Source organism: Mastomys coucha, unplaced genomic scaffold, assembly GCF_008632895.1.
Source record: "Mastomys coucha isolate ucsf_1 unplaced genomic scaffold, UCSF_Mcou_1 pScaffold5, whole genome shotgun sequence".
NCBI lineage: Eukaryota > Metazoa > Chordata > Mammalia > Rodentia > Muridae > Mastomys > Mastomys coucha.
In genome coordinates this window covers 64551694-64618866 of record NW_022196911.1, presented here as the reverse complement: position 1 = coordinate 64618866, position 67173 = coordinate 64551694, and the positions used below count along the sequence as shown (strand labels likewise).

Sequence of the window (67173 nt, the reverse complement as noted above, 5' to 3'; positions counted from 1 at the left end):
GCTGGGCTTTGTAAGGGATGGAGGGACACCGCCAGAGCTGGGCTTTGTAAGGGATGGAGGGACACCGCCAGAGCTGGGCTTTGTAAGGGATGGAGGGACACTGTCAGAGCTGGGCTTTGTAAGGGATGGAGGGAGGGACACAGCCAGAGCTGGGCTTTGTAAGGAATGGAGGGACACCGCCAGAGCTGGGCTTTGTAAGGGATGGAGGGAGGGACACAGCCAGAGCTGGGCTTTGTAAAGGATGGGGACTGGACCTCGAAGAGGAGCAGACTGGTGAACTCTAACAGAGGCATTGAAGGATGCTGGAAGAGGAGCCAGGGTGCCCCATCTTACCACCTTGTCCCCCTTAGCAGGTGGAACAGAAGTCATCCGCAACCTTGCTTCTGACTTGGGGCTTGGAGGATGTGGAACACGTGTTCTCCGAGGAGGACTATCACACACTTACCAATTACAAAGCTTTCAGTCAGTTCATGAGGTATAACAGAACCAGGAATCCTTTCAAACAAATACTTAATTATTAGGGTATGGGCTGGGCCTCTCTGGAATCTGTTTAAAAATCTAAGAAAATGTTTCCTAGAGAAATTCATGGCATTTGCAGAAATAACCTTACACATATTTTCAGTCTACTCTTGGTCTGAGGCCTACCAGTCCCAGCTAAGAGTCCATCTTTCTCTAAGTTTGTGGGGACAGAGATCATGAGTCCAGTACTAGGTTAGAGAAGTTTCTAGAACTAGAAGGTAGTGAGGACAGGACAGATTGAATCTTCTGCTCTGACAGTTCCGTTTTTTCCTCTCTGTAACTTCTCTAGACTAGGCCTGGGTGCCATCATCGTCCAAGAGTTTTCATTTCAAGTCTTCACAACCCTCTTTTTTGTTTGTTTGTTTGTTTTGTTTTTTTGTTTTTGTGTTTTTGTTTTTTCGAGACAGGGTTTCTCTGTGTAGCCCTGGCTGTCCTGGAACTCACTCTGTAGACTAGGCTGGCCTTGAACTCAGAAATCCGCCTACCTCTGCCTCCCAAGTGCTGGGATTATAGGCAAGCACCACCACCACCCGGCTTTCTTTTTCTTTTTAATGATTTATTTATTTATTTTATGTATATGAGTGCTCAATCTGCATGTACACCTGTGTGACAGAGGAGGGCGTCAGATCACATGATAGATGGTTGTGAGCCACCATGTGGGTGCTGGGAATTGAACTCAGGGCCTCTGGAAGAACAGCCAGTGCTCTTAACTGCTGAGCCATCTCTCCAGTCCCAGAACTCTTTCTTATGCCCTAGTAAAACCAGATCATGCATTGAGAGCAGCAGGCTTGAGCTGTAGGACTCTCAAAAGCAGAGACTAATGAGATTGCCCAGGATCAGGGTGTGGTTTTACCACAGCAGTTCCAGGACCATGGATGTACATGCTGAGGTTTAACACAGTAGTTTAGTGCCCTGGTTTCATCTTGGGCAAGTCACTTAATTTTGTAGGTGCTTGGTTTTCTTATCTGTAAATGAGAGAGACATGCTTGTAAGAGCCTGTGTGGATTTGGTGGGAAGCTGAATGCATAGCCCAGTAATGTTGGTACCTAGCCTCAAGGGATAATTGGTAGTCCTTGGGGATGTTTCACTTACTCCTCTGCTACAAGAGGGTATGTTTGCCAGCACTGAGGGTCCTAGGTGTCCTAATAGGAGCTTACCACACCCCCTAGAGGAAAACATGGTGTCTGTCTCTTTCAAACTATCCCAAGGGTAGCTCTCTTCAGGTTCCATATAATTCAATAAAACGCAGAAAATCAAAGCAAGCATGCCATTGTGAGGGTGGGACTTGATAGGATATATTTTCCTTGTAACTTATTTTTACTTAGCTCATTACTTAAATTAATATTCTTCTTAATAGGGCATATTTTCCCGACCCAGGAATGTTAGCATAGACTGAGTTAATACAGGAGATGGCAGAGTTCCCAGACCATCTGTGAAGGGTCTGAGTTTTCTGCTTCTATATTTCCAGGCCCCTAATTGCTAAGAAGAATCCTAAGATCCCGATGTCAAAGATGATGACCATCCTGGGGGCCAAGTGGAGAGAATTCAGTGCCAATAACCCCTTCAAAGGGTCGGCAGCTGCTGTGGCAGCGGCAGCGGCAGCAGCAGCAGCAGCTGTAGCTGAGCAGGTGTCAGCTGCTGTCTCCTCAGCCACCCCCATAGCACCATCTGGACCCCCCCCTGCCCTTCCACCACCCCCTGCTCCTGAAATCCAGCCCCCACCCATCAGAAGAGCCAAAACCAAAGAGGGCAAAGGTAGGAACCCTCTTCTTCCAACCTGTTCCCCTGCTCTCCAGACTGCATGGCTTCATGAGTCCACCACCCATGCTTTTCCAGCCTTGATTGCTGGGGGAGAAGTGCTGCTCAGGAGAGGGAAAAGTAAACATGGCTCAAGGTGCAGCTCAGAGTGCCCTGTGGCTCTCTCTCGACCAGGATGTGTCATGGCCTGTGGATTTTCTCTCCTCCTCCATATTCTCATTCAGGTCCAGGCCACAAGAGGCGGAATAAGAGCCCCCGAGTGCCTGATGGACGCAAGAAGCTTCGAGGAAAGAAGATGGCGCCACTCAAAATCAAGCTAGGGCTGCTGGGTGGCAAGAGGAAGAAGGCCGGCTCGGTGAGCAACCCTGCCCGTCTGCCCAACACCTGGGTGTCAAGGGCTGAATTCCATGGATAGTCCATGAGGGAAGCTGGGGTGGGGATCCACCATCTGGGGATGGAGGGTGGTGGTGGTAGAATCCAGGATGCCTCCATGACTCATGGCAGCAGGGCTCTGGGCAGTGTGTTTTTCAGAGTGATGAAGGCCCTGAACCAGAGGCCGAGGAATCAGACCTGGACAGTGGTAGTGTCCATAGTGCCTCAGGCCGGCCTGATGGCCCTGTCCGTGCCAAGAAGTTGAAGCGAGGTCGGCCAGGAAGGAAGAAGAAGAAGGGTAAGGACGTCACCGAGTATGAGCCTCTCTCTGTGCCTTATTCCTTTGTGGTCTGTCTGCTTGTCTGTCTGTCTTCCTTCCTTCCTTTCTTTCTTTCTTTCTATCTTTCTTTTTTAAAGTTTTTTTTTACTTATTTTATGTATATGAATACACTGTAGCTGTACAGATGGTTGTGAACCTTCATGTGGTTATTGGGAATTGAATTTTTTATCTGCTCTCTCTGATTACCCTGCTCACTCAGTCCCTGCTTACTGTGGCCCAAAGATTTATTTTTTATTATGTATAAGTACACTGTCGCTGACTTCAGACGCACCAGAAGAGGGCATCATATCTCATTACAGATGGTTGTGAGCCACCATGTGGCTGCTGGGATTTGAACTCAGGACCTTCTGAAGAGCAGTCAGTGCTCTTACCCACTGAGCCATCTCTCCAGCCCCTTTGTTGTCTTTCTTCAGATATTCAGACCTTCTGTCTTTCCCTGAATCTCTTTCTTCTTTTCTTTGTTCCCTCTGTCTTGATTGGGGTGTGTGACAGTCCTGGGCTGTCCTGCAGTGACTGGGGAGGAGGACGTTGACGGCTACGAGACAGATCACCAGGATTACTGTGAGGTGTGCCAGCAGGGCGGGGAAATCATTCTGTGCGACACCTGCCCCCGTGCCTACCACCTCGTCTGCCTTGACCCTGAGCTTGACCGGGCTCCTGAGGGCAAATGGAGCTGCCCCCACTGTGTGAGTATCTAGTGCCCTCACCACCCTGCCTGCCTCTTTTCCTCTTGCTTTCTGCTGTGGTTTCCAAGGCCTCTCAGCACTAGGTACTCAAGAGCCCAGAATCTTAACTGGCTCCTTTCTTTCAACCCCTTAGTCCTAGAGTCATTAAGTTTGGAAAGTCAGTCAGTGGTATCCTGTGTGGTAGGTCCCATGAGACTTTTATGCACATCTAAGACTCAGTCATCTTGGTTTTCCTATCTCTCCTTCTCTTCTTCTGTCTGTTGTCTGACTACACCTGACCTCCTAGGAGAAGGAGGGGGTTCAATGGGAGGCCAAGGAAGAGGAGGAAGAGTATGAGGAGGAAGGGGAAGAAGGAGAGAAGGAGGAAGAGGATGACCACATGGAGTACTGCCGCGTGTGCAAGGACGGCGGGGAGCTCCTGTGCTGTGACGCTTGCATCTCTTCCTACCACATCCATTGTCTGAACCCCCCTCTGCCCGACATCCCCAATGGCGAATGGCTGTGCCCACGATGCACAGTAAGTGGAACCGCATTCTCACAGTGCTCACCCACCAGAGCCACCGTTCACCCATTTCGGAGGCCTAGACACCCAGCTCTTCCTTCCTCAGCCCCGACCCTGTGCTGTATGTACCTTTGTCCTACCTAACAAGAGGCTCTCTTGGCCTCCTTCTGTCTTCCTTCTCTTATGTGCGGTCCTGAAGTGTCCTGTGCTGAAGGGCCGTGTTCAGAAGATCTTGCATTGGCGATGGGGGGAGCCACCTGTGGCAGTGCCAGCACCACAGCAGGCAGACGGGAACCCAGACGTCCCCCCACCTCGTCCTCTTCAAGGCAGATCAGAGCGAGAATTCTTTGTCAAGTGGGTGGGGCTGTCCTACTGGCACTGCTCCTGGGCCAAGGAGCTTCAGGTATGAAGGCTTCTCCTTTCCCGTGCCTGAGATCCTGCCCCCAGGCTCCTGCTCTGTCCTCTGGGCACCCCAGCTCCTCCGTCATCTTTGGTTTAGAGGCTGTTTCTTCTCTCTCCCTCTGTGCCCCAACAGCTGGAAATCTTCCACTTGGTAATGTACCGAAACTATCAACGGAAAAATGACATGGACGAGCCCCCGCCGTTGGACTATGGCTCTGGTGAGGATGATGGGAAGAGTGATAAGCGCAAGGTGAAGGACCCGCACTATGCGGAGATGGAGGAGAAGTACTACCGTTTCGGCATCAAGCCGGAGTGGATGACTGTCCACCGCATCATTAACCATAGGTGAGTCCTTGCTCTGTGCAAAGGCCCACCTGGACTGTGACAATGCTCTAACTGTGGCGATGGTCCTCCAGAAGCCAAATGACGGATTGAGGCTTGGTGACTGTCTCTGCAGCTGCAGCCCTCTGGCCCTGCTCCTTCTAGGGGACTTTAGACACCAGGAGGAGAGCTCAGCATTCTTTGTGTCTAGTAGCTTAAGGATGGGGATGGGGCATGAAGACAAGCTCTGAGAAACTGCGCTCCAGAGTAGTGCTTACCACCGCCTAGCATGAGCTCCTTCACACCCAAGTGTGAGTGGCCAGATTTGTTGGTTCGCTCACTGCTCAGCCTCATGCCTCGATCTATGGCTGGCTCGTTTTAGGCACTCACAAACCCTGCCTGGGGAGGAAGTGATCCTATGGGCTCTCCAGGATGTCCTGTGATGAGTGTCTTATAGACCATCCCGAGAAGGCTAGGATAACAGATGCTGTGCTTGTTGACACTTTACTTATCAGAACTTTGTGCAATGCGTGATTCATATTATTTTTCTTTCCTCTTGCTCTTCTTCTTGGTTTCCTGCTCAACAGTATGGATAAAAAGGGGAATTACCACTATCTTGTGAAATGGAAGGATCTGCCTTACGACCAGTCTACATGGGAGGAGGATGAGATGAACATCCCTGAGTATGATGACCATAAGCAGAGCTACTGGAGACATCGGTAAGGGTGCCCGCTCAGCGGCCATGAAAACTAAGGGGAGGATGCTGTTCCAGACAGACCCAGGCTAGGGCGGATGCAGCCTTAGCTAGGGCTTTGGGTGGGTTTGGTGGGGTAGCATAAGGACGAACAGTAAGATCTGGCCAGCCCAGAACGATGGCCCAGGAGCTAAGAGCTCTTGTAGAGATCAAAGTTCAGCTCCTAGCACTGTATCTGGAGGCTTACAGCCTCCTGTAGCTCCAGATCCAGGGGACCAGATACTTTCTTCTGGTCTCTGAAGCATCCCCTCCCCCCACTGATAAATAAATAAATAAATAAACAAAAATAATAAATAGGTAGATAGATTAAAAACTACATCTGAAAAGTAAGAAGAGGAAATAAGATCTGTTCTGTACTGAGAAATGGGTAGGAGGCTTCCTTGAAGAGAATGATGGATACTCAAGGAATCCCAGGGCGAAGAAGGAAAGCATGGGCTAGAGCTGTCAAGATGGCTGAGTGGGTAATAGAACTTGCCACTGAGGCTGGCACCCTGAGTTCATTCCCTAGGATCTGCATGATGGAGTAAGAAAACCAGTTTCTACAGTTGTACCTGTCCTCTGTAAATGTAATTAGAGTTTTTTTGTTTAAAATGCTTTGGAGAAGCCGGGCAGTGGTGGCGCACGCCTATAATCCCAGCACTTGGGAGGCAGAGGCAGGCAGATTTCTGAGTTCCAGGCCAGCCTGGTCTACAGAGTGAGTTCCAGGACAGCCAGGGTTACACAGAGAAACCCTGTCTCGAAAAAAAAATGCTTTGGAGAGGGCTGGAGAGAGATGGCTCAGTGGTTAAGAGCAGTGACTACTCTTCTGGAGGATCTGAGTTCAATACCGGCAACCTCATGGTGGCTCATAACCATCTATAATGAAATCAGACGCCCTCTTCTGGTGCATCTGAAGACAACTACAGTGTACTTATTTATAATAATAAATAAATCTTTAACAAAAAATGCTTTGGAGAAAGAAAGTGAGAAGATCTGAGAGAAGGGTTTAGGCAGAGGGAGGCAGGTCTAAGATGGGTTTAGAAAAGTGGGAGAGCTCCCCAGGACCAGCCCTCACTAGATACCCACTCTTTTCTCAGCGAGTTAATTATGGGCGAGGACCCTGCACAGCCTCGAAAGTATAAGAAGAAGAAGAAGGAGTTACAGGGTGACGGGCCTCCCAACTCACCTACTAATGATGTAAGTTGTCTCTTCCCTGCTGATACAGCCATCGGGACTGGAGCTGACGGCAGCCTCTCAACACTGGCTTTTCTCTGCCATTGTACCATAAACAATACCTGTCTTCTCTAGAGGGGCTAGGTATTGGGCCATAGGAGTTGGGGTGCTACCAGCAGTCAAAGCCCAGTTCCTTTCCAAGCCAGCCCTTCCTAGTGGTACTGCTTAGTGATGATTTGGGGACTGGGAACGGGAAGAGACTGAAGCCTAGACCTCAACTCAGTCCATAGCTGAGGAAATTGTAATCCACCTTTTGCCAATGCCAGGGCAGGGCAGAAGCATCCTCAGTTGTTCCCTTGAACCTTGCGATGTCTTGACTTCACAGCCAACAGTGAAATACGAGACTCAGCCACGGTTCATCACAGCCACAGGCGGCACACTGCACATGTATCAGCTGGAAGGGCTGAACTGGCTGCGCTTCTCGTGGGCCCAAGGCACTGACACGATCCTGGCGGATGAGATGGGGCTGGGCAAGACCATCCAAACCATCGTCTTTCTCTACTCACTGTATAAGGAGGTGTGTGTTGGATTCTAGGCCCCCCGAGAGGAGTGAGGCCTAGCTTAGACTAGGAGGGTGGAAGGCTAGGGCAGGTAGCAGCCAGAGGTGCGCACATCCCTGAGCCACGATTAATACCATTCCACCCTTGACTCCAGGGCCACACAAAAGGTCCCTTCCTGGTGAGCGCTCCACTCTCTACTATCATCAACTGGGAACGGGAGTTCCAGATGTGGGCACCCAAGTTCTATGTGGTCACATACACGGGTGACAAGGACAGCCGGGCCATTATAAGAGAAAACGAGTTTTCGTTTGAGGATAATGCCATAAAAGGCGGGAAGAAAGCTTTCAAGATGAAGGTAAGTCCCTCTGTCTCATGCTTTGAGACCCTCAGATCTGCCATTTCTTTGTCCCAACCAGGAATTCCTCTCCTTATCTTTGTGCCTCTGTACTCCACAGTAGATTCTCCTGGGAGTATGTGCAGCTTTGACAGTACTGGGCATAGTGGTGGAAATTAAGAGCTGTGATCCGTAGTCTCTGTTCAGTGTTGAAATTAAAATAACTGACTTCCTGAGGGAATCACAGTTCTTGATAAAGAGTAAGGGCTGGGGATGCAGGAAGGGCGTGTTAAGTGGTGGATGAGTGGGCAATGCTTGTGTTTGCAGAGAGAGGCACAGGTGAAGTTCCATGTCCTTCTGACATCATATGAGCTGATTACCATTGATCAGGCAGCGCTTGGCTCCATCCGCTGGGCCTGTCTTGTGGTGGATGAAGCTCATCGCCTCAAGAACAACCAGTCCAAGGTGAGTGAGATCCCCACTCCGAGAACTTGGAGGCTGTGGAGGACTTGTGTTGATCCTTAAAGAAACTATAACAAAACTAGTCTGGGTTGTTGTAGGTAAGGTTCCTGTCATAGTGGAGAGAGGTATGCTGAAGGAGGGAACAGGCTAGGACTGGGGTCTCTGATCCTGAAGGAAATGGGAATTAAGGAGCTGGCAACTGGGACAAGTCTATGAGGTGAGACAGCTGCTTGCCACTGAAAGCCATTTCTTTCCCTTGCTTATTCTTGTCCCACTCCCTAGTTTTTCAGGGTCCTCAATGGCTACAAGATAGATCATAAGTTGTTGTTGACCGGGACCCCACTGCAGAATAACCTGGAGGAGCTCTTCCACCTTCTCAACTTCCTCACTCCAGAAAGGTTTAAGTAAGTGGCTCACTAGGTGGTCTGCAGGGAGGGAAAGTGGCACGAAGACTTCTAGAAGATTCATCTGACCTAGGAAATAGAACTCAAGGTCAGAGTCAGAGATCTTCTCCCTTTGTCTGATTTCTTATCTCTTTGTGTCTGTTAGCAACTTGGAGGGCTTCCTGGAGGAGTTTGCTGACATATCCAAAGAGGACCAGATTAAGAAACTGCATGATTTACTGGGGCCACATATGCTTCGGAGACTCAAGGCAGATGTCTTTAAGAACATGCCAGCCAAGACTGAGCTCATTGTTCGAGTGGAGCTAAGCCCCATGCAGAAGTGAGACTTGGGACAGGCTGTCACACTTGTGGGTGGGGCTTGAGTGGTAGCTGTCCTAGAGTTGGGTCACATTAGAAGTTGTTTCTGCCCACGCTTTTAATCCCAGCACTTGGGAGGCAGAGACAGACTCTGAGGCCAGCCTGGTCTACAGAGTGAGTTCCAGGACAGCCAGGGCTACACAGAGAAACCCTGTTTAAAAAAAGAAGAAGAAGAAGAAAAAGAAGTGGGCTCCTTTATTACTCACATCTCATATATCCCTACCCTGGATTTAGGAAATACTACAAGTACATCCTAACTCGAAATTTTGAGGCCTTGAACTCTCGAGGCGGTGGGAACCAAGTGTCCCTGCTTAACATCATGATGGACCTTAAGAAGTGCTGCAACCACCCGTACCTCTTCCCCGTGGCTGCTATGGTAGGGGCAGAGATCGGGGACAGATCATGTGGCTGCTTCTTGGGGAGGGTCTGCCTCAAACACAGGGACGATGCTGGGTTGCCTTGGCTTCTCCAGGCACTGTAGGAGTAAGGAGTATGCTTGCTGACACTCATTTCTCCTTTGCCTCTCTTTTCAGGAGTCTCCTAAACTCCCCAGTGGGGCTTATGAGGGTGGGGCACTTATTAAGTCATCAGGGAAGCTTCTGCTGCTGCAGAAGATGTTGCGCAAGTTGAAGGAGCAAGGACACAGAGTGCTCATCTTCTCCCAGGTGACTGTCCCCTCCGCTCCCTCTTCATAGCTGCAGACTTCACTTCCTGTCCTCATCCCTGTGGCTCCTCTACTAAGAAAGGCTGAGATCCTACACAGCTTTTCTTGACTCAGGCAGGCAAGGTGGTGAGCGTCTGCTTATAATCCCTGAAGTTGGAATGCTGAGGCTGAAGTCAGTCTAAACATAAAGAGACTGTGTGTTCAAGTGAATAGAGAGAGCCAGTGGCTGGGTTCCGTAGCTTCCATGAGGCTGTGTGTTAGATCCCTAGCACTGGACAAGCAAAAGTATAAAAGGTCTGGGCTGGATGTAGTAATGCATCCCTTAATAGTGCATGTCCAGCCTGCACACGACAAGTTCCAGGCTAGCTAGGCCTACACAGTGAGACTTTGTCTTTAAAAATAAAAGGCCTGGCATGGCTGGTTCATCCTTGTTCCTAAGAAGAGACTAGTACCAGTTACCAACCTTATGTGTGAATATAGTAGGGACTACAGTCCTTTTAGAATTCTGATGACCTCTCTACTTTGGAGAAAATGACACACCAGTTTTATGTGATTTTCAAAGTCTTTATATAGGTTTCTCTGAAATCTTTTCATGGGTCTCTGAGAGCCTGTGCCTTATAAGAAATGATCTTATATCAAAAGACTTTGAGATAGAACTTGAGAGCTGGGGATAGGTGGAGTGAGTAGACATGGGAGCAGGCAGCAGGGTGGCTATGTTCAGGTATGAGGCTTGGGGATTTGTTGTTGTAAAGGGTTGCTTTGGGGAACTAGGCCCGAGCTTCTTTTGGGGTCTTCTGGACTCCTGCTATCCCTTTTTCAGATGACCAAAATGTTAGACCTTCTGGAGGACTTCCTAGACTACGAAGGCTACAAGTATGAGCGCATCGATGGTGGCATCACGGGTGCCCTCAGGCAGGAGGCCATTGATCGCTTTAATGGTGAGGGGGAAATACTGTGCTATCTATGGACATGGAAGGCCTGAGAACGTCTGCCATGTCCTCTGGATAGGGAATGGTGAGGGGAAGCTGGAAACTTAGACCAGGAGTTAGGATGTAGTGTTTATAGTCGGAGCATCTAGCAGCCAGGGGTAAACTTGGCCTCTTACTTCTCATGTCCTAGCTCCTGGTGCCCAACAGTTCTGCTTCCTCCTGTCAACCCGAGCTGGTGGCCTGGGCATCAACTTGGCCACTGCTGACACTGTCATCATCTTTGATTCTGATTGGAACCCCCATAATGACATCCAGGTGGGAACCTGCATCCTACATCCCCTGTAACACTCAGCAAGTTGGCATGGGTTCTTGAAGGTCATTGTCCTGCTCAGGGATGGGTCTTAGAGAGAAGGCCTTTCCCGACCCTGTGTCAGCTTCTCTCTGTCACTCTCCTGGCTGACCTCTGTTTTCTCCTGCCCTGTAGGCCTTCAGCAGAGCCCATCGGATTGGCCAGGCCAACAAAGTGATGATTTACCGGTTTGTGACCCGAGCCTCTGTGGAAGAACGAATCACACAGGTGGCTAAGAGAAAGATGATGCTGACACACCTGGTGGTGCGGCCAGGCCTAGGCTCCAAGGCTGGCTCCATGTCCAAGCAGGAGCTTGATGATATCCTCAAATTTGGCACTGAGGAGCTATTCAAAGATGAAAATGAGGGTGAGGTAGTCCCTGGGAACTCCCACCCTCCAGAAACCCCCCACAAACCCCAAAACAACCCCCCCCAAAAAACCCTCAAAAAACCAAACTTCTCTCAGCCTGTAAAGGACACATCTCTTCTTTCTAGTAGTGCTAAGAGAAGGGTTGGCCACCTAAGGAAAGAAAGCAAAAGACACTAGATGTGAGCCCCCAAGAAGCAGTCATTTCCTCCCGGGCCCAGTGAGAAGGAGGAAGACAGGCATCTTACCCAGCCACCTGTGCCAACACGTCAGGTCCTCTTCTGTCTCTGCCAGGGGAGAATAAGGAGGAGGATAGCAGTGTGATCCACTATGACAATGAAGCCATCGCTCGACTGCTGGACCGTAACCAGGATGCGACCGAGGACACAGATGTGCAGAACATGAACGAATACCTCAGCTCCTTCAAGGTGGCACAGTATGTCGTTCGTGAAGAAGACAAGGTGAGAGGCTTGGGGGCCACACCCTACCTCCAAGACCATCTCTGAAGGGCAATGAAGGCCTTTCACTAAGTTTTGAAGTAGGAATATTCTCCTGCACTGGTCCTTTTGATTTATTCTCTCATCCTGGTCCCCAGCGAAAAGCAACAGTGTATCTCAAACAATTTTTCATTTTGATAGATGAGATTGGACTTTGGAAAGACACCTAGGCACAGAAAGTTCTTGTAGTCACAGAATGGTGCTTCTGAGTCTGGAGTGAGTGAGGGGAGCGAGGAGAGGGTTAGAGAAGGAGCCAGAGCACTGCAAGGAAGAGGTGGCAGGAAGAATGTGCAGCGTCCAGAAACTAGATACTGGGTCCGAAAGCATCAGGCAGGATTTGGCCAGTACAGGAGATGGGGATTGGGATGCAGCCCTGGGACAAGTGAGGAAGGAGGCTGCCAGCCTTCATTCTGCTGCCCTTCAGATTGAAGAGATCGAGCGAGAGATCATTAAGCAGGAGGAGAACGTGGATCCTGACTACTGGGAGAAGCTACTGAGGCATCACTATGAGCAGCAGCAAGAAGACCTTGCCCGAAACCTAGGCAAGGGCAAGCGGGTTCGAAAGCAGGTTAACTACAATGATGCTGCCCAGGAGGACCAAGGTGAGGACTGCTTCTGACAAGAGAAGGGAAGATGCGATGGAATAGAGCTCCCAAGGCTGGGGCTGTAGAAAGGGAAAGGCTGGGTGATTGGGATGGATCAGGAGGAACTTTTCTAAGGCCAGATGGATTCGTGAGGATTTAACTATCTAGGGACTACAGAGGGATCCATGAGCACACAGGGTCTCACCATTTAGAGTAGCTTTGACAGGAGTCAAAGTGGTAAAAGTATGTGGTACCCAGAGGCTAAAGATGGCTCAGGATATAAGACCCAGAGTCTTCAGTAGGACCAAGGACAGGGTGGAGGTGTAGAAATGTCCAAGAGGAAGAATCCAAGTGGAGAGGGCCCCAGTATGGCCACTGCTTACCATCAAACGCTCTCTATCCCTCACAGATAACCAGTCAGAATACTCAGTGGGGTCCGAGGAAGAGGATGAAGACTTTGATGAGCGTCCTGAAGGTGCCGTCTTTTCTTGACTTTCTGACTCCACTCTCTCACTTCACTTTCTAGCTTTCTTTAAGCCCGCTATTTTTTTTTAAAAAAGATTTATTTATCTTTATTTTTAATGTGTATTGTTTTACTTGTATGTATATCTGTGTACTGCCTGCATGCCTGGTGCCTGCAGAGGCTAGAAAAGGATATCAGATCCACCAAAACTGGAGTTACAGATGGTTGTGAGCCACTCTGGGTGCTGGAAATTGAACCCTGGGCTCTTAACTGCTGAGCCATCTCTCCAGCCCCCTTGCTCCCTATTTTTATGCAATAAAAATGCTTTGGTTTTGGGTGGTAACATAGTAGCACATGTCAACACTTAAAGCAGGAGGATTGTGAGTTTGAGGCATTCTCAGTACATAGCCAGCCCACTCCTAGAATGGAAATAAAGCTCTTTTGGTAGGAAAACTGAAGATTGCACACAGGAAGGGAGTGATGTCCATGATCCCTCCATTGTTGAATTTGGAGTGTCTAGCCATGTGGTAGCAGATGCTCTCAGGTCAAGAAAGATGTTGAGGTGTGATGCTGCAGGCCCAGCCACCAGGAAGGTCAGACAGGATCGCTCAAGGCCAGAGGTTGGCAGCCTGACCAGCACAACCTCATCCGAGGGTTCAAACACATACACAGAAACCAAACAGGAGGATTAGGTTATTTCACTTTCTCATGAGTAACATTGCCCGTCAGGTATTTGTCATTAGTTTTTAATATGGTTGCTTTTAGCCTTAGTAGATAGTAGTACTGACAACATGCCTGAAAGAAAATTAGAGGTGAACGTGACACAGGCTAGCCCTGTGTTCTGTGTGTTATAAGGATGGAGACTGAGGGCTTAGAGGAGGTGTTGTCTCCACTAATTGGCGTCACTCTTACCCTTAGGACGTCGACAGTCAAAGAGGCAGCTTCGAAATGAGAAGGACAAGCCGCTGCCTCCATTGCTGGCTCGGGTTGGGGGCAACATTGAAGTGAGACTTTGGCCTGGGCACTTTGCATGATCTCTAGGGAGAAGATGGTAGTGGTGAGGTGGGGGTGCATTGGGGATTGAGGACTGGGCCACCAGCAATGGAAAGCACTTCAAACTCCTAGTCTTTCATGGCCCTGCCTCTTTGCCCCTCTTCAGGTACTGGGATTCAATACCCGACAACGGAAGGCGTTTCTTAACGCTGTGATGCGCTGGGGGATGCCACCCCAGGATGCGTTCACCACACAGTGGCTAGTGAGAGACCTGAGGGGCAAAACGGAGAAGGAGTTTAAGTGAGTGTGGGGGACTTGGGGGTGAGTTGAATAAGGGCTCAGAGCTTTGGACCTCACTTTCTTCCTCTTGGCTACCATATGATGTGACCTTACTCAGCTGATCACCACCTCCCTACCTTATGTCATGTCCAGGCTCTATTTCCTGGGAGGTGGGCCTAGCCTACCCTACTTCCCCTCAACAGAGCCTAGAATAAAGGGGCCAGGCCTCCTCCGCTATGGGAGAGGCATTTGAAGAAGGAGCCTCGCCCAGGCTGGCCTGGCTTCACATTTACTTAGCCATGATAACCTGGCAAGAGGAGCTGGTGAATGGGATGAAAGGCTGACTGATGGGGCCTAGGAACAAAGTGCTAAGTCCCAAGAGGTGCAATGGGAGAGCTGATGGGGGCCAGTGAATGAGTCAGGATGTGAAGGGCTGATGCGAGGGAGAGGCCCAGGGCTGGAGTCTTGGAAGCACCTGGGAGTTGAAGCTCAGGGTTCAGTGAGCTCTGCATCTTGTATATCTGAACAACTCCTAAGTCCTTGCAACCCTCCTCTTATCCCCAGGGCCTATGTGTCTTTGTTCATGCGCCATCTATGTGAGCCTGGGGCAGATGGCTCTGAAACCTTTGCTGATGGGGTCCCTCGAGAGGGGCTGAGTCGCCAGCAGGTGTTGACCCGCATTGGAGTCATGTCTCTCGTCAAGAAGAAGGTACCAGTCTCTCCTCATTCGAGCATCAGGCCAGCTGCTTAGTCCCTGTCCATCCTCTGTCCGTCCTCTCTTAGTTTCAGCCAGGCTGGTATGATACAGAGGAACCTAGAGCTTCCTACATGTCCAGTGCCATGAACTGACCCTAGCCCCTGAAAACCTCCTTCTCCAGGTCCAAGAGTTTGAGCATATCAATGGGCGCTGGTCAATGCCCGAGCTGGTGCCTGACCCTAGTGTTGGCTCCAAACGCTCTTCCAGAGCCTCCTCTCCAGCCAGAACATCTCCCACCACTCCTGAGGCTTCTACAACCAACAGTCCTTGCACCTCTAAACCTGGTAATTGGGAATCTGGATTGGGGTAGCCAGATGTCAGGGTGGGAAAACCTCTGCTTTCCCTCTTATTAGGCTATTTGTGTGATTGGAAGGAGATTCATGAAGTTGGACAACTTTATAGAGGAAAATGGATTTATTTGGGCTCATGGTTTTGGAGGTTCGAGGTCAGCAGCTGCATCAGAGTCCTGGGTCATGCAGGATTGTCACATGGTGAAATGCAGAGAGCATGCATGTAGATTCTCCCCTCTCTCTTCTTAAGAGCCACCAGGATTCAAGTATGGGGATCTCACCCCATGACCTTATCTAGTCCCGATTATCTCCTTTAAACCCCACCTGTGAACACTGTAGTTGGATTCCGTTTCTACACTTTATTACTTCATACTGGACATTAAATTTCAACACATGAACCTTTAGAGAACACTTAAGCCATGTCCAAACCCTAGCACTGTGCCTTCACCCACAGCTACTCCGGCTCCGAGTGAGAAAGGAGATGGTGTAAGGACACCGCTGGAGAAGGATGACACTGAGAACCAGGAAGAGAAGCCAGAGAAAAACAGCAAAGTGGGGGAAAAGATGGAGACAGAGGTGTGTGCATGCGCTCTTCTCTCTAAGGAGATGGAGTAGAAGGTCTGGAGGGATCTTGGCAACAAGGTGCCTAGGAACTCTCTAGCTTGTCTTGACTCTTCTGTCCACCAGGTCGATTCTCCCAGCCCAGCCCCATCACTGGGAGAACGGCTAGAACACAGGAAGATTCTGTTAGAGGATGAAGCACCAGGGGCACCTGGAGAGATGGAGCCTGAACCTGGGTACCGAGGAGACAGGGAGAAGTCTGGTGGGTGTATTAATCTCTTAGTGATGGGGATTTGAGTTTTGGAGTTCCCTCTTCTGGACTTGGGGCGAGAGTAACAGCCTCTCTTCATATCTTCTGACTCTTCCCACAGCCTCAGAGCCAACGCCAGGAGAAAGGGGGGAGGAGAAGCCATTGGATGTACAGGAACACAGGGAGAGGACGGAGGGGGAAACAGGGGATTTGGGCAAGAGAGGTAATGGGCAGAGGGACTGAATGCCTGAGTTCCTGAGGGTGTCTGGGGAGGTGGCATCTGGGGACAGATGCCTGGGTCTTGGGTGGGTAGCTGTTGGAAGCGTCAGTATAGTTGATGCATTAAGTAGTCTTGGGGCTTAGAAGGAGGCAGTCCTGAGGCGTGAACTTTGCACTGTTTGACCTAGCAGAAGATGTAAAAGCTGATCGGGAGCTTCGACTTGGGCCTCCTCGAGATGAGCCACGGCCCAATGGGCGCCGTGAGGAGAAAGTGGAGAAGCCAAGATTCATGTTCAACATTGCCGACGGTGGTTTCACAGGTGTGAGAACTGCTCCTCATTGTGTCACTGTGTCCAAGGCTGCCTGCTGCATTTAATTCCAAGTACTGTCAATGAAATGGTGCATGCGGACAGTGAGCCTTGCAAATCCTCAGTTACTACCAAACTCCCATTGATCTCTAACATTTTTTTGTCTTAATCCTAACATGAGCCTGTTCATGATTAACTTTACTCCTCACTTCCCAACATAGTGCTTTCTCACCTTTTTGTAATTTAATTTCTTCAGATTTATTTTACATGTTATTATACATGTTATGCATGTATGTGTATGCACCACTTATGTATAGTACCTTCAGAGGTCAGAAGATTAGTACAGTATCCCTGTAAGTGGAGTTACAGACAGTTGTGAGCTACCATGTTGGAGCTGTGAACTAAAGTCTGGACCTTTGCATGAGTAACAAGTACTTTTACACACCGAGCCACCCCTCCAGCCCCTCCAGCCCCTCCTCAGTTCCTAAGGAGCCTTTAGTCTTCATCCTTCCTCAGCTGTCCACGTGCACACCCTGGGGTGGATGCAGATCACAGACCTGACACATCTCTTCTGTTCTCTGCAGAGCTGCACACACTGTGGCAGAATGAGGAACGAGCAGCTATTTCCTCGGGGAAACTCAATGAGATCTGGCACCGGAGGCATGACTACTGGCTTCTGGCTGGCATTGTCCTGTATCCTTTGTATATATGCAAGATTGTGAAGGTTCTCTCAACTAGGAGGGAAGGTGTCTTAATGGTTTCTACTGCTTGATAAACACCATGACCTAAAGCACCTCAGGAGGAAAGGGTTTATTTCAGGGTACAATTTATAGCACATCTTGGAGGGATGGAGGCAGGAGGTGATGCAGAGGCCATGGAGGGGTGCTGCTTACTGGCTTGCTCCCCATAGCTTGCTTGGTCAGCCTGTTTTCTTATAGAACCCAGAACCACCACTCCAGGGTGGCACCACCTATAATGGGGCTGGGCCCTACCACATCAATTATCAGTTAAGAAAATGCCCTATAGGTTTGCTTACAGCCCGACCTTATTGGGGTATTTTCTCAACTGAGGTTCTACTTCCCAGATAATTCTAACTTCTGTCAGGTTGAGAGGAGCTAGCTTGGGTAGAGGAGAACTGCAGAGAAGAAGGGCCCACACTCAGGCCAGGGAGACTTGTGCCACGTTCTGGGGATATCTGGCCAAAAAGAAATGCTCCCAGTCAAGTCTATCCAGTTAAATTCCTTGATAGTTCCCTTTCCTCCATTGGCAGCCATGGCTATGCCCGGTGGCAAGACATCCAGAACGATGCTCAGTTTGCCATTATCAATGAACCATTTAAAACAGAAGCCAATAAGGGGAACTTCCTGGAGATGAAAAATAAATTCCTGGCCCGGAGGTTCAAGGTGGGGATAAGAAAGAAGAGGAGTGGGGTGAAGAGGGGCCTGGCTCAGATGTGGGTTGGAAGGAATGTTAGCATTGTGAGAGCTGAGGTAGCACTGTGGCCCAGACCCAAGTGGACTTTGCGGTGGGAACTGTGGTCTGGATCACATACTGTGGAGCTGAGTTTCCTGGGCCAACAGTGGACAGAGTAGCTCTCTAGTGCTGCTGTCTGGTCCTTCCATTCACTTGTTTTTACCCCTACCTGCGCCCTTAGCTCCTGGAGCAGGCGCTGGTGATCGAGGAGCAGCTGCGGCGGGCGGCCTACCTGAACCTGTCACAGGAGCCGGCGCACCCCGCCATGGCCCTCCACGCCCGCTTTGCCGAGGCTGAGTGCCTAGCTGAGAGCCACCAGCACCTCTCCAAGGAGTCGCTGGCAGGGAACAAGCCAGCCAACGCTGTCCTGCACAAGGGTAAGGGCCGCGGTGGCCCCGCGCGGGGGAGGGCCCACAACGCTGCGTAAGTCTTCACCCCGCACCCTTCAAAACCTTCCCATACCCTTCACCCCCTTACCCTTCTACCCTCTGAACCACTGCCCTCTGACCTCTAACCCAACTGGCATCCTTTTGGGCTTTAGCCTTTATCCCTTGCCTAAGCCCATACCTGATATGGTTCACATCACGGACCAGTAGGGTACCAGTCACCTCAAGGTGGGACATGATCCCTGTGAGTGGGACCACATGATGGTGCCTGCTGTGATCCTGATAGCCTTGGTTTGTGTGTGGACAATGCAGATGTCCATAGCTCTGACCCATAGGTCACTTTCTTTGTATCTCCTTCACCCTATGAAGTGAAAACCACTGTCCATCTACCCCTAGGTGGACCCCATGAAGCTTGCCTTTGACCCTCAACCTTTTCTCCCAAACCCTCCTACCTTGAGAACTCTAGGTTAGGTCCCAGAGCCATCTTAACCACCTAACAGAGCCTGGTGTAATGCCTGACTCCTGCCCACCTTAGGTCCTTCTATATAATGCTGACTCTTTAACCTCCTCCCTATCATGTATTAAAACTGAGTCCTTAAATCATACTGTCCCCATGCCTCCCATTTCCTCCCTATCACCCCCAGCCCCTAAACCTCCCTTTTCTAGTATGGGATGTTCTGACAACCCCGACCCCAATGTCTTCCCCCTACCTCTTTTGCATACTCTTTCTTTTTCTCTGTTTCCATCTGTTCTGTGTGGTATCTGGCCTGCTGCTCTCCTCTGAATCACTCTTTTCCTGTCTACCCTCTGCCATTTTGTCCTTGGCCTGTGGTCCTTTGATGCCTGTGTCCTCTCTTTCTGACTGTACTTGTCCATCTGACTGTCCCTTTTTCTGGCTCCATCTTTCTCTCCACCTTTCTCTTGCTCTTCTCTCTCTGTGGCCTGGGCCCCAGTTTTGAACCAGCTGGAGGAGTTGCTGAGCGACATGAAGGCAGATGTGACCCGCCTGCCAGCCACGCTGTCCAGAATACCCCCCATCGCAGCCCGCCTTCAGATGTCCGAGCGCAGCATCCTCAGCCGCCTGGCCAGCAAGGGCACGGAGCCTCACCCCACACCGGTAACCCGCTTTCCCCTAACTCATTTTTCTGTCAGTGCCCTCTGTACACATACACAAACGCTCCATCAGAATCCTAGTGTAGAGAAACCGGTGGAGTTGGAGTTTCCCACTCCCAACAGTCTGCATCTTGAGTCTCCTCCCTGCCTAGTAATTCTGGAGCTTGATTTTTTTTTTCCCCTCTAAACTCTGGACTACCTAACCCCAGTTTGCTCTCCTGTTCCAGGCCTTTCCCCCGGGTCCGTACGCCACACCTCCGGGGTACGGGGCAGCCTTCAGCGCCGCACCCGTAGGGGCCCTGGCCGCCGCAGGCGCCAATTACAGCCAGATGCCTGCAGGGTCCTTCATCACAGGTTAGATGGTGCTTCTGACTCCTTGCTTCTCCCTGACTTTGACCAAACTTCATCCCTGCTTGACTCCCTTGTCTTGCTTCAAACCTGTCTCTCTTCCTTGTAAGTGTCAGTGTTTTGGGGAGAGTTGTTTTGTCCATTGTTCCCTTGTACCTCCTCTCCTATCCCCATGTCAACAACCTCAACCAGGAGGCTGAGAGTCCTCTGGCCAGCCTGGGCTTGTGTGAGATGCTATCTCCAAAAAGAAACCAGCTGGGTGTGGTGGTGCACACATAAATCCCAGCAACTGGGAGGCACAAACAGGTGGCTCTCTGGGAGTCCTAGTTCAAGAACAGCCAGGGCCATAGAGGAAAGCCCTGTCTCAAAAAACCAAAAGCCTTCCCAATCATATGGTTTCCTATCTCCCACTTGAGCTTCCTCTACCTGGTTTCCTCAAGGGGAAACAAATGTGAATTCAGAAAGGCTAGAGTCAGACCTGTCACAGCGTGGTACAAGAGGAATCTAATGTTTTTACATTTTAAAAAAAAAAAAAAAAGATTTATTTATTTATTTATTATAAGTACACTGTAGCTGTCTTCAGACACTCCAGAAGAGGGTGTCAGATCTCGTTATGGATGGTTGTGAGCCACCATGTGGTTGCTGGGATTTGAACTCAGGACCTTCAGAAAAGCAGTCAGTGCTCTTAACTGCTGAGTCATCTCCAGCCCCTCTTAGAAAAACCAGAAATGGCAAGAAATGACTTAGCAGTAAAGATAGGTTGTTAGCAGGGAGTAATATTTAGAACGTGGGGACTGACTTTTTCTTACTTGTCTCCCCAAACAGCCACCACCAACGGCCCTCCAGTGCTGGTGAAGAAAGAGAAGGAAATGGTGGGGGCGTTGGTGTCAGACGGGCTGGGGCTGGATCGGAAGGAGCCCCGAGCAGGGGAGGTGATCTGTATAGACGACTGACTGGATCCCAGGCCTGCCCTTCACCTAGGCCCCGCCCCCGGAGCCGACCCACATCTCAGGCCTTGGGGCCTGCTGCCAACCCTCCACCTTCCCCACCCCTTGGGCCACCACTGGGCTAGGAGCCCTTTTGCCCCTCTATAACGCCTCCCTTCAAGAAGGACCCCTATTTCTCTCCACCTCCACACACCTTTCCCACCAAACCTTGAAGACTGTGCTGGTGTGAAGAGGTCTGGGTGGGAGATGGTTAGCAGGGTCTTCCAAGTACCCGGATGCCCCACTACCAAATATACACAGCTTCCCCATACATGATTGTCCGGGAGGGAGGAGGTGGAGCCTCCCAGGCCTTTCGTGCAGTATCACCTCCACCTCCTGCCAAAGTGGGGGATTAGCCTTGCCTGGCCTTTAGGGACTTTTGTGAGATCATCAAAGAGGAGGGGAACCTTGTTACAAAGATGAAAATAGCAGCGGGAGGAGGAAGGGGGGCACTGCATGGCACTTTCCCTCCCTCTCCCAAATCAAATGGAGGGTACAACAGCTACAAGTGAGAGAGCTGATTGCTGCTCACTGGCTCAGTTATCTCCTGTGTGCCAGCACCTTGCAGTAGGAACTGTTCTCCCCAGGGACCAAGGACTACCCCCACAGAGTAATGGTTGGGTGATACTCCCTCAAGCCAAAGAGGAGCTCCCCAACCTGTTCTAGGTAACCTAGAAAGGGTGGTGGAGAATACAGAGGGCCAGGCATGGGGCAGACCCCACGCTGGGGCTCAGGTTTCTGGAGGATGAAATCCTCCCTCCTCAAGGCCTGGATACAGACTAAATTTGAGTAGGTCAGGCCAGGGGCCTAGACAGGAGCCTGCCTTGCCTATGGGACCAGAGCCACACAGTGGATAACAGGCTAGGGAGATCTGGGCACATTCCCCCTCCAAGGAGGGGCCAGGGAGTGGCAGTTTGCATGGGGAACCCCCATATCCTCCTTGCCGCCCCTTTCCCAGTCTCTTTGCTCCCACTCCTGGTCTGTCCCAATCCCTTCTTCTGTATCAGGTTATCGGTTGTACATATAAATTATACTTTCCTTTCTGTGTGCTGTCATCTTTGCCTGGGGAGGGGAATTTTGTGTGGAGGTAAAGTAAGGATTATTGCTTTGTACTATTTCATCCTAATAGGTTCCCCTGTGTAGCCCTGGCTACCCTGGAACTTGCTCTCTAGCCCAGGCTGCTCTCAAACTCAGAGATCATCCTACTTTTGCCTCCCAAATGCTGGGATTAAAGTGTGCCACCACCACCAAGCTAATAATCCCCTTTCTATTTTGTGAGTTTTATGCATCTTTATCTCGACTCATTCACCAAAATGAGACCTTTTCCCAATGCCAAGCACAGGATGAGCTCAATGTAGAGAGCTGGTGAGCAGTGGGTCACAGTGGCAGGTGCAGAGCAGAGGGAGCAGGCTTCCTGACAGGAGGGATGCCCGACACTGCAGACTGCCTTCCCCCAGAGTCAGTGGAGGTCACTACAGCACCACAGTTTCAATTCCACCATGGAGCAGACAGCTTACTTTATTTTGTTTTAAAGAACTGGGATAATACCGGGCAGTGGTGGCACATGCATTTAATCCTAGCACTTGGGAGGCAGAGGCAGGCGGATTTCTGAGTTTGAGGCCAGCCTAGTCTACAGAGTGAGTTCCAGGATAGCCAGGACTACACGGAGAAACCCTGTCTCTGGGATAATTATGGTGTCACTGAACTGCTGGACAGAACTCTGGCTTCTTCAGCAGCAGTCTCTCACAGGTTGAATGAGCCCCAATACTTTATTCTTGAGATCATTACATTCGAAATAAATTCAGCAAACATTTTTGAATACATATAATACATTAACACTGCTATTGGCTCTGGAGTTAGTCATTTGAAGTTTATACTCTAGAAACACTCAAAACATAAAATAACAGAAAATAAACGTAGCATTCACTTTGGCAACACATATATAGAAAATAGGCACATTACAACAGGTGCATGCTCCAAAAGGGGACATTTAAGCTGAAACTTAAGGACAGGAAAAGGACAAAACATTTTAAAAATGGAGGTTTATACCCTATACCTACATACATTGTCAGTAAAAACAAAATCTTGAAGACCTGAAAACTGAGGTCTATTGTAAATTCACATTTGTAGCTCAGAAAAAAAAAATTTCTTCTCAAAAGAATGTCACTTTGTCATTAGTGTTTTAAATGTTTCACCTACAGATGATGACATCCCAGAGTGACTAAGATCTAAACCAGTGTTTTTTAACTTATATACACACACCTGGGGTTCTAAAAATATCAGGGAATGTGGACTGGGGTCCTGAAATTCTGCATTTCTAGCAAGCTGTGAGACCAACCAACATTGCTGGTCTTGATTTTAAGTCTATAGTAAGATATTTACAGGACTTTAAAATAGAACTAACTACATACAATAAACAATGTCCCATTATGGGACACAAAGTAAAATTATGTGAGCATCTTTTTTTTTTTACAGTATTGCTACAGAGTCAGTAAAGATAACAAATAAAGGGCTAATTTTGCTTCCTTTATCAAATGGCTCACCCATCCTTGATAAGCCTTAATTAAGGCCTCATGTAAATAAATGCCCCTTGGCTGTTTTCACCCCCTCAAGCTGAAGGGGGGTTGTGTATGCAAGACTTCTATCATAAACAGGGAGGCAACTCAGTAATTTCTGGAACACGGAACCAGGAGTGGGAAGATGGCACGCCAGCAAACACACATAACCAGATAAGTGAGATTGACATGACACAAAAATTAGCCTATCTCCTGTCCTGTCCTTTTTCCAAAGTAAACATTTTTCAACCATAGACCACTGCTAAAATGGGATCCATTGCTTACACCACAGACGCAGAACAAAGCTTTGTTATTTTTTTCTTGCCACATTATGGTAGGCTTTGTTTCTATTACCCCTTGGCCACTCCATTCTGAAAATGTAATGCTGGCATAGTCTAGGAGCCTTCGCCGCTCATAATTCACACCACCTAGGGTACTTTCTGATCAGCTCCATCTCCATCACGCACGTACCAATTCCAGCATAAGTCTTGACTTCCAGGTAGTCTTGACATCAACCCTTTGTATCGAGGATGCTGCTCCCACCTGCTTTCTGCCCTAGCTCCCGGGTTGTTCGGTTACAGCGTACAACGAGTCATATGGGCAATGTCCTTGACCTCTGGACAGTAGAGCACTGGAGGAAAGAAGAAGGATTAGTGGCCACAGGAGGATGCAACCTGACCCAGCCTTCTTCGGCGCGATGTACCCAGTATCCTCCCTAGGCCGCTTCTCACCATTGCTAGGCAACGGACGCCGCAAGCGGCGCGCCGGCACCAGGACCCTGTCGAAAATCCGGCGAAGCGCGCGCCAACCCGCACTTGAAGGTCCCGCCTCCTTCTCGCTCTCCTCTTCCCCGTCGTCGTCCTCTCCACCCTCTCCGCTCTCTTTGGCCGGGCTCCCCATCGGGTCTCCTTCACGCTCAGCCCGGTCTTTTTCCTCCAGCCGTGACCACAAGTCAGGGTCTAGCGCGATCTCCGTGACGCCGCCGCGCGGGAGCGGGGAAGGCGCGCGGCAGAAGGGGCACGTGACAGCGCGGCGCAGGCGCACCACGCGCGCGGCCGTGCGGCTGCCGTCGCCCCGCGCCACCAGCTCGCGCAGGCAGGCGGTGCACAGTGTGTGGCCGCACCGGGCGCGCGCCGTGCCAGGCAGGCGGCGGGGCGCGCGGGCCCCGAGGTTGTAGGGTCGGAAGCAGATGTTGCAGTCCAGCTCACCCCGCTCGGGAAGAGAGGGCACTCTCATCAAGAGCTGCATCTTGATCACGGTGGTCACGGTGGCCCGAGGACTTCGATCCCGCGGCGGCTAGGACCCAGAACGAACGAGCCCTCCTTGGGCCAGGGCCTGGGGCCCGCGCCGCCGCCTCTGGCCCCTTTTAATAGGGAGGCCCCGCCCTCGAGGCGTCACGCACAGATCGGCCGCTCCCTTCTGAGGCACGCGTTGGGGCGGCGGAGGCGCGAAGCTGGCCAAGCAAGTGGGGATGCAGCAGGGTGAATGCCCAAGACAATGCCAGATTTGCCCGAGGGAAGAAGGGGGGGTCCACGCTCCACCCTCTAACAAAATGGCGGACTCCCTCCCCCCCTCCCCCCCCCCAAGCAAAACACCAGCTCTGTCACTTAAACCAACCTGATGCAGATGCCAGGTGTCCTCTTGCACACAGTCACTGGCCCAAGTCTCTAAGGCCTTCTTGGCCTATTTGTCACGTTCATACTCTTTCACACACACACCCTCCTCAAACAGACAACATACGCCAGGTTTACTGTTGGTTCTGCCCAATTTTAACTAGACTCCTGGATGTTTGGATTGTGCCCAGCCATAATTCACTCTGCCCTCACCTATCCTTTTTATACACGACCTCTTGGGCTCTTTGGAAGGCTGGCTCCCCAAAATTCCTCCATGCCCCCCTTCTCCAAGAGTCTGAGTCCAGCTAACATCTCTCAGCCCAAGGAGGGACTTAGATTCCAGGATCGTGGCCTTAGGAATGCTGGGAATCTTTTCCTTCCAGAGTATCCAGGCTTGGACACCCACACAGTATGATGGTTGTAACGAAGCAGCTCTGCATGACTTCTGACTCAGGGGTCTGACTTCTCCCACAGGTAAACAGGACGTGGTACTCACAACCCACATTCCCTCACGGTGTGGCACCCACACCCAAGCTGCCTCCTCATCCTCTCGTACCCAGGCTCTGTTGCAGAGCCTAATAACATAGTCTTGACACAGCTGGCTCGAGAACAAATCCTAGTTGTGACACCACAGGCAAGTTACTTAATTTCTCTGGGCCTTGATTTCCTCATCTACAAAGTGTGGGTAATAATAGTAAGGATGGAAAGAGCTTGTGTTTGTAAGGTGCTTTAAATGGTGCCAGGTACACAGTAAACATCAGATAAGCAATGGCTATTATTATTCTTATCATCCCTGGCTCCAAGCCAGCTTTGTGTTCTTTTAACTTCTCTGTACCCAGTAATCCCATACACCCAGTAATCTCTTGGTTAATACAAGATGGGTTTCTCTACATATATAGCATTTGCCAGCACATCACAGGTAAGATAGAGCTGGTTTTGGTTTTTAACATTAGTGTTTTAAAACTTCCAGGGTGCCAGTCAGTGGTAGCGCATGCCTTTAATCCCAGCATTTGGGAGGCAGAGGCAGGCAGATTTCTGAGGCCAGCCTGGTCTACAGAGTGAGTTCAGAGAAACCCTGTCTTGAAAAACAAACAAACAAACAAACAAAAAACCTAGGGTAATCTTTGTTTTGTTTTGGGGACAGAGTCTCAGCCCTGGAGGGTCTGAAACTTCGTGTGTAGTTCTGGATGACTTCAAACTCACAAGAAATCTGCTTCCCTCTGCTTCCTGAGTGCTGGCATTAAAGGCATTTGTTACCATGCCTAACAACAGTAATCTTTTGTCCAATCTAATTTAGAACCTACTATGTAGGCTAGGCTGGTCTCAGACTCATGGCAGTCCTCCTACCTCAGCTTCCAGAGCACTGGGATTATGATTTCTGGAAGGTAAACTTTTTGGTGAGATTTTCTTAAGATTTGTTTTGGTTTTAGTGATGTATGTTTGTGGGTCAGTGTGGGTGTGTGCCCATGAGTGCAGGAACCCCCTGGAGTCCAAATAGCTGTCCCATCTCCTGGAGCTGGAGTTGCTTATGGTTGTGAACTGCCCAGCATGGGTTCTGACAACAAAGCTGGGCCCTCTATAAATATCAGTAGAGACTGGGGGCCTCATGTAACTCAGGCTGGCTTGGAACTCTACACATTCCAAATGACCTTAGACTTCTGATCTTTCTTGTTCTGCCTCCCAAGTGCTGGGACTACAGGTGTATGGCTTCGTGTCCTGCTTTGGTTTACCATTGTTTTAAGCAGACATCAGAATTTTAGGAGCTTGATGGCTTTTGTGGTCACTCCAGAGAACTTACCCACTTAGTCCAGTGACACTGTCATAATTCATGCCTTCTGTGGAACTTTTCTTTGAAAAGGTGTGCCTCATATTTCAAAATATCTTCAGGGGCTGGCAAGGTGGCTCTGTGCTTAAGAACACCTGCTGCTCTTCCAGAGGACCCGAGTTCAGTTCCCAGCATTTATGTTGGGCAGCTCATGATTGCCTGTTCTTCCAGCTTTAGATCTGAATCTTTTCTAGACTCCTTGGCACCTGCACACACACACACACACACACACACACACACACACACACACACACACACACAGGCATAAAACAATCTTCAACTGATGGTAAGTCTTAATCTTTGTTTTTGTTTGTGTATGCATGCATGTGGATTCTTGTGTGTGGTTCAGAGGATAACCTCAGGCGTCCTTACTCTCTCCTTGTTTGGCTTTTCCTGTTGTTGCTAGTGGGTGTGTGTTTGTGAGGCAGAGTCTCACTATGTAGCCCTGACTGGCCCCAAACTCATAGATCTCAAAGTGCTAGGGTGAAAGGCATCCACCGACATGCCCAGCCTCAAATCCTACCTTGCTTAGGACAGGGTTTCACAGACCTGTACATCAGGATAGTGTGTCCACAAGCTTCTGGGATCCTGAGGGCACTCCTGTATCCACCTTCCACCTGCTGTAGGAGACCGTGATTACAGACACACGTACAGTTACACTCAGCTTATGTGAGGTCTGTGGATTCAAACTGAGGTTTTCCTACATTCAAGCGCTTTACCAGTGAGCCATCTCCCAACCCAAATCTTATTCAACAAAGGTAGACTAAAATGAGTTCTACAGCCAGTGGTCCCTGTAAGCTCATTTATAGCTTCCTGTCACCTGTTCCACAGCCTTATGGCCAAGAACCCAAACTGGTGATCTCCCTTTTCCAAACCAGAATTTCTTCTGTTTTTCCTTCTTCCCTTTCCTTTGCTAGCTCCATAATCTAGGTGATACCTGTAAGCTCTCCCCTCCCCTCCTCTTCCTTTATTGACCCATCCCCAAGCCCAGGCCGTTTTGTCTCTAGAATAACCAGTCTACCTACTTATCCCTGCCTCTCTCATGCTCCTGGTCCAGGCTGTTGTCATCTCCTGCCTCCCTGTCACTCACAATCTCCCTATCATTTACAAACACACTAGTATATAGGCTTTCCCCCTCCATGTTTTTTACAGAGACCTTTCCATATCTCAAACCAGGCACGATCTGCCACTGCTTCTACTGCTGTTTAAAATCTTTTAATGTAGCGAATGTCGAATGGTACCTAGATCCTTCCCCAGCATCTCCCAGCCTGCGACACTAGGCCTGGTGGCACAGAGCGTAATCCCAGCACTCAGGAGGCTGAAACAGAATGATTGAGTTTGATGACACCCTGGACTAACATAGTGAGACTCTGTTTCCAATCAAACAAAAAGAATCGACTTCCCTTTCTCTGAGGTGGAGGATGGCTTTGTGACAAGCCTTGACCAATAATAGCAAGAGGCAGAGACCATGTGTGTGTTCTGGAGCCTTGTCCTCCACAGCTGCCTGCTGGAAGACTGCCCTGGGATCCCCACTGAAGGAAGTAGGGTTAGACACAAGCACTGGAGGGGAGTGCTGGATCTTAGCGAAGAGATCTGGAGTATCCCTGTTCCCTTAGCCTGCTAAGTGAATACAGACACACGGAGGAGACCAAGTGAAAGGTCAGAGGGACTCCCAGCCAACCCACAGGAGGATGAAAAAGATGTATAAGTTATACATTTGGTTTTAAATGATCTTATTTTAAATTATGTCTGTCTCTGTGTGTCTGTCTGTCTCTTTGTCGTGTATGTGTGTATACATGTGCATGGAAGTGCCTGCTGATGGCTAAAAGAGGGTGTCAGATGCTACCCCAGGGAGTGGAGTTATGGGGGTGTGAGCTGCCTGAGGACCCTCGGAAGGGAATGAGGTCCTTCACAAGCACAGTGTGCACTTTCACAGCTCACTTTTCAGCCCGTCTCCCCCCTTACCTCAATTTCATTTTTTAAAAATTTATTTATTATATGTAAGTACACTGTAGCTGTCTTCAGACAGCTCCAAAGTAGGGCGTCAGATCTTGTTACAGATGGTTGTGAGCCACCAAGTGGTTGCTGGGATTTGAACTCAGGACCTTCCGAAGAGCAGTTGGTGCTCTTAACCACTGAGCCATCTCTCCAGCCTCCTCAGTTTCATTTTTAACCAAAATAGATACTGCCTTGTTATCTTTAAGATCAGGATGATATTCTGAGATGCCCAGAAGGCCTTGTGGGCCCTGATCTCAGTGTGTCGGGCTCTCTGCTCCTCAGACACTCTGGCTTTGGAGACTTTGGGGTTCTATTATGGTTTGGATCGTAAATGTCCCCTAAAGCCATGTGTTGATGGCTTGGTTCCCGGGTGATGGTACCTTGGAAAGGGAATAGAAAGAACTGTTAGGATTTAGGTTAAGGCCTGTATGAGGGGTATATTGAGAACTCAGCCCCTTCCTCTGCTTCTCAGCTGCCATAAAGTGAGCAGTTTATTCCACTATAATGGGGCCACAGGCTCAAAAGCAAACACCCAAGCAACCAGGTGCTGAAGCCTAGAAACTCATGAGCTGGAGAAACCTTACCTCCGGCATTTTGTCTCAGCAATGGAAAGCTGACTGATACTACTGCCAGGCCCTTGCATTTAACAGCTACTCTGTTGGTTCTGAGGGCAGCCTCACCGTGGCCTGAGCTCATTCTAGCGCTGTTACCACTGCGTGCTTCCCTCTGGACACTGGGCAACAGAAGTGTGTACTAGAACAGTGACCATGCAATTGCTTCTCCCAGCAGCAAACTACAATGAAGGTCACTCCATATTCCCATGCCACACCATAAAGTGACTCAGTACCCAGACGCTCAGTGAATTTGTGAGTAAGGTGGGTGAGAAATAATGGCAAATGTCTACATACAAAGGAGGTGTGACAACAAAAGAAGGTTTTGTTTACAGGGGACTTCCAAACTACCGTTGGAGGTAATCATAAGAGGAGGTTTTAAAGGGTGTTGAACAGAAGCAGGGGAAACAAACAAAAATGTGTTGAGCACTGGGGGAAGCATTAGAAGAAGTGCATTGCTCTCCAAGAGAACTATTTAAGGAGGGTACTATTTTGAATTGATAAATCCTTGTATGTTTGTCACAGAAGAACTAATCATAGCTTAGTCATACATCTTGCTTCTTTGAATCCTCCACAGTCTTCCAGAATGAGTGGGAGATTAGAGAGGTAGATGTGAGCACTCATTAGTTGCTGCTGATGGCTGCTAATCCAGTCAGTGAAAGGCAGGCTGCTCAGCGGCTCTCTTGGAAATTCGTTCTACTCTGTACTCCCGAGACATCAGGATCAAGGCAGAATGAGAGGGGTAGGAGGGAGCCGCTGACATTACATTTTAGGGTGGCAGACGTTGTCCTCCTTTGGCTTGGGATAGCTGCAGGTTGTAACTTCCCACCCACTTCCTTCCCTCTGTTTATAGAAGCAGAGTCTATAAACAATGGAAATAGTGGAAATAGCAGCAGGACCTGAAGAGCCCATTGGACTCTCCTTCCCTATTGCCTTCCTACCTGGCATTCTGCTGGTTTTCCTGGCAAATTGTGGCTCTTTCCCTCTCTCTGTATCTTCTCCAAAGAGACAGGTCTCACGGTATCACTCTATCACATCACAAAACCACAACCCTGGTGACCTTTCCTATCTAGCCACAACAAAACTGCTTCATTTCTGGTCCCTGTAGGTAGGTATGAGACAAGAGGCAGAGACAGGTGGATTTCTGAGTTCAAGGCCAGCCTGGTCTACAGAGTGAATTCCAGGACAGCAAGGGCTACTCAGAGAAACCCTGCCTCGAAAAACCAAAAAAACAAAAAACAAAAGTGTGTGCATGTGTGTATGCATGCGAGCCAGTAGTTAAGAGTCCTGGCTGCTTTTGCAAAGGACCCAAGTTTGTTCCCATTTTGTGTATGGTACCTTACAATCCTCTCCGGTAGGCACAGGCACACCTGTGATGCACAGATACACATGCAGGCAAAAGGCTCATACACAGAAAACCTTAAAAGACACAAAGGGTGAGGTGGGGTGGGTGGTGGAGAGGTGACTCAGTTGCTGCTCTTGCAAGAGGACCTGGCTCAATTCCTAGCATCCACAGAACAGCTTGCAGTTGTTTGTAACTCCAGTCCCTGTGGATCCAACAACCTGGCCTCTGTTGTTGCCATAAGATGCAAGTGGTGCATAAACTATACATGCAGGCAAAATACCCACCTAGAAATTAAAGGGGGGAGGGCAGGCAAACAAGGTGGCTAAAAGGATGATGGTGATTGCTGACAACCATGGCAACCTGAGTTTGATCCCTAGGATCCACCTGGTGGGAGAACCAAACTATGTCCATGTGCGTCCATACACATACACAAAATGAAAGTTTAAAATGTAATGCACAAAAGGTGGAGGGTGTGACCTGCGTCTTTCATTAGGAAGGTAAAAGAACGGGGTCAAGGAAACTAAGGTGTATCACTAGATTCAAAAGAAAGGAGTGGGACCTGTGCCAGGGGTACCTGGTACTTAAGATGCTTCAAGAGAACCATAACCAAGGGTGGGATGTCTGAGCCACTCACACAGATGGAGAGAAAACTAGGGCTGGGAGCTTTCTAACAAAGCAGTGAGAGGAAGCCCCACCCCCCAACGCTGCAATTTCAGACCAGGTCGGTGATGAGGATCAAGCTGAGATTTTATTTATTTACAGTTCCCTGGGAAGGCTTACAGCAGAGGGGCCATCTTTACTGCTTTAGGTATTGCCAGGAGGAAGACTGAAGTCTTCTGCTGCTACGTACTAACTCCAGTTTAAGTCCAAGTTTTCCCCCAGACCTTTTATAACCCCGACTTGGCCGGTGGCCCAAAGGGTGTCCCTCAATCCTCCAAAGCACTCCGATTTCTGAGGGCCACCTTGCCATTTCTGTGATACAGCCAGTACATTTCTTTCTGCCTTTGTCAACATTCGTCTTCCCCAACTTTATCCCCTCTCTGCAAGCACAAAGTGTGACTCTAGTTCTAGATTTAAGTCCTCCACCTCCAGGCAGGAGGCAGGAGTCTGCTTTCCAAAGATTATAACTTTCTGCCAGGGCCAGCCTGGCTTCTATTGAACAAATACTACAAAGTCCCGTTCTCGGTGTAGGTTCTCGCCCCCTTGATGACCTTTCAAGGGCCGTTTCTGATTTACTCTCAATGTTTCTTTTAGCTGCTCTATATTTTCTGGGTTTCAGCAATAGGGGGAAGAAATGAGCGATGCGAGACCAAAAGGCAGAGAGAAGGCTCATGCCCTGGATTAGCGAGAGGGCCTAGCCCTAGGAAACAGCAGGGGCGTAGAGGGTGGGCGGGAGATCTACTTTCTCGCTCCTGCCCAGTACCCCACCGTGAAAGGATATGGCTTTGTTCATGCGAATCGCTACTCGCTACTCGAAGCCGGGACTCGTTGGTGGGCGGGGCTACCCTAATTCTGCCGCGGCACCGCGTGGGAGCAGGGTTTGGTTGGTGGGGATCCGACGCTGATTGCAGGATGCAGGAAAGTGGCTTTCTAAAGGGTGCAATCACTCCGCGTTGGGTCCCCGCGCCCCCAACGGACTATTTCTTGGAATGCGATTTGTTCCCCAAGAGCGCATCTATTTCCATCACTGTTTGCGGCGTCAGCTGACTCAGCACCTTGAGAATAGGCAGTAGAGAGGGCAGGTTTTGCCGGGTCACCGAGTAAGGGCACGATGAAGGCCACAGTGGGACCCACTGAGAGAGTCTCAGCTGTTTGACAGCTTGGCCCTGTCTCCCTGAACTTTTCCTTTGCAAATGACAACTCTGCAAGAAGGTCAGTCATTCAGTCCATTCAGGGTTAGACAGCAGGGAAAGGGGAGAGAAAGGAATTCTGCTTCTGAATCCCTAACTCACCTGTAGGGAGCCCAGATGTTCCATCAGCTGCTCTGCACTGGACACCCCCAGTAAAACTGAGCTGACACCCTCGCTTCGGAGACACCAAGCTGGGACCAGAGGAGAGAAAACAAAGGGACCAGATGGATCAGTGTGGGCACTCAGACTCCAGGAGTGTCTGAAGAGGGGCCTCTCCAAGAACAAACTAGTCGCTGGGCTGTGGTTGCACAAGCCTTCAATCCCAGCACTTGGGAGACAGAGGCTGGTGGATTTCTGAGTTCGAGGCCAGCCTGGTCTACAGAGTGAGTTCCAGGACAGCCAGGGCTAAACAGAGAAACCCTGTCTCGAAAAACAAACAAACAAAAGAATAAACTAGACTAGAGAGAGGTTTAGGAAGTCTCACAAGCACGAGGCAGGGCCCCTGCAGGGTCTCACCTATAGCTAGTTGGGCCACGGTACAGCCTAGCTGATGAGCAATGGGGAGAAGGTCCATCACTCTGGCTTGTTGCTTCTTGCCTTCCTCACTCTGCACCTTTTCTTTGAGCCACTGGTAGCCCTGGAAGCCAAGGAGAATCTGCAAAGGGCCCTACCTTACCCCCTCTTTGACCTAGCCAGCCCAGCCCTGCCTCCTTCAGCCACCAAGTCTGACCTTGACAGTGGCTTTGCAAGTATCCGGAACTCGCCCATCATACTTGCTAGTAATGAGGCCGCAAGCCAGGGGGGACCAAGTAACTGAGCCAACACCTAAGAGCAAGAGGATTTTGTGTGGAACAGAGACATATATCATGGGTGAAACAGGAAAGGGGGGACGAAGGTCTGCACACCAATTTTGTGGTAGAGCTCAGGCAGCTGCATCTCCATCTTCTCCCGCTGAAAGAAGTGGTTCTCCGCTTGTTCACACACAGGAGGGATTAGATTGAACTGTCTGGCCATGGAGTAGGCCTCCTGGGTTGGTATGCAAAGGAAACAGGGGTCAAAGCAATCCTTTGTTTTCTTCTTTCTCAGTGTAGTGAGGTATGGACTGGTCATGAGGAAAGGGAACCAGATATGGAGTGTGTCTATGTATGTGTGTGTGTGTGTGAATGAGACATACCATGATTTCTGCAGCACTCCATCTGGATGTCCCCCAGTATAGGGCCAGGCCCTGGTTGATGACATAGGTCATGGCTCTCACAATTTCTAGGTGCACAAGAGAGGATGCCTTGATGTCTGATCCATGGATTCTTAGACTCCAGATCCATTGCACCTAGACTCTCTCTACCACCACAAGACTCCAGACCTGTCTGCAGCCATGTCTATTCTTGGATCTGAGCCTCTGCTATTGACATTGGGGGATGTTTGCGTGTTGCGGGGGGAGGAAAGGCTGTCTTCCTGATACACATTTGAAAAACTGCTCAGTTTTGAAGGGCTGCCAGGTTTAGGGGTACGGCTTCTTACCCTCCATAGGACTGTTAGGGTCCGAACGATTGGCAAATACTATGTCAACGTATTCCAGTTGGAGGCGGTCCAGGGATCCTTGCAAGCCTGGTGGTGGGGGAGGGAAAGGAAGGTAAATACTACCGTCAATAAAAATATCAGACCATACCCTCTTGACATGGTCAACTCAATCTTTCACTCCAGGACATGAGGACCATTCCCAATTCCTCTGGCCTCCATGGCTACCCACCTCAGCTTCCCAGGCACCGACTCTCACCTTCAATGATGTGTTTGCGACTCAAGCCATGCTCAGTTTCTGCCCTGAAGGAAAAGGCTACGTCAAGGAAGGGGGCTTATCTGGAGCTATGAAAAACTGGGATGGCATGAGTCCTTACCGGCAGGTGTGGAGCAGCAACCCCTGACTCCTACCCCACATACCACATATTGTTTGTAAGCCTTCGCCCCAGGTACTTACTGTCCTCCCCAAAAAATCTTGGTGGTGATGACATAGCTTGATCTCCTGGAAAAAGCAAAACAGTATTTCCAGCAGGAAAATGGTATTTGGTTGAGCACGTCTCCAGTAACGCCCCAAACAGTCTCACCTCCAACCTCTGCTCCTGAGGATGCTGCCTAGGGTTCTTTCAGCCCTGAAGTAAAAAAAGACAATGTAAGGGCACTCATTTCCCCAAGACAGACCAACTTCCTCCTCTTCTCCCAGTTTGTCCTCTCTACTAGAGAGAAGAGTGGGGGCAAAGGAGCCACTCTGGAGTCTCAGCTTTACTTTGGACAAAGGCAAGGGGCTTCTAGAGCTAGGGTTATATACTTTTAATTAATTCATCCATGTTGTGTATCAGTTATGTCCCAAGGCCGACTGGATGCTTAAGGGGTAGAATACAACGAGGCAAGGGAAACAGACTGGGTTGTTCTCTCCTTCCTCTGCCTTTGTAAAATTCCAGCCATCCTCCTAAGCCCAGCTCTGGTTCTGCTTGTGACTGCCAGTCTGTGGGGAGTCCCCTCATCAGCTTCCATAGAGTTGCTCACACAAATCCCCTCTCTTCTCCCCTCCCACATTTAGAAACAAGAGCTCACTTTGTAGCCCAGGTTGGCCTCAAATTCTCAATCTTCCTCCATTACCCTTCCAATGCTGGAACTACAGGTGTGTGCCATCATGCTCAGCCTATATAGTTCTGTTAGCACACGATTACAGGCTGTGACAACTGAAAATTATTGAAACAATGTATGAGGCTGGGTCTTTCATATGTCCCTTGTTTGTATAATCACTTAGACTCTATATTTTTCAAGCTTATGTTGACCTCTTCCCAGAAACAGTGCATGTGACTTGCTGGCCTCTAGGAGGGCTCTTAAGAAGACAGGTTCCAGGGGCATGGGAAGGCTCTGAGCTGAGCAGCAAATATAGTTGTATGAAGCAGACGTTTACTTAATGTCAGAAGGTAGCACAGAGTGTCATGGGTGCTCACTGGTTATAACCAATTCTGGGCAGTTGGGTAAAGGTTTCTTGGAGGAGCTGACACTGAGCTAAGTCTTGAAGAAGAATGTTTATCAAATAAAGAGGCAGAGTAGGCCATGTAGACTTCGGCTACTTCCAATGTAAAGCCATAGGCATGTGGTGTGCTGTGCTGTGTTTGAAAATACAGCTTTGTAGTCTTCAGGATAAATTTGTTGGTTTTATTTTAATGTGACTGCACAGTAATGTCTACTGACCTCTAATCCAGAGAGGAAAGTGTTGTGGGAACTACAACTCCCATAATACATAGGGTGTCTACTAGCCTGAAAAGTTGGAACTTTATTGTTCCCAGAATTCCCAGGTCTCTCTCTCTCTCTCTCTCTCTCTCTCTCTCTCTCTCTCTCTCTCTCTCCCTCCCTCCCTCTCTCTCTCTCATTTTAAAGAGGGAAAGAAGAATCCCTGATGTTCTCTCAACCCGCCTTCCAAATATAACCTTCATCTTTCACTCCAGTTCTTACTTTCCTGCCGCGTACACTTCTGCAGTGTCAAACAGGTTTACACCGTGCTCATAGGCTACTGTCAGGAGATCTTCTGCTGTCTAGAGAGGTGAGAAAAAGTTGAAGATGAGCAGCTGCCTTTAGTTACTTCCCTGTATCTTAACCCACAGCACTTCAGCCCTAGTCCCCACATTTTCTCTCCTTTGCCCATCCTCTAGCTTTATAGGTCCTTTACCCCGCCCCCATGTTCATCCAACCCTCCACACAACCACCTGGACCCTGTGTCTAGGTCCCATCACTTATACCTCATCTGAGATCTGAGAGCCAAATGTGACCCAGGTACCTGCAAGAGAGAATTCAGACGCGTGAGGACTGTGGGAGACAGGCCATAAAACAATGCCCCTTCTCCTTAGTTTCTATTCTAACTCACCAAGGCCAAGACAGGACACCCGGAGCCCAGACTTTCCTAGGTTCCTGCAGGACACAGAAGCAGCAGGAGAGGATGAAGCCTCCACTGGGGACTTGGATTATCAGTCCCCAGCTCCTGTCCTTCCAAACCCTCAGGGGTCTCAGTCCAAAGAAACCAGACCCAGTGGGCTGATGGGATGGACAGTGCTAGCCCATAGCAAAGGCCCTAGGAATATTGTTGAAAGAACAAGTAAGCAGAGGCAATTGACCCTCGAGGGCCACTGTCCAGCGCTTCCGTTTCCTCTTATTATCTCTGCCTTCTGGTTTCCTCTTTCTGGGCGAGGTCCTGCTTGTGTCTGAGTCTCTGGGATGATGTCTCTGGGATGTGTGGGGTAGTGAGATTTGAAACAATGTGGCTGATTGTGGTGACAACAGGCCCTCAGTTAAAGAATGCCACCCTGAAGGGTGACCGTGATATGTAAACCGATGGGCACATCGATGAGGCCTCAGTAAAGGCACATGTGGGAATGGGGAGGCTTTGACAGTAAAGTCCAGCTCTCTCTCTTCCTCTCTTTCATTGACTTCTAAGACTGAACTCTTAAAGATCCTGCTTCTCGTTCCAAGGCATAGATTAAACAGCCCTACTTCCTAATCAGGGCTGCTATAGGGAGAAGATTAGATTCTTCAGAGGACAAAGGTGGGTCACATTAATGACCTCAGCTCACTCCCAAGCAAAAGTGCTCCCCTACCTCCCACCCCCGGCCCCCTTCTGAGAGTCTCTGGCAGGCAATCTTCTGAGTTAAAGTAAAATTTCCACAACCCTTCCCGCCAACTCTTGTCTTAAAGCATGAGGGTGAAAGATGTGCTCCATCCTTCCAAATGTCCCTTCCCTCTCTCCTGCTCTGATCCTACCCTGGAAAGGTTGAGGGAGGCTGGCCTCCAGGCTGGTGGGGGCAATATCTGGGTCAGGCGCCCCAACCGGCCAAAGTGAGGTGCTGTTTCCCTCCCTCCTCTCCCCAGGACGCCAACCCAAGGACACTCCATTGGAGGGGCGGGGGTGAGCAGCCTGGAGATCCAGGCGTTCCCCGCTTTTTTACGGGTAAGGAGGACAACTCAGGGGCATCATTTAGGTATGATAGGACTCTGTCAACCTCGGTAAACTTGATTTCAAAGTTAGGGGAACTAACAGACGAAAAGAGTGAGTACCGGTGACAGAGAAGAGGGGGAGTGAACCAGACCTATAAGCTAAGTTTGAAGGGGTCTAGGAGACTAACCCAGAAAGTCTCAGGGATCCCAAAAGAGGAGCGAATGGATGGGCTGCCCGGCCACCCCATACCTGTATTTCATGCCAGTGCCTCGGCCGGTGCTCTCTCGAAGGGCCCCAGCAGATGCTGGGGGTCTGGGGACCACTGCAGCTCGTGACTTGGAGCTCGATCCTCCACCCCCCGGAGGGTTCCCATGCCCTCCGCCCACTGGCCCTCCATTACCGCCCCCAGGACCGGGCCGGGCTCCACAGAGACGGTCCTCACTGCTCCGGCTGCGAAGATTCTGCTCCGTACACGCGATAGACACCTGCATGCCGGATGGCCAGGGCGGGGAGGGGGCTCCGAGGGAGCGGGAGGAGGGAGCGGAGAAGTCCGAGGGCAGACACTGGTGTGGTAATAACGCGATCCCTGGGAGAGCGGGAAGGCTGAAGAGGCTGCAGCTAGAGCAGCCAAACGGGATCGGGCCCGCGGGGGCGGGCTGCTGGAGGTCGCGGGTTTTGCGGCGGGAAAGGAAAACCGTGGGGTCGCCCGGAGTGATGGGTATTCAGGTGCTGGGAGCTGTGATGAAGGGAGTAGGAGGATAGATGGGTAAGGATAAAGAAAAGTAGAGGACGGTCTTCAAGGATAGCTACCCAGGAACAAGGAGTAGCGAAAGACGGGTACCACTTCAGCTGGAACCGCTGCGGGACCGCTGTGCTCCCAGCCGCGTCGGCAGCAAGCCCAGCTCATTAACATGCAGGCCCCACCCCTTCATCTGCATGGAGCCGCCTGCCTCCGAGCCGAACACGCTGCTCATCTGCATAAGCTCCGCCTGCAGAACTTAAATAATCAGTGTGCCTTGCCCAGAACATCCCGTTTTGGGAATGGGGTTTTCACTTTCTGTACTTGAATCGTGTCAGCTTTCATTCAGGTCAGTGGTGTGCGCTAGAGAGGGCATTTTTGTTCCCCGAGAAAACTAGATTTGGAGACACTATCACAGCTAAAGGTAAGACAGGTTGTGTGTACTACATCTGTTAAGTGGTAGCAAAGGTTGCTGCTAAATTCTAAAATGCAACAAAGAATCCAGCTCAAGAGAAATCTGCTGGGAAAACCTCTTTATAGGCTTCAGGGATGTGAGGCTACCCTAGTTCTCTTCTTTGTGTGAGTCACACTGGGAGGGGCCACAGGAACTCACACTCAGGCAGCAGAGGGTGACAGAAAGTTTATTCTGTGTTTTTTCACAGAGTCAAGCAGGGGATAAAACTGGTGAAGACTCCTGTGAGCTTCATTCTTATGACTTGAAGGCAGCGGGTGGTAGGCCTTCAGGTTGAAGCTCTCAGAGACAGGTAGGTGGAAGGGCTCACATTGCAACAAGTGAGATGGGCCCAGGCAGTCACAGGTTCTTCTGAGGGTTGAGGTAGATGTTTCAGCCAGCTCTGGCAGAGAAGAAGGGCAAAGATCGGACATAGGAGTCTAGCCGGGATCGGAAGAGCTCACTTTGCACTGTTTGTCCCAGTGGGCACAGAGGGTTCTTCACGACAAACTCCACATACAGCTGTGAAAAGGAGTGTGTGAGAGCCTGATCTGAGACACTTTTCATTTTCAATCTCAAACCTGGTATAATCTCAGGAATTTAAGAATACACGGGTGGGGGTGGGGTGGAGAAACAGCTCAGGAGTTAAGAAAGCATGCTATTGCTTTTCAGAGGATAGTCAGGTCCCAGCACACCCATGCTGGTCAGCTCACAACTGCCTGTAACTCTCCAGAGGATCTGCCACTCTTTTCTGCCCTCCACAGACACCTGTTCTCACGTGCATACATACCCTCTACACAGTACATATAATTAAAGTAAGAAATATGTCATTTAAAAAAAAAACCCACACAAGCTCTCCCTTAGAAAAGCTATTGCTGTTTAAGGAGTTAAAGGCTCTGGAGAACACTGAGGTCAATAGGGATATAATACAGAAGGATTAGGGCAGAAAACCCAAGGGACTCCTAGGGCTCTGGGAGAAGAAGGGTTCCTCTGCTGACACTGACCGCACTGTAGATGTGGTGTAGAACATCTCGGATAGGGCCCACGCCCAAGTCAGTATTCATGACAACTTTGATTCCAGTGGGAGTCTCGTAGTAATGGAGTTTGTAACGGCTAGTTTGGAAAGACAGGAAGCCATCCTTCCTGCAGAAATGAGTATTAAGACAGAAGTGGAATCACTCCCAAAGAAATACGTGTGACGCCCTCAAGGTCAACTCCTTCCTATTCATACAGATAGTTTGTAGCAGTCATCCCCACCCCTCGACTTAATTGCTGCTGCCTTCTTCACTCTCTCCCTACTTTCAGACCATCCCTGCAGGCACTCCTGGCAGCTTCAAGACTCTTGTTCCAGATTCAGCCTCTCTAAAACACACCCTCCCCGCTTTGGGGCCACATGCCTCTTCCATTCCGCAACAATATCTCCTGTTCCCAAGGCTAGCTAGCCCTCCCTTCAACATCCCTCTAAAACGACCGTACATGTCTAGCGGGGACATCTTGCTGACAAACGAACGAATGGAGAAGAGCATCCCATACATCAGCTTGTACTCCTGGAGGGAGAGGCGATAGAATTAGATTTCGGTTATGGAGGGGGACAGGATGGGAATAGGAAGGACCTGGGATTTGGAGAAGGGGGACTGGACCGGGACTATGTGCGTTTGGGGATACGCTGGGACCCTCCGATCACCTCTTCCTTAGGGATCCCTGCTTGCTTCTTGCGGTGCCACTCGCTGTAGTGTAGACACACTCCATTTCGGTCAAAAAGGTACAGATTGTGGACAGTCATCTGCAAGATAAAGAGCCTCGCTCAGTGACTTGCACCCAACTCTCTAGAACCTGGTCCTTCAGCCAGGTGGTAACCCCACCCCCGGACTCACCGGAATTGCTCTGAATGAGGGTGACAAGCTACTTCCGGTTTCTAAAGCCCAGCTGGGTCGCAAGCGGCACCCTCAGGAACCTTAACTCCGCCCCGATAGCCTTCCTAGACCCCGCCTCTCTCCTGAAGCCAATCCGCAGCCGCCGATGCCGCGCGCATGCGCGCCCAAGTTCCCCGGCCTCTGAAGCCCAGTGATGTGCGGAGAGCTTGGTCTCGCGGGCGGGTGACGTAATTCGGTTGGAGGCGGGATTGCAGGCGGTGGGCGGGAGGCTGCCAACGGTTTTGAGAGCTAGTATCGCGCAAGAAAGGGGTGGCCTTTGGTCTTTCTCTGTGGAGGTTATGAGGTTTGGGGGACAGTCCTCCTCATCTTGGCAAACCAGGGCCGACATGCTCAGAGTAGTCGGAACCAGATAGTTACGGTAGAGAATCCCAGGCGGCTGGTTGCCCGGTGTTTGTGTGTGTGTGTGTGTGTGTGTGCGCGCGCGCGCGCACGCCCCTTTTATTGAGATTTCTTAGGGTGGGATAGGGAGGGATTCTACGGACCTCTGCTGTGGCTTTCTTATCAGGAAGGATTAGAGGGGAAATCCAAGGAAGTCGACTCTGGGTGGGACATGTGAAGTAGGGACGGAAAGGGGTTATGGCATTGAAGTCTTTTGCCTCTTCAGTAAAACCAATTGTCAGACGTTAGACCAGCTTTGGTTTGAGGTCTGTTTCAGTTTGCACATTTTGAGTGTGAAAAACAAAACAAAACAAAAAAAGGTAACCATGGTGCCGAAACTGATTTGCAATTTTCAGGACTCTTGTTAGGAAGAAGGAACTGCAGCGGTTCAGTGGCTCTGCATGTAGGTCTTCTGTCCATTCCCTTGGCTTTCTGCCTTGCACATTCGCTTTTCGCCGTTCCCAGGAGTTGGGAAAAAGAATGTATTTGCCCTCTCCATGGTCTCTGGAGTCAGGGGACACTCCTCTAACCAGAAAGCCCTGATACCTTCCTTTGTTGAGGACCCAAAGTGTCTTCCCTTCCAAATCTTCCTTCGTGGTGAACTTATCCACAAGTTTGGACCCTCTCAAAACTGAGCCAGGAGTTCCCAGTTTCCCGCTGAGTCCAGTTGATTCTTCACTGCACATGGCTACAGCAGCCCCCAGCCCCAGTTCTCCTTTCCGACCAGCGGACCTCCTGAGCGAGTCATCAGAGCCTCCTGGGTTGAACCAGGTGTCCTCGGAGGTGACCTCCCAGCTGTATACTTCTTTGCATCTCAGCCGGCAAGCGGAGGCCACTGCCCGGGCCCAGATGTATTTAGCTTCCACCTCCTCACCTCCTAACGAGGGCTTAGACAGCTTGGCTCAAGAACTGAGTCGCAGCTTGTCAGTTGGATTGGAAAACAACTTGAAGAAAAAGGTGAGAGAGGTGGGTCTTGGAGATCTCTCGGGTATTAGAAAGTATTAGGCTCTTGGGCTTTCAGGTTAGCTTTGCTGTGGCTTGAGTTATTATATTTAAATAACCTCCTCTAAGTACATAGGTTTTTCATGCTTGCTTCTCACAAAAGATGTTTTTGAGGGAATGGCATGAACCTATAATTTGGGAAGTTAGGATAGTTTCTGGAGTTTTGCTTTGTTTTTGCATGTTTTTGTTTGGACTTGCCACCGTGGAGTTGCCACCATAGAGTAGCGTTGTAGCGTGGTGTCCTAGAGGTGGGAATCAGGTTTCTTGGATCCAAGTGAGAACTGGAGACTTAAGGACAGCTGCAACACATGTAAAGGCCTGTCCACTCCAAATTCTTGTGATTGTGTGGTTCAGGCTGTGGCATAAGAGGCATTAAACGTGCACGTGCAGGGAAGGTAGCTGTACGGATGGAGGAGATGCCTGGTATGCCCTGCAAGGTCTTCCAGAGTGTGCAATCCGGTAGGCACAGCTGCACCAGGCTTCAGACAGGACAACTGCTCCTCAGTTGATAGCAGTCCCCCTCCAGCCTTGGTTTATTGGTTTTTTTGTTTTTGTTTTTTGTTTGTTTGCTTTTGAGACAGGGTTTCTCTGTATATCCCTGGCTGCCCTGGAACTCACTCTGTAGACCAGGCTGGCCTCAAACTCAGAAATCTGCCTGCCTCTGTCTCCCAAGTGCCCCAGCACTTGGGACTAAAGTCGTGCACCAGCCTTGTTTTAAAGTGCTTCATTCACTGACTCCCCTCCTGGCCTCTGTAAACATTTGGGGTTTGTGTTCAAGGTTAAGACCCTCCTCCTGGGTTTGAGTGCCTTTCTCAGTTTTCTAATGCCCATTTGAAAGTTCTACCCTGGCAGTGCGTAGAATGTTAATTATACAAGGTTAAAATGTCACTTCTGTGGGATTTCTTTTTTCTCCTCCCTAGGATGGGTCTAAGCACATCTTTGAGATGGAACGTGTTCGGAGTCAGCTCCAGACCATGCTCCATACCTCACGTGAGTCAGCCTGGTAGAGCTCTAGAGGAGAGCTAAGGTGTAGGGGCAGGAGACAGTAAGCAGGAGCTCTAAGAAGAGAGGAGAAGAAACGTCCATTCTCTGGGAAAAGGTTTGGGGAGTGGAGAACTGGAAGGGCCTCTTCTTCTTCTTTTTTTTTTAAATGGCTGCTGTCCTTTGGGGGTCTCTTGGGCTACAAGCAGGGGATCCTCTCATTCCAGGAACTGGTTCAGAGAGGCGGGAAGAAGACTCCTTTGACAGTGACAGCACGGCTACCTTGCTCAAGTGAGTGTTCCTGGCATTCTGGCGGTGGCCCACTTGCTTTCCTTCCACTCTCTACTTCCCGGCAGGCACTTCTTGTGTACTTTCTAGGGCTTTCAGCTTTCCTTCTTTCTCTCTTCCTTCTGGAACCTGGGCAGTAGCTGTCTAGTGGTTGGCCTTATCCTCAGCCCATGTTCTAGAAGAAAAAGCTTGTATCTTGTGTTAGTAGGCCTCATTGTAGGGGTGATTGGAGGAAGGGACCTCAGAGGTCCTCTGTCCTGCTGGTGGCTCTCCGTTTTGGTTCTCTGATATATAAAATACCACAGTAGAATCAGAGGGCCTCAAGGTCTTCCCAAGTCTTGACATTCTCTATCTGGCTTGCTCAGCACCCAGCCTCTGCAAGACCAAGACCTGTCTCCATCCAGCTCAGCCCAGGCACTGGAAGACTTGTTTCCCCACTATACCAGCCTTCAGCCAGGGCTCCCCACCAACCCCCCAGATCTTCAGGGGCTGAGGGATGCACTGGACTCCGAGCTTACGCGCAGGAAGGTGAGAAGCAAAGGGTTTCTTCAGAGAGTGGCAAGGTTAGAAATGAGGGGTCTTGGGTGGAGAGGCAAGTCTGACTGATAAGCCTGAAGACTGGGAGCGGGAGGGACTGTGCTCTAGGTGTCTTCAGAGAGCCCTCAGGGACTGTCCTGTATAATGTGTGCCCCACACACTCCTGCTTAGAGTTGTCAGATCCCTGACTCCCTTCATACGGCTTGTCACTGATAGCGTCTTGTTTGTTCTCCTCTCTAAAATCTAAGCTCCTCCAAGGTCACTGCTATGTTCTTTTCTTTCTTTCTTTCTTTCTTTTTTTTTTTGAGAGACAGTGCCAAAGTCACACAGCTGATCTCTCTCTCTCTTTTTAAAGGATTTATTTATTTATTTTATGCATATATATGAGTACACCGTAACTGTACAGATGGTTGTGAGCCTTCATGTGGTTGTTGGGAATTGAATTTTATGACCTCTGCTCACTCCAGTCAACCCCACTCTGGCCCAAAGATCTCTTTATTATCATAAGGAAGGATGCTGTATCTGACTTCAGATGCACCAGAAGGGGGCGTCAGAACTCATTACAGGCGGCTGTGAGTCACCATGTGGTTGCTGGGATTTGAACTCAGGACCTTTGGAAGAGCAGTCAGTGCTCTTACCCACTGAGCCATCTTGCCAGCCCCTGCTATGTTCTTTTCAATACTGGCTCTCACCTAACACAGCAAAACCCTTCCATAGTGTTTCTTGAATGGATGAGAACTTTGTTGGCTTGCATGGAGCTTTAGAGCTATTGGTGACATGATGATTTTTTTTCCTTCATAAGACCCTGACGTCTTAACGTCTGAGGGGACAGAGAGATGAACAAGAATAAAGAAAAGGCAGAATCACTGGTTCTCAACTTGAGAACTTTCCCCATTATTTTAAACTGCTGGGCCATGAATGAAAGGCTTTCCACTTTGTGTTCAGTGAGCTCCTTAGAGCAGGAGTAACTTCCCACACTTTACAGTGTGGGCTGCCGCTACACCTCTGCCAAACAGTTGATGGGAAATCCAGGAGAGAGGAAAACTTGGAAGTTAACAACCAACCACCTCCTAAGCTAGTAGAAGAAAGGGTTTGGAGATCTCGGGTCTCAAGGCTCCTGCTCCAGAATTCTTGATTCTTTTCAAGCCAGTTCTGTTTTGGGGACCTAAGCTTTCTGTCTCCAGCCCGTTTCTCCCTAAGGATGCTGAAATGTCGGTGCTGTGGTCAGACTAAGAATGAGCAGCACCCACCGGCCTCATGTTTCTTTCCAGCATTGCGAGCGGCACATTCAGAGCCTACAGGCTCGAGTGCTTGAGTTGCAACAGCAGCTAGCTGTGGCTGTGGCTGCTGACCACAAGAAAGACCTCATGATTGAACAACTAGACAAGGTGATGGTAGCAATCATCGGTGGACGGGTCTGTCTGTGAGGGCACTGTTGCAGTGTCATCTGGAGGGGTGGGGGCTTGGGAGTGGTGGGGGGCAGGGCCTCATATCATCTCCCTTTGAGCTATTCATGGCCATCCTGCCTCAGCCTCCAGAGCTGGGATCACAGGAATGAACCATCACACCCTGTGAACCAGTGTGTGTGCATGCTAACAGCAGGGCAAGATGTTAGGTGTTCTGACTTGGGAGAGGAGAGGTGGCTCATGACTTGTAGAAAAGAGGGCAAAACCATTGATTTTGAAATTTCATTTTATTTGCTTTCCTTGAGACTCTGGCTCGAGTGGTGGAGGGCTGGAATCGCCATGAGGCTGAGCGGACAGAGGTACTGCGGGGACTTCAAGAGGAGCGCCAGGCAGCAGAACTCACCAGAAGCAAGCAGCAGGAGGTGGGTGACCTGGATCAGGTGGCATTCGAGTCTAGATAGGAAGAAGTAGCTTTGGTATTAGGGTTCCCGAAAGCCTGGCTGTGGATTGTGATTGCTGTCCTTGTACCCTTTCCTCTACCATTGCTACGTCTTCTGTCCGATTTATATTCTTGGTGGCTTCCCAGTCCCCTTCCCCACAGTCTTGTCTTTGATGCCCTCAGTTATTTAGTAAACACTGGTTTCAAGTGTACATTGCTAATTATTTCTGAAGAAGAGGTGTTTTTTCCTCATTCTCACTGTTGTGTGTTTTTCTCTTCTGAAAGACAGTGACCCGCCTGGAACAAAGCCTTTCTGAGGCTATGGAAGCCCTGAGTCGTGAGCAGGAGGGAACCAGACTACAGCAGAGGGAAAGAGAGGCACTGGTGAGAAAGCAGGTTGGGGGAGGTAGTCAGTCTCTGCCGGAGACCATGGGCTGTGATGGCCTAGGTGAGTTTATACTTTGAGGGCACTAGGACCCTACTGCTCGGGTGCACCCTCAGAACATTATTAGTTCTGCTAATCTCTGAAAACAGCCCTGCTGCCAGGCAAATTGGGGAGACTGCAAATTATATTTTTTTTAAAACATTAAACCTGGCTGGAGAGGTGGCTCAGTGGTTAAGAGTACTGACTACTCTTCTAGAGGTCCTGAGTTCAGTTCCCTAGCAGCCTCATGGTGGCTCACAACCATCTGTAGTGGGATCCCCTGCCCTCTTCTGGGATTGTCTGAAGACAGCTACAGTGTACTCACATGTATAAAATAAATAAATAAACCTTAAAAAAAGATTAAACCCATCTGAGGTGCTAGGTGTGGTGTCTCAGGCCTTTAATCTCAGTACTTTTGAGGTCAGCAGAGGCAGGAGGATCTCTGTGAGTCGGAGGCCAGCCTGCACTATATAGTGAGACCTTATATCCAAAGGTGCGTGTGCGCATGCACACAGACACACAGGAGTCCTGTTACTGAACTTCACCTCAGTCTCTCACTCCCAGAGATGTTGTGTCAATAGATATATAATGTGTTTCAGAAATTTCCTACGTGACCTTGTTGAGTCTCGAGTGGGAGCTCTGGTCTAGGTTATACAGCCTAAAGCACTACTGGATGAAACTTACCTGGGATTCTTAGAGCTGAAGTAGGCATGCTAGCACCTATGAAGTTAGCCAGGCTTGGAGCTTACTGCTTTCATGGCACATGCTTGCTATGTGCAGACTGATGGTTGTGGTCTTCACAAGTACATCTGACAGTGCTGATGCTGGTTTTTGTATTTTAATGATGATGGTGATAGCTGTTGCGTGTTAAGTACTTGCTAGGTGCCAGGCACTGCTGAATGATTCATATACACGTTTTACATTAATCCTCACCAAGCGATCAGTATACTGTCTTCTTTTTATACACAATGATGTATGCCTAAGAACACATGGTACTCTAGGCATGGTGGCATACACCTAGAATCACGACGTTTGGGAGGTTAAGGCCAGAGGACCAAGTTTAAGCTCAGCCTGGGCTACATACCCAGACTGACTGAAAAACAGAGCACATGAGAACAGATGTGAGGCCCCCATTTAGTTATTTGCAATACTGTCACCCAGTTCTGAGTTTGCAAATTAGCTGTTGCGCACAGCAGAATGAACCTTCTATTGCCAAGGTTGAGGACAGCACAAATCTGTGTTTAAATGTGAATTTTAAAAAAATTTACTTTTACTTTATGTGTATGTTTGTCTTGCCTGCACATATCTCTGCGTACCATGTGCATATCTGGTACAGAGGCCAGGAGAGGACTTCAGATCCCCTGGAATTGGAGTTAAAGACAAGTGTGAGCCACCATGTGGGTCGTGGTGATTGAACTTGGATATTTTGGAAAAGCAGCTGACCCTCCTAATCACTAACCCATCTCTGCAGCCCTTAAACATGAATATTTAGGGAGCATTTTGATATCATGTCCATTTAGCAAGACAAGAGTAATAGGTTCCCTGGAACTATGGCCTTCAAGCCTTGGGTTTCTGCTAGGCTCACTGCAGCAGGTGTGCATTCCCTCCTGTGGAGCAGCAGGATGGAGCTCTTACCTACTGTATTACAACCCAGTGATTTAGTGATCATAATTCTCAGCACTACATTGTATGGGGGTGGTCTGCCAGATCACTGGTTTCTTGAGTGCATACTAAAAGTTGACTTTCTCCTGGGGCTTTAGGAAGAAGAAAGGCAAGCCCTGACTCTGAGGTTGGAGGTGGAGCAGCAGCAGTGCCAGACCCTCCGGGAGGAGAGGGATGAGGCTAGGGCTGAGCAGCTCAGTGAGCACCGGAAGCTGGAGGCCCTTCAGGTGGTTCTACAAGAGGAAAGGCAGGCTTGGATCAAGCAGGAGCACCAGCTCAAGGAACGCCTTCAGGCACTGCAGGAGGAAGGCCGGGCTCAGCTGGAAAGAGAGAAGGTAGAAGAGGCAAAGGGAAGAGTTGGGGATGGAAACATGTTGGGAAAAGTGACAGAATAAGGTGAGATGCCAGAATATGGAGGTTAATAGGGAACAAGGCTGGAGAGTAAAGAGTTACACATGGAAGGCAAGATTGGGGTTAAGGGCCAGTGTGAAGGTCTGGGGCAACAGATACATGAAAGGCCAAAGGTGACGTTAAACAGAGATGGAAAAACAGGATGAATGGGAGGAGGGAAGATGGAGCGTGACTTGGAATCAGGAATTCGGAGATGAGGCATGTATTAATGCTGGATTTTCCTTTGTAGGGGAACAGCCAGAGGGAGGCCCAGGCAGCCTGGGAGACCCAGCAGCAGTTTGCACTGCTGCAGTCTGAGGTGCGGCAGCTGGAAGGAGATCTGGACACAGTCCGGAGGGAGAGAGACTCGCTACAGCTGGAGATGAGCTTGGTCCAGGTGAGCCCCGAGGTTCTTAGGGACGCTCTGTAATTGAGAAAGCAGGTTTGAGTACATGCAGAGACTTGGAAAGCTTGGAAGACTTGCCCCTCTCAGGCATCTGAGACTTAGTCTTGGTTAATTTGGTAAGATTCTGTCCTGAGCTCCCCTTCCCTCCCTGAAGACAGACTACACAGTGTGGGCTGACTCTGTTACATTTAGACTATGCCAGTTCAAATCTGAGATGCCGTATACTGTTCTTAAAGAGACAGTGCTGCACTGACTGAGAAGTTGAAAGTTTTTGCCACACCTGACTCTAATTGGTAGTGTTCTGCTTTGTATTTGTTATTATTTTATCTCTTAGACATTTTATTTCGCATTGTATATATGGTATGATTGTATGTGTGTGGTTGAATTGTACCATGACACATGTGTAGAGGTCAGAGAACAACTCTTTTCTTCCACATGAGGAATTGAACTCAGTTCTTAGGGTTATATGCTAAACATTTTTATCTGCTAAGCCATCTGACCAGCCCAATTATTATTACTTTCGTAACTTCTGCTAATACCTCTAAGTTGGGGACCCAGGAGGACAATGTTTATTTTATTTACTTGGAAAATTCCTGTAATAGCTCATAACCTGGCTCAAAATAGTACCAAAATTGTCAAGTTGAAACACTTGTTTCAACCAGGCCTGGTAGCACAAATTTATAATTCCAACTACTTGGAAGGCTGAGGCAGGAGGATCTCAAGTTATAGCCCAGTCTAAGTTTCAGTGTAAATGTGAAGTCAAGGATAGCCTAGATAATTTAGTGACAGCCTGTGACCAAAAGTAAAATATAGACAAGGCTACGGCTCAGTGGTAGAGGACACACTCAGCATGTGTGAGCCCCTGGGTTCAGTCAACAACAACAACAACAACACCTTCTCTAGGGCTGGAGAGATGGCTTGGTAGTTAAGAGCACTGGCTGCTTTTCCAAGGGACTCAGGTTCAGTTTCCAGCATCCACATGGCAGCTGACAGCCATCTGCAATTCCAGTTCTAGGGGATCTGACACCCTTTTTTGGTCTCTGCATGGACCAGGCACCAGCATGGTCATTTAATTCTACTTCTTAATTTGCTCTCAGAAACTCATCTATTGGCCCTTAGTAAACATTTTACATAGAAGACAGAGGCCCACAGGGGTCAGAACTGAACTAATTGTCAGAACTAAATTCACATTTTACTTGCAGGCAAAATCTATATACATTAAAAACCAACGGTTTCAGTGTAACTAGTATATTGAGTCTTAAACTTAGATTAGTTAGCTTCTGATCATCTACTAGAGAGGGGGTTAGCAAACGTTCTGCACAGAACGGAGAGTAAATGTTTTTGACTGTGTGGATGGTGTATTCTCAGTTGTAACTACTGTCCTGTTACAACACAGAAGCAGCTATGGAGTGTGTAAGTAAGTAGGTGTGGCTATGTCCTGCCAGACATCATAACAAAAAGCAGGCATTGAGGGAAGCAGAAATGGAGTTGTAGTTTGCTGTTTGCTTGGAGAGAACCGTGTTTCAGTCCTGGGGGAAACACGACATTGAATCCTTACTCAGGAGGACTTAGTTCTGACCATTGTGGGCCTCTGTTTTTATGTATGAAGTGTTTGCTAAGGGCCAATGCATGAGTTACTAAGAGCAATCCTAAGATGGAGAATTAAATAACCAGTCAGAAGGGAGTAAGCAAGTAGGACGAGCCAAGAATGATGTCTCTGTGTTTCTCACAGCTCAGATGTTTCAACAGGGAAAGGCACCACTGAGGCAGGGATCATAGAGGGTGTGCCTCTGCCCTGGGTCAATACAAAAAACAGCTATGAAGTTTTGGGATATATGGGGTTTTTGTTTTGTTCTATTATTTGTTTATTTATTTTTAAGTAATTATTTTTATTTTAAATGCATTGGTGTTTTACCTGCACGTGTATTGGTGTGAAAATGTTAGATCCCCTGGAACTGGAGTTGCAAACAGTTGTGAGCTGCCAAGTGGGTACTGGAAATTAAACTCAGGTCCTCCTGAAGAGCAGCCGGTGGTCTAAACTGCTGAGCCCTTCTCCGGCTCCTATTTATGTTTTAGACAAGGTCTTGGTATGTGGAAGTTGACTGGTCTTATCCTACTGCCTCTGACGACCAAGTGCTGGGATTCAGGCATGAGCCACTGTACCTAAAGCTGGAAAAAAAGATCAGAATAAAATGAAAGAATTGGGAATTAAGAAATCTAGTAAAAACCTTGCCTAGAGACAAAAGCTTATTATATACACTTTAGAATATAATAATTTATAATAATATATAATATATAATATTTGCTGGCCCAAATGTCAGCAGATAGCAGAAAAAGAGGGAAGGGTGGGGCTGAAGAGCAGTTGCAGACAGAGCAGTCAGCCAGGACTCAGAATGAGAATAGAGAGAGGTCCTGCAGAGGAGAAATCACCTAGACGAGAGGTGTGGCCTGGGGGTCAGACAGAGATGGAGAAACAGCCACTGTAGGGTTAGAACTGAGCTCTTGGCACACAAAGTAGCAATCAGGTTCTGGAGAGCTGGAGAGGGAACACAAGGGGAGAGAAGGGAGATGGACGGACGGACACTCGAGTGCCTCCTGGTCTCAATAGAGGTAATGAGCTATCACCTCAGACGCACTGCGGAGTGCTCTGACACATCCCTGGGCTAATACATCTATTTCTTTTGTCCAAAGCCATTTTCACTTGTTTGTGCTTGTATGATCTGTCTCATGGTTTAATAAAGAGAGGAAATCTGAGTCACTGTCCAAGGCAAGTTCCCTGTTGTTGGTCCTTAAGGCAGATGAGGGGCTGTTGGTACTGATCTTGTTTACGTTTCCCATACTTAGAAGACTAATCTCAGACATAATTGAGCTGACAGTCACTCCACCTTCCTTTACTCCAGGCCAGATATGAGAGCCAGCGGATCCAGATGGAGTCAGAGCTGGCTGTACAGCTGGAGCAGCGGGTGACTGAGCGACTGGCAGAGGCTCAAGAGAACAGCCTGCGGCAGGCCGCCTCCCTCAGGGACCATCACAGGTACTTGGGACTTACTGGATAGTGTTTCTCTGGCAGCAGCAAGTGTTATTAGCTTCCTGCCCATGTGCTCAGAGCCTCTTAGCCTCTCCCAGCCTGCCTCCCAGCGTACTTCCAGTCCCATCTGTTAAGGTCTTAGGACCTCTCGGGAGGGTTGCCATGAAGTGCTTATGGACAGGCACACAGCTTAGAGATTTCCCTCCCCTGGGCATAACTGCCCTGGGGGCGGGGGAGCGATGAATGGTGTACCTGCTCCTTTTGGAACAGTGCTGAGTGTGTTATTCACAGCTGCTCCAGGGGTGGTTATCCTTTCTACTCCAGCTCTCTCTCACCCTCCTTTACTGTGCTTTCTGGAAGTGCTTCAGTTTTGTTAGTTTGGGGGGCTTGGGGAGGTTTGCTGTTCTTTTTAAAGACAAGGCCCCACTATGTAGGCCAGATTGGCCTTGAATTCACAGAAATCTGTCTTGTCTCTGCCTCCTGAGTGCTGGGACTAAAGGCATGTGACACCATGCCTGGCAGGAATGCTTTATATTATATATTTTCAAGTGGGAATGGACTATAGTCCTATAACTGCAGCTTGGGTGGCTGAGACAGGAGGATTGCAAGTTTGAGATAAGCCCGGGCTATGTAGTGAGAGTCTGCTTCAACCAAAACAAAACTAACTGATAAGCTAGTCTGTTGCTTTCCCATAATCCCTTATATCAGTCTTTGCTTCTGGGGAGCCCATCCCGTGGGCTCAGCTTTGTTCTTACTGTCGATGTGTTGTGGTTGGGCCGGGGATTGCAGCCGGCTGTCTTCCTGACCGGAACCCACAGGAATGAAGGTCCCTAATGGTGAGGTGCTGAGTGGGAGGACTAGGGATGAGCAATGAGACCAGCAGGTCTTGTATAAGCTGATGACTTATGCCAAGCAAGTTTATCCACTAGTGTAGCATCATATACAGTATTTGCAGGGAGCAGGAGGGCTCAACAGCCAAGGTCAGCTGAGAGCTAAGTCAGACAATGTTGACAAAAAGAACACAGAATACCCTCACCGCAGCTGCTAACCATAGCACAGGGGAAGAGTGGGGTCCCCAGAAACTGCAACTTGACTCCCTTAGGAGACATTTGCTCCTTCCCTAGACCAGCCTTGTCAAACTCACTCCTGGACAAGGACACAGAACTGATGGTCCCTTTGTCCTTTTATTAGGCCTCTGAAAAAGTCTTGGGTTGGGCTGGCTTTCCACATCTCCCCTTACCTACACACATTCTGTCTTTTTCTCATTGATTCTGTCTTTTTCTCATTGATAACGTCTTTTGGTTTAAAAATGGCTTTGTTTGTAATTACATGTATGTATTACATATCTGTGTTTAGATATGTGTGTACAGTTGCCTGTGGGGGCCAGAAAGGAGCTGGGCTCCTGGAGCTGCCACTCAGTGCAGGTGCTGGGACCCCAACTTAGGTCCTCTGCCCCTTAACCCCTGAGCTACCTCCCCTGCCCCTTGATAGTAGCACTGGTCTACTCTAAATCTCTTTCTCACCTGGGCTTCTAGGAAGCAGCTACAGGAACTGAGTGGACAGCACCAACAGGAACTGGCCGCCCAGCTGGCTCAGTTCAAGGTAGAAATGGCTGAACGAGAGGAGCGTCAGCAGCAGGTGTCTCAGGACTATGAGCTCAGGTACCGGCCTTGGAGTTCTTCCCATGGGTAAAGCCCAGACTGGGGATGGCAGAGAGAAGCCTTTCAGAAGATCCAGCCTCCTCTAATGTATCCAAATCCTTAATTGTTTCAGGTCTGATGCTGCACCTGGCCTCTTGTCCTAAGCCTCTGTTTTCTTAAAATCGCCAAGTCACCTCTTTAATGAGTGTGAATTGGGGGACTATGTATGCGTTCCTGTGGGTGAAATGTAGACCAGAACCAGAGGGCCATGTCATATGTCTCTTCCACCTTATTTTTTTGAGACACTGAGCTTAGAGCTCACCAGTTTGGCTGGACTGGCTAATCATGGTGCTCTGGGGATCCCTAGGGTTTGCTCAGCGCTGGGCTTCCATCACACACTGTGCTCTGTCACATACTGCCCTTGCTCCGTCACACACTGCCCTTATGGGGGATCCTAGCTCAGGCCCCCAGGCTTTTTTTTTAAAAAAGATTTATTTATTATTATAAATGAGTACACAGAAGAGGGTATCAGATTTCATTATGGGTGGTTGTGAGCCACCATGTGGTTCCTGGGATTTGAACTCACAACCTTCAGAAGAACAGTCAGTGCTCTTACCCTCTGAGCCATCTCACCAGCCCCCTGCCCCCAGGCTTTTGTAGCAGACAGTTTACCAGCTGAGCCACATCCCCACTCCTCTCTTCTTTTCCTCAGACTGGCAAGGGAGCAAGCTCGAGTGCGTGACCTGAAGAGTAGCAACCAGCAGCTGGAGGAGCAGCGGGTGGAGCTGGTAGAGCGGCTCCAAGCCATGCTGCAGGCCCATTGGGAGGAGGCCACCCAGCTGCTCAGTACCACGCTTCTGCCTCCCAACCCTCAGGTAGCCATTGCCCCAGAGAACAGCTGTCCTACCCTTTTCCAAGGCCAGAGCTCTCCAAATGTATCTATCCTGTTCCACGGGGCAGTTCTGTGGTTGCAGTACATGCAAATGAATATGTGGTACCAGTGTGGTGGGATAATGGCTAACTCAGTTAGGACAGGAAGTCGTCGTTGAGGCCAGGGAGATGAATGTCGGTGAAGCAACTCTTTACAAGCACGAAGACCTGACTGCGTTTCCTAAGCCCAGAAAAAATATAGCTGGGTACGGCTGCTTGTGGAGAGGGAGGCCAAAGGTCAAAGGCTCAAACTAATCCTCAGCTTTATAGTGAGCTGAGGATTAGCCTGGGCTACATGGGGTCCCTTCTCAAAGGAAAGCAAAGAGAAACAAACAGTATCTTTAAGAAGAAGAACATCGGCCAGGCAGTGGTGGCACACGCCTTCAATCCCAGCGCTTGGGAGGTAGAGGCAGGTGGATTTCTGAGTTCAAGGTCAGCCTGGTCTACAGAGCGAGTACCAGGACAGCCAGGGCTACACGGAGGAACCCTGTCTCAAAAAAACAAAAAAAACTCAAAAAAAAACATCAGCAACAACAAAAAGCAGGTGTGTGTGTGTGTGTGTGTGTGTGTGTGTGTCTGTGTGCGCGCGTGCGCACACTTGAGCGCATGCGCCACTCGTGTACACACACACACACACACACACACACACACACACACACACACAAGCAAAATTAAGTTAATCCTGCCCTAGACTAAAATAGGGCTCTTACTTCTAGTCTTTCTTATGTTGGTGTCTCTTATTTTTAATTAATGATAATAATTATTGGCTAAAATGCTTTAGAATTAGTTATGTGCATGTGGCACAAACATCTAAACTGCTAAAATTTAAAAACTTTACAGTAAAAAGTAGCTTCTGCTCTACCCCAGGCCCAGGCTACTCTCTAGGTCCTTCCCCAGAGCTAGTCAGGGCTGCTGGCCTGGGCTCTCTCCTCCCTGAGCTCCTCACACCAGCTGCCATGCTCTGCCCACTGCTTATAACTTTGAATGTGACCAAGTACATAGTCCTTGATACAGAAACAGTTTTCTGTATTTTGTATCTAGAGTATTACAATAAATATTAAAATACATGTTATTATATAAGCTATCTATAAAATTTGTGGAAATGGAATTGTAATATGAAAAATAATCAGTTTAAAATGTGATGGAAATTAAGTGCCACCCATTTCCCTTTGCAGGGAGTTCAGGCAGTTTATAGCCATATTCAAGTATCTGTACTAAAACTTGTCTCTCTCTCTCTCTCTCTCTCTCTCTCTTTTTTTTTTACTAGACAGGGTTTCTCTGTGTAGCCCTGCTGTCCTGACTCTGTAGACCAGGCTGGCCTCGAACTCAGAAATCCGTCTGCCTCTGCCTCTGCCTCCCAAGTGCTGGGATTAAAGGGGTGCGCCACCACTGCCTGGCAAGACTTGTCTCTTCGAACCCACAAGGCAATGGGCTTTCTTTTTCTCTCTCTCCTGGCCAGGTTCCTCTTGCTGAGCCCTCCAGCCCTGGGCCTCTGGAGCCAGGGAAGGGGGAGAGGAGGACCTGGGCCATGCCTCCTGTGGCTGTGGCCCTGAAACCTGTGTTGCAGCAAAGCCGAGAAGTGAGGGGTGATCTGCCTGGAACTCAGTCTGTTCTCTGTAGCACCTCCCCAGATCTGAGCCTCCTGCTAGGACCCCCTTTCCAGAACCAGAACTCCTTTCAGCCGTTGGAACCCAAGCCTGATGTGGCTCCACCCACAGGTGACTAAGGGCAGAGGTCACTGGCATTCATTCTCCTTATGCATGAATGGCTTCCTTACCAAGTTCTCTCTGATAGGAATGTGGGCGTTTGGTTTCTAGATGTCTTACCAATCATGAGTTGCAAGGGACAGAAACTCGATGAGTAAAGGGAATGTACATGGGAGTACCTGGATATGCTGGGAGCTGAAGGAAGGGGTGCTGTCAGCACTGTGGTGGCACTCCTCTCTGGGCAGAAGTGCTCCTCACCCTCCACCCCTGCTTCTTTCTGCACAAGTCTACCATTCTCTCACTCTCCACACTGGCTCTCACTCCTTATGTATGGCCTTGAGTCTAGCCCAGGCTCTTCAGTGGTGCATATCCCTGGATGGGCTGACTCGAATCGAATGATGGCCACCCTTGGTAAGTGAGCTGTGACTTGGGATGAATAGAGTTTTTTTGTAGTTCAAACACGTTGATGCAGCATGATTTAAGAATAAAGAGAATGTTGAGGTTTGTAGCTTAGTTCTAAATACAATGCTTGCCTAGGATGTATGAACCCCAGCATTGCAGAAATGACCTGGGTGGGACACCACTCAGCGAGTGGAAACAAGTCAGAAGTTAAAGGCCATCCTCAGCTACATAGTGAGGCGGTTTTTAAATTATTTTTATGATTTTATATGTATGTTTTGTCTGCATGTAGATATGTGCCCCTCTCTAGTACCTACATAGTGAGTTTGAGGCCAGTCTGAGATGGATATATGAACCCCTATGAAAAAGAAAAAGAATAGAACTGGGGGTAGTGCTCATGCTTGTGATCCCAGCACTTGGAAGGTGGAGGCAGGAGGATAAAGAGTTCAAGGTCGTGGCTGGAGCTGTATCAGTGACAGAATGTTTGCCTCTCCATGTGAGGTGCTGGGCACAGTCCCTAGCACACCAAAGGAGTGACGTGCTGGCCTGGCTGGAGAGCAGGCTCAGGGAGTCAGAGCACTGGCTGCATAAGCAGTGGGGCTGAGCTCAGACCTTAGCGCCCATGTAAAAGCCAGTGTGTGACCCTTACTGATAACCTCGGCCTTGTGGGGCCTGTAAGAGCTGTTCTTGGTTATCAGCCTGACTAATCTGGAATGAACTGTAATCCAGAAATGGAGAGCATACTTGTGAGAGATTTTCTACTTGGTTGAAGTACATGAGTCCACTTCTAGTCCTGACCTTTGAGGTATGAAGAGAGTGAGACACTGGGTCTGGCTTGAGTATCTGAGATCTCAAAACCAACCCCTAGTGACACACTTCCTCCAACAAAGCCAGACTAATCCAACATGGCCACACCTTCTAATAGTGCCACTCCTTATGGACCTTGGGGGACATTTTCATTCAAACCACCACAGCGTTGGAGAGACCAGGATCACTGGGACATGGAGGCCTAGCCCCAGGTTCAATGAAAGATTCTGCCCCAAAGGAGTACAGCAGACCAGCATCCTTCTCTGGCCACTTTGTGCACTTGCACACATAAGTGCTAATTTTATTTTTATATTATTTACTTTGTATTTGTGTATGTATAAGCACATGCATACCATAATATTTATGTGGAGCTATGGGAGTTGATTTACTCTTTATATAAATGTGGGTCCTAGGAGTCAAACTCAAGTCATCAGGCTTGTCAGCCAACTGCCCTTATTGGCTAAGCCATCTTACAGGCCCACCAAAGAAAGGAGGCGGGGTTTGCCTCAGATTCACTATGATCGCCAAGCTTGATCTTGAACTCTGATTTTCAAGCTTGATGCTGAGATTACAAGAGTACACTCCCACACCTAGTGTTCTGTGGTGCTGGGACCAACCCTAGTGCTTACAGTTTGCTAGGTAAGCATGCTAGGGTGAGCTGCATCCCAGTCCCTAGAAGGTACCTCTATCCTCCCCTCCAGTACTTTTCAACTCTGGTACCATCTTTCCTGGGTATGCTGATGGGTCCTGTTACATTTATTTATTTATTTTAAAGGTTTGCATTTTAAAATTTATGTGTATAGGTGTTTTGACTACATGAATGTTTATGGACCAAATGTATGGCTGTGGAGGTCAGAAGAGGGCATTGAGTCCCCTGGTACTGGAATTCTAGACAGTTTGAGCCACCATGTGGGTGCTAGGAATTGAACTTAGGTCCTCTGGAAGAGCAGCCAGTGCTTTTAACCACTGAGCCATTTCTCCAGACCCCACTCTTCTATTCAGTGCTACCTTTTCTTTGGGAGCATTTGGTAGGTCATTTATTGAAAAACTTCTTCCATGTACAACACACATGCATGCCAAGGCACCTGTCTCATTTTACAGCTGGACCCTTTTCTGCATTGGAGGCTTTCACTGCTGATCATAGGGCAGAACGCCCATTTCCTGAGGAAGACCCTGGATCTGACGGTGATGGGCCCCTAAAAGCAAGGCTGCCACCTGCTTCTCAGCTTGAAGGCCTCAAGAATTTTTTGCAGCAGGTACTATGACTGAGTGACTTCCTTCCCTCTGTGTGTGTGGGTGTGTGTGTGTGTATGTGTGTGCTCATGAAGTATGTGAGCCAGAAGCCAGTGTCAGCCATTTTCTTCTATAGCTAAATTGTTTCTTCAATTTTAATGGGAATTAAAATTCCCATTTTTAAATTTTTTATTGGTTATTTTATTTATTTACATTTCAAATGTTATCCCCCTTCCCAGTTAACCCCCCTATCCCCTTCCTCATCCCTTCTGCTTCTATGAGAGTGCTCACCCACCCACCCAGCCCCTCCCGCCTCAGCATGCTAGCATTCCTCTAAAGGGGACCTCCATAGGATCAAGGGGCTCCCCTCCCATTGATGCCAGATAAGGTAATCCTCTGCTACATACATGTGCAGCTGGAGCCATGGGTCCCTCCATGTGTAGTCTTTGGTTGGTGGTTTATTCCCAAATATGTAGCCCAGGCTGGCCTCCTTCAGCGAATCCTGCTGACATGCGCCACCACAACCAGAAGCCTTTTTTTTTCTTTTTCTTTTCTTTACTTTTTTTTTTTAATAAGATCGTGTCTCTGACTGAACCTAGAGTTTATTAATTGGCTGGAGTAGCTGATCAACAAGCACACAGGACTATCCTGTCTCTCTCTTTCTTCCCTCCAAAGTGCTGAGGGTAGAAATGGCTGCTCCACCCTCCACCATGCCTGGCCTTTTTTTTTTCTTAAAGAGGAGGCCTCACTTTGTAACCCTGGCTGGCCTGTGACTCACTATGTAAATTAGGCTGGCCTCCAACTCACAGGGATCTGCCATCCTCCCCAGTGCTGGGGCTAAAGGCTGCACCAGCATTCACAGCTATGCCTAACTTTTATGTAGATGTTGGGGATTGAACTCAGATCCCCATGTTTGCTCAGTATCACTGAGCCATCTCCCCAGCCCCTTCCTTGCCTTTTTAGGTCCAGATATTTGTCTTAGCAATTACTCGCTCTCATTCTTAGTCCATAATTCTTCTCTGGAACTTAGGTCGCTGACTCTAGCGTCAGACATCTGTGTTCCCCTCAGAGCCTAGGTTTCTTTGTACCAGTTTTCTAGAGGAGCATCCTGTCTTTTCCCAGCTGCTGGAGACAGTACCTCAGAGCAATGGAAACCCCACTGTTGACCTGTTGCCCCCTAAGACTGGTGAGTCCCAACTCTGGTTTTTTGTTTGTTTGTTTGTTTGTTTTTGTTTGAGACAGGGTTTCTCTGTGTAGTCCTGGCTGTCCTGGAACTCACTTTGTGGACCAGGCTGGCCTCAAACTGAGAAATCTGCCTGTTTCTGCCCCAAATGCTGGGATTAAAGGCGTGCACCACCACTGCCCAGCTTGAGTCCCAACTCTCAAGAAGGTCAGGACAGCCTAGGAGAGGTGGGGATTGGTGATTTAGGGTGGAGTAGGATCTGGATGTAGGACTTGGCTCTGTTCCATTACCTATGAAGGGCTTTGCCTGTCAGCGTATAAAACAAACCTGAATTAGAAACAAGGTCACAGTAGTTTTCTGTAGAGAGATTATACATATTTATTTGAATTTGGATTTCATTTCTTCTGTTGTTTTCTGTATGTCTTCTGTGACAGGATCTCATTCTGTAGTCTAAACTGGCCTCAAACTTGCTAAGTAAATTGGGTTGATCTTGAACTCAGAGCAACTAGCCTGCCCTAGTCCCACAAATACTGGGTTTATAGGAGTGACTCATAGTACCTGGCTTGAATTTGGATTCCATTTCTAAATTAATTTATTGTTAAAACTGGTAGTGTCAGCCAGGCAGTTGTGGTGCACGCCTTTAATCCCAGCACTTGGGAGGCAGAGGCAGACGGATCTCTGAGTTCGAGGCCAGCCTGGTCTACAGAGGGAGTTCTAGGACAGCCAGGGCTATACAGAGAAACCCTGTCTTGAAAAACAAAACCAAAAACAAAACAAAACAAAACAAAAACTGGTACTGTCAGAAGCAATTACTTCTGGTACTTTTCAGTGTATCATTAACACCTAAAATAACTAAATTTAAAGGTTCTCATTTAAATGACCAGTCAGTTTTGCTGAAGTACATTGTGATCATTGAAATATCACACTATTCTTTACTACTCTTTTACTACATAGTACATAGAGAAATGTTATTGGGTAGAGGATTGTCCTCTTTGCTGCTGAGACATGATCTCACATAGTCAAAGGTGACCTTGGACTCTCATCACCCTGCCTTTGTTCCCCAAGAACTGCGTGTACAGGCGTGTGTCCTGATGCCCAGTTTTATTTGTGCTAGGGATCAAACCCAGGGCTTCTGAGCAGAGCCTGTGTAACCTGTTTGGGTTTTTGCTTACCCTGTGTTCATTGTTGCACCTTTCTCCTAATGCCAGGCTCTCGGGCTGTCTCGTCCTGGGAGGAGGCCCCTCATGTGCCCCGACTTCCACCTCCTGTCCACAAAACCAAAGTTCCCTTAGCCATGGCGTCGAGTCTCTTCAGGGTCCATGGGCTTCCCTCAGCCAATTTGCAAGGCAGTGGTCTCAGCACTGGCTCCCCAGAGAAAGGTAAGGAGCCGGGGTGGGCCGGGGAGGAAAGGAAACGCTTGAGGCTGTCCTAGGTTCCTAGGGACATGAAGGCTGGGAGAGGAGGCCTCGTTAATGGTGCCATCTTATCACTCAGGTGCAGATGGGCTCAACCTGACAGAAGTGTCTGAGTTGTTACGCCTGTACCAGGCTCGGGGTTGGGGCGCTCTGCCAGCTGAGGACCTGCTACTGTACCTGAAGAGACTGGAACATGGCGGGTATGAGCCTGGGAGAGAAGAGGAAGGGCTCCAAGCGTAGAATTTGGATTCGGAGTTGATCAGGCCCAGTATATTCACTGAGTGCAGCCTTTTGTCCTTTTCAGGGGGCCAGGGTGGGGCGAGGGATGAAATGTAGAATCACAATGTCCCCATCTCTTTGCTTCCGTTTCTACTAATTTTTCTTAAGTTAGTAGAACCCATGTGCCTATACTTCAGTTTTCTTTCCTTTCTACCTAGAAGCTCAAAACTCAGCATTCCAGAGTTATTTACCTGAAAACTTTTTTTAACAGATCAAACATTTATTCATAGTAAATCATAAAGAAATTTGTTTGTTTATTTGTTTATGGCTTTTTTTAAAGATTTATTTATTATTATACATAAGTACACTGTAGCTGTCTTCAGATGAACCAGAAGAGGGTGTCAGATCTCATTATGGATGGTTGTGAGCTACCACATGGTTGCTGGGATTTGAACTCAGGACCTTCAGAAAAGCAGTCAGTGCTCTTAACCGCTGAGCCATCTCTCCAGCTGTTATATGTTTTTGAGACAAGGTTTCACCATTCAGCCCTGGCTAGCCTGAGCTCACTGAGTCTGAGGCACCACGCAGCCCTGGCTAGCCTGTGCTCACCATGAGGCTGAGGTACTATGCAGCCCTGGCTATCCTGAGCTCACTGAGGCTGAGGCACCATGCAGCCCTGGCTAGCCTGAGCTCACTGAGGCTGAGGTCGCTCTCAGTCTCCTGCCTTCTAAGCTCAGGATTAAGGTGATTATTCTGTTTTTGTTTTTGTTTTTTCATTTCTTAATGAAATGAAATCAGCAGCTCACCAACTTTTCAGTGCTGAGGAATGATGGGCTTGGAGAAACAACTCATCTGGGAAAGTGCTTGCGATACAAGCATGAGGAGCTGAGTTTGATCCCAGAGCTCATATTGAAAAGCCAGGCATAGTAGCATACTCTTGTACTCCCCTGGGGCTCATGGGCCTGGAGCTAGCTTGGCCATATTGCCGAATCCCCGGGCCAATAAAAGACCCTGGTTTACGAACTAAAAGAACTAGATATGATAGGATATGCCTTTAATCCCAGCACTTGCGAGGCAGACACTCATGAATTTCTATGAGTCTGAAGCAAGCCCGGTCTGCACAGTGGGACCCTATCTCAAAAAGTCAGAAAAGCTTACTGTGGATATGTCTGTCCTCCGGCCTCCACATGCATGTGCACCTGGATACACAGCACAGAGGCACAGTCTTTGTTTTCTATAATTAAACTGTGGTTTGTATGAGAGCAGAAACCTTGGTGTGAACAGTAAGAACGTGGCGATGACTCACAGTGTGCAGTAGTCCCTAGGGCCGACCGAGTGTTGCAGGCAGTGTTCCCTGTGTGGTGATGGTGGGCACAGTGTAAAACGTGTGCTGTGTGTTCAGAACCAGGGCTGCAGTGAAGTCTCAGAGCAACACCATCTAGAACTGCACTCATTTGGGTTTAATTTTCAATTAATTTTTGATTGTACCATATTCAGAAACCTTTTCTGTGTTTTTTTTTTTTTAAATCTCTATTTGTGGTGCCACAGCACAGGTTAAGAAGCTTGGATCCCATCCAGAGTAACTCAATGGGCTCCAACTCCTCCAGAACCTACCAGTTCTCTTTCTCTTTTGTTTTTGTGGTACTAGAAAGGCTGTCCTGTCTGAGCATCTCCCCAGACTCACCCTGTCTTCCTTCCTTCTTTCCTTCCTCCTTCCTTCCTTCCTTCCCTCTTCCTTCTTTCCTTTCCTTCCTTCCTTTCGGTTTTTGTTTTTTCGAGACACAATTTCTCTGTGAAGCCTTGGCTGTCCTAGAGCTTGCTGTGTAGACCAGGCTGGGATTAAAGGCATCTCACTTTCCTAAGAGAGGAAACTGGGGAACTGGGAAATTACTCCTTTCCCCCACCTTGTCCTCATTCATACTCTTGATTTGTGTGGCAGGACTGATGGCCAAGGGGAGCTTGTCCCCAGAAGAAACATGGACTCCCGTTTGGGTGAGATCACCCGGAAAGAGGTGAGGGGAGCAAGGGGGAAGCAGGGCCCCCCACACGCCCTGGCAAGCCTGCCACTCAGGGTCTGCACTTGCCCTGGCTAGCCTGCCACTCAGGGTCTGCGCTTGCCCTGGCTAGCCTGCCACTCAGGGTCTGCACTTGCCCTGGCTAGCCTGCCACTCAGGGTCTGCGCTTGCTAGCACTTATACTCTACCCTCACCCCCACATCCCACCCACCACCCCCACTGCTTGCTCACTGGTTGGGGCCTCTCTGTGGGGTGGGGAAAGTGAGGGGATATGATGATGGCTTCTGCTTCTTCCCTCTTCACCCTCAGATGCCTGCCCAGGCTGTCCCTCGACGGCTTGCTTCAGCCCCTAAGACTGAGAAGCCTGCCCGGAAGAAAAGTGGGCATCCTGGCCCTAGCATGAGGAGTCGGGGAGGCATCTGGAGATGAGGCCCACCCTTCTCCCCTTCCACCGTCCATTTTAATTAATGTCCTGGAGTCTGTTCGTGTCAGAGGAATCTGGAAAATGGAGATTTTGTAGGAAGCTTCTTTGTGAAGAAACCTTCAAAAATACTGTTTGAGTATTTTAGAATATATTTGTTTTCTATGAGAAACAAATGGCGTCTCTGAGGCTGTGTGTGACTAGATGTCTGTGTGGCCTAAGGCTTGGTGGGTGCTTGCAATGCTTAGCTGCTCCACAGGAGAATTATGAGAGACTCTTTTCTTTTCTCCTTTTTGTATAATTTGTATTTTGTATATTTTCTGAAATAAGTATGTACTACTTTAGTGATAAACTCGCAGACTTTTAATAAAAGTAAATTATTGTATAAAATGTTTAAGAAAAGCTCTTTATGCTGGGAAAAAGTTTTGTCTTTTTAAACATTTTAGATTATTTTTACATGATTCCCCCCCCCCCCTTTTTGAGACCAGGCCCCTCTCTGTGTATCCCAGGCTACCTCCGTACAGCCTTCCTGCTGCATATGTTTGTGCCAACATGCCTGGCATTTCTGCTTTCTAAGAGCAGATGACTTTTGGGTGGCACTGGGGATTCAGGTTGGTATTTTCTGTCCAGCCAATAGGTGTGTTTGAGCTATAAACTTTACAGCTTTAAAATAAGTAAATAAGCCCGGCATAGTGGCACACATCTTTAGTCCCAGCACAAGGGAGGCAGAGGCAGGTGGATCTCTGAGGAGGCGAGCCTGGTCTACGAAGCAAGTTCTAGGATAGCCGGGGCTACACAGTAAAACCCTGTGTTAAAGAAAAGAAGGAAGGAAGGAAGAAGAAAGTAACAGCTGTGTCTAAACCTTCTATCCTGATGCTCATCAGAATGAACACAGCAGTGTCATGGGCTGTGAACTGATAGCTGCTCACGGTGTCTCGTGCCTGTAGTCATAACACTCAGGAGGTTTTGGCAGGATGACTGACCCAAGTTTGAAGCCAACCTGGGCTACCTGCCTGGACTGCAGAATGAGACTCATCTTAAACACCATGAGGGCAAAGCTTCTTAGTTTAGGCCCCAGCATTAGGGCAGAAGCCCAGTCTCACTTAAACTGAGAGGATGGAGGGCGTGTCGGTTCAGGCAGACTAAAGGGAAGCCATAGACTGCAGCACAGATAGGGCAGACGGGCTGCTTGAACGGGCTTCTAGGAGACCAGGCAGGCCCTTTGACGTTGAGCTGTTGGATGAATCCGGCGTAGACGTGCCTCACACAGCAAACAGCACACGTGGAAGTTTTCTTCCTGCCACCTGGCCTTCCTCCGGGGACAGGGATGGAAGTCAGTGTCAAGCCAGTCTTGAGGTCCGGCCATCTCCATCCAGGACGCTAGGCCTTCAGCTTAGGACTTTGGCTTAGGACTCTCTGATGTATGTGTACAAGAGGAAACAAAAGGCAAGTAGCTACAGAGATGGCAGCAGGGTTATGGGGGTTGAGGGGGTGGTGGTGGGGGGACGGGGGTGGGGTTGTGAGCCCTGCCTTTAGGAGCATCGGCATCTTTGCTTCAAGTGCCATCCGTGGCCAAATTGATCTGTGGCACACTTGTCAGCATTGGTAAGAGTTAGTTTTACACTTTTAGAAAATATTGGTAAAAATGAACATTCCACTCATATCTCATCTTCAGACTCCAGCCTGCCACACCCCAGCCAACTTGCCCTACATTTTTCTTGAGACGCAGGCTGGACTATGTGTCCCTAAAACAGCTCTCAGTGAGAACAGGACACAGTGCTGACGGAACCACTTTGGGAGGTCATTCTAGCAGGACAGCTTTGATTTTTTTAAGTCCACTTAGTCACCGAAGGAAGTTAGGAGGGCTGCAGAAATCACGGCCATCTCCCACCTGACACCTCCATGGTTATCTTGGGAAAACTCTGAGAAGGGGAACAGACAACACCCCCCCCCCCAAAAAAATGTGAAGGATTTCAAGAAAGCCTACCAGCTGCCTGGTGCAGATGGTTTGTTGATAGCGGGATTTTCATCTCCTGAGAAGGTTCAGGGGCATGTGTGAGAAGAGCCCAGGGAACTTTGGAGGTGGGGTCTGCGAGGGTGGAAACTAAACTGCTGTGACAAAGCCCTGGCTTTCCAGACACAGTTTGTTTCTTCTGTGATGGTCTAGAACAATAGGAAAGTCTGATGTCATGGCTCACATGGGGCCCGTTGCCCGCCATCTTGCTGCTCTTCCTGAGCTGTCATTCACACAGGTGAGGTGAGATCATTATGACTCCCAGCTGGAAAGTGAGGAAAGACTTTAGGGGTGCAGTGTCTTACTCCACATAGCTGGACATATGATGCAGCGACTTTGCTACTATACCATTGGCAAGGCGGCCAACATTTGGCTCCATCAGGCTACAAACACCTCAGAAATGTAGCCTTAACTGTATGGCCAGATATACAGCTGGTACTGCATGTAGCAACATGGGAAGGATAAAGGAGATCTTGACAGTCTAGCAATCTGCCCTGTAGAAGACTAGGCCCTCTCTTAAAAAAATTGAAAACTAGCCAGGCAGTGGTGGCACATGCCTTTAATCTCAGCACTTGGGAGGCAGAGACAGGTGGATTTCTGAGTTCGAGGCCAGCCTGGTCTACAGAGTGAGTTCCAGGACATCCAGGGCTACACAGAGAAACCCTGTCTCGAAAAAAACCAAAAGAAACAAATAGAAAACTAATCATTGTGGTGGGGCAGTGCACACTTTTACTCCCTACACTTGGGAGGCAGAGGCGGGCAGATCTCTTAAGTTTGAAGCCAGCCTGGTTTACATAGTAAGTTCCAGGACAACCAGGGCTACATGGTAAGACCCCGTCTCAAAAAACCAAAAAATAAAAATTTAAAGGAAGTTGAAACTATTCATTGGGAAGATGACCCATGCCTGTAATTAGTGTAATTTTCCAGCTGTGAGACACTGGGAAAAACACATCCATCACATAGATCAATAGCAGAGCTGAACTAGTCTCTTTCAAAAATTAATGTTGGAAAGAACTTATTTAAACAGTGTTCTTTTTGAGAGAAGAAAGGTGGTATTACAAAGAAGCAGCCACACAAGCATGTAGTGAGAGGATGAACTCAGGACTAGAGAAGTGGCTCTGTGCTTAAGAGTACTTGCTGCTCTTGCAGAAGACCCAGGTTTGGTTCTCAGAAGCTTACAAACAACTATAAGAGATTTGATCCCTCTTCTGACATCTTCTGACTCCTGCATACACACACACATACACACATACACACATACACACATACACACACACACACATACACACACACACACACACACACACACACACACACACACACACACAAATATACTCACAGTTGGGCATAGCAGGCCATATCTCTAATTCTAGCACTTGGGAGGCAGAGGCAGGCAGATCAGAGTTCAGGGCCAACCTTGTCTACATAGTGAGTTCTAGGACTGCCAGGGCTACATAGAGAGACTCTGTCTTTTTGTTTTGTTTTGTTTTGTTTTGTTTGTTTGTTTGTTTGTTTTTAGAGACAGGGTTTCTCTGTATAGCCTTGGCTATCCTGGAACTCACTCTGTAGACCAGGCTGGCCTGGAACTCAGAAATCCCGCCTGCCTCTGCCTCCCAAGTGCTGGGATTAAAGGCATG

At 48.9% G+C, this 67173-nt stretch overlaps 5 protein-coding genes and 1 non-coding gene across 16 annotated transcripts in view; 3 read left to right on the top strand and 3 right to left on the bottom strand.

The window, feature by feature from the left end:
* The window catches only part of Chd3 (chromodomain helicase DNA binding protein 3), a 23456-nt gene extending 1675 nt beyond the window's left edge, over window positions 1-21781 (top strand). The window contains exons 4-40 of one of the 8 annotated variants that reach the window (XM_031352481.1): window positions 354-475; window positions 1988-2274; window positions 2502-2632; window positions 2785-2947; window positions 3482-3675; window positions 3962-4192; window positions 4377-4580; window positions 4713-4924; window positions 5488-5619; window positions 6731-6830; window positions 7192-7383; window positions 7521-7721; window positions 8028-8165; window positions 8445-8566; window positions 8712-8885; window positions 9158-9299; window positions 9457-9588; window positions 10408-10525; window positions 10707-10831; window positions 11001-11232; window positions 11526-11692; window positions 12153-12330; window positions 12722-12787; window positions 13694-13779; window positions 13935-14068; window positions 14612-14756; window positions 14926-15088; window positions 15549-15670; window positions 15782-15917; window positions 16027-16128; window positions 16313-16444; window positions 17017-17125; window positions 17703-17835; window positions 18087-18328; window positions 19245-19408; window positions 19632-19758; window positions 20578-21781. In XM_031352481.1, coding sequence (XP_031208341.1) covers window positions 354-475; window positions 1988-2274; window positions 2502-2632; window positions 2785-2947; window positions 3482-3675; window positions 3962-4192; window positions 4377-4580; window positions 4713-4924; window positions 5488-5619; window positions 6731-6830; window positions 7192-7383; window positions 7521-7721; window positions 8028-8165; window positions 8445-8566; window positions 8712-8885; window positions 9158-9299; window positions 9457-9588; window positions 10408-10525; window positions 10707-10831; window positions 11001-11232; window positions 11526-11692; window positions 12153-12330; window positions 12722-12787; window positions 13694-13779; window positions 13935-14068; window positions 14612-14756; window positions 14926-15088; window positions 15549-15670; window positions 15782-15917; window positions 16027-16128; window positions 16313-16444; window positions 17017-17125; window positions 17703-17835; window positions 18087-18328; window positions 19245-19408; window positions 19632-19758; window positions 20578-20824 — 5805 coding nt within the window. In that variant the 3' untranslated portion in view covers window positions 20825-21781. Of the gene's footprint in view, window positions 1-350; window positions 476-1987; window positions 2275-2501; window positions 2633-2784; window positions 2948-3481; window positions 3676-3961; window positions 4193-4376; window positions 4581-4712; window positions 4925-5487; window positions 5620-6730; window positions 6831-7191; window positions 7384-7520; window positions 7722-8027; window positions 8166-8444; window positions 8567-8711; window positions 8886-9157; window positions 9300-9456; window positions 9589-10407; window positions 10526-10706; window positions 10832-11000; window positions 11233-11525; window positions 11693-12152; window positions 12331-12721; window positions 12788-13693; window positions 13780-13934; window positions 14069-14611; window positions 14757-14925; window positions 15089-15548; window positions 15671-15781; window positions 15918-16026; window positions 16129-16312; window positions 16445-17016; window positions 17126-17702; window positions 17836-18086; window positions 18329-19244; window positions 19409-19631; window positions 19759-20577 lie in introns of all 8 variants that reach the window. The other 7 variants (XM_031352487.1, XM_031352482.1, XM_031352483.1 and 4 more) reach the window with 7 other exon arrangements.
* On the top strand, window positions 14199-14338 carry LOC116079468. Its single transcript, XR_004114014.1, has one exon.
* Window positions 21782-22484: 703 nt separating the features above from the next.
* On the bottom strand, window positions 22485-24755 carry Rnf227 (ring finger protein 227). Its single transcript, XM_031352503.1, has 2 exons — window positions 24025-24755; window positions 22485-23924 (listed from the first exon to the last, which is right to left on the bottom strand). Exons 1-2 carry the CDS (start codon window positions 24539-24541, stop codon window positions 23869-23871), a joined length of 573 nt encoding a protein of 190 aa, XP_031208363.1. The 5' UTR covers window positions 24542-24755; the 3' UTR covers window positions 22485-23868.
* A 6656-nt stretch (window positions 24756-31411) lies between these two features.
* On the bottom strand, window positions 31412-38755 carry Kcnab3 (potassium voltage-gated channel subfamily A regulatory beta subunit 3). Its single transcript, XM_031351654.1, has 15 exons — window positions 38331-38755; window positions 37739-38225; window positions 36425-36468; window positions 36300-36337; window positions 36016-36095; window positions 34635-34679; window positions 34508-34552; window positions 34310-34353; window positions 34054-34140; window positions 33710-33795; window positions 33441-33561; window positions 33266-33360; window positions 33052-33172; window positions 32638-32726; window positions 31412-32400 (listed from the first exon to the last, which is right to left on the bottom strand). The coding sequence occupies exons 2-15, from the start codon at window positions 37978-37980 to the stop codon at window positions 32323-32325; spliced, it is 1215 nt and encodes a 404-aa protein (XP_031207514.1). The 5' UTR covers window positions 37981-38225; window positions 38331-38755; the 3' UTR covers window positions 31412-32322.
* Window positions 38756-38855: 100 nt separating this feature from the next.
* On the bottom strand, window positions 38856-40699 carry Trappc1 (trafficking protein particle complex 1). Its single transcript, XM_031351655.1, has 5 exons — window positions 40554-40699; window positions 40364-40462; window positions 40156-40226; window positions 39684-39822; window positions 38856-39201 (listed from the first exon to the last, which is right to left on the bottom strand). Exons 2-5 carry the CDS (start codon window positions 40460-40462, stop codon window positions 39073-39075), a joined length of 438 nt encoding a protein of 145 aa, XP_031207515.1. The 5' UTR covers window positions 40554-40699; the 3' UTR covers window positions 38856-39072.
* Window positions 40700-40800: 101 nt separating this feature from the next.
* Window positions 40801-63912, top strand: Cntrob (centrobin, centriole duplication and spindle assembly protein). Of its 4 annotated transcripts, XM_031351649.1 has the most exons (20): window positions 40801-40971; window positions 41348-41957; window positions 42914-42983; window positions 43202-43265; window positions 43628-43790; window positions 45071-45187; window positions 45511-45627; window positions 45930-46028; window positions 47829-48065; window positions 48371-48517; window positions 51427-51560; window positions 53090-53215; window positions 53907-54069; window positions 55584-55842; window positions 58138-58292; window positions 59392-59455; window positions 60661-60831; window positions 60947-61067; window positions 63026-63098; window positions 63411-63912. In XM_031351649.1, the coding sequence occupies exons 2-20, from the start codon at window positions 41676-41678 to the stop codon at window positions 63528-63530; spliced, it is 2682 nt and encodes an 893-aa protein (XP_031207509.1). In that variant the 5' UTR covers window positions 40801-40971; window positions 41348-41675; the 3' UTR covers window positions 63531-63912. The 4 variants fall into 4 exon arrangements, with proteins under 4 accessions (XP_031207509.1, XP_031207510.1, XP_031207511.1 ...); XM_031351650.1 differs by having other exon boundaries at window positions 40801-41948; XM_031351653.1 differs by lacking the exons at window positions 40801-40971; window positions 41348-41957 and having other exon boundaries at window positions 42915-42996; window positions 43181-43265.
* Window positions 63913-67173: the final 3261 nt, after the last annotated feature.

Excerpts from the sequence above, each read along its gene's own strand:
- Rnf227 (XM_031352503.1), bottom strand. The coding sequence starts at position 24,541 with ATGCAGCTCTTGATGAGAGTGCCCTCTCTTCCCGAGCGGGGTGAGCTG. Across the intron at positions 23,925-24,024 it reads GCGTCCGTTGCCTAGCAATG|TGCTCTACTGTCCAGAGGTC; the intron begins GTGAGAAGCGGC and ends TCTTTCCTCCAG.
- Kcnab3 (XM_031351654.1), bottom strand. The coding sequence starts at position 37,980 with ATGCAGGTGTCTATCGCGTGTACGGAGCAGAATCTTCGCAGCCGGAGC. Across the intron at positions 33,562-33,709 it reads GGAGTGCTGCAGAAATCATG|GAGGCCTACTCCATGGCCAG; the intron begins GTATGTCTCATT and ends ATACCAACCCAG. Across the intron at positions 32,401-32,637 it reads AACATCTGGGCTCCCTACAG|GTGCTGAGTCAGCTGACGCC; the intron begins GTGAGTTAGGGA and ends CCTATTCTCAAG.
- Trappc1 (XM_031351655.1), bottom strand. The coding sequence starts at position 40,462 with ATGACTGTCCACAATCTGTACCTTTTTGACCGAAATGGAGTGTGTCTA. Across the intron at positions 40,227-40,363 it reads CAGGGATCCCTAAGGAAGAG|GAGTACAAGCTGATGTATGG; the intron begins GTGATCGGAGGG and ends CTCTCCCTCCAG. Across the intron at positions 39,202-39,683 it reads TACACCACATCTACAGTGCG|CTGTATGTGGAGTTTGTCGT; the intron begins GTCAGTGTCAGC and ends TCCTTTTCACAG.
- Cntrob (XM_031351649.1), top strand. The coding sequence starts at position 41,676 with ATGGCTACAGCAGCCCCCAGCCCCAGTTCTCCTTTCCGACCAGCGGAC. Across the intron at positions 41,958-42,913 it reads TGAAGAAAAAGGTGAGAGAG|GATGGGTCTAAGCACATCTT; the intron begins GTGGGTCTTGGA and ends TCTCCTCCCTAG. Across the intron at positions 42,984-43,201 it reads GACCATGCTCCATACCTCAC|GAACTGGTTCAGAGAGGCGG; the intron begins GTGAGTCAGCCT and ends CTCTCATTCCAG.